We start from the raw sequence: 65,650 nt of genomic DNA on the forward strand, positions 1-65,650 counted from the left end.
TAACTTTAAAATCGTATATAGGCCGGGAGTATAAGGTACTAAGCCTAATAGCCTAATACGCCGCTTATAAGACTTCCCTTAGTTAGAAGAAGACCCCTAAAATTAGTTCCAACAACAGACAATCCTAAAAACACGGAATTTAGCCCTAGGCGTGCTACCTACAATAGAGGTAACCGTGCCTTAGCTTTATACTATAGAACTAAAGTTACCTCCTAAAATTAATAAGCTTATTACTACGGCATATAACACCTCTGTTAACCCACTACTATATTAACTTATTGCCGTAAAGACCGCCGGTACCTATATACTGCCTACTAACCTCTAAAGCTTAGGCTAGATTAATATAGCAGCTTTAAAAGTAAAAGAAAATAAGCTCTATTATAGAGGCCGCCTATTTATCCCTAACTTAGAAAACCTATAACGGTAATTAATCTAAATAGCCTATAACCTCTGGTTAAGCGGCTACCTAGGAAAAGAAGGAACCTATAAGCTTCTTAGCTAATACTACTTCTAGCCTAAGATAATAGACTTAGTTAAACGCTTTATAGGTACCTGCCACGGTTATAAACGCGTTAAGGCCTTTAATATAAAGTACTAAGAACTATTATACCCTTTACTAATACCTATATAACGATAGGCAGATATCGCTATAGACTTTATTATTAACCTACTACCCTATAAACGATACGGCCGTACCTATAAGAATATCCTTATAATAATATGCCAACTTATAAAAGAGCGCCACTATATCCTAACTAAAGGTGTAGCTGTTAGTAACGTTACTAATGCCTTTTTTAGTAAAGTTTACTAATTACATAGGTTACCTAACTCGATTATGTCTAACTAAGGCATATAGTTTACCTCTAATATATAGAGACAAATCTGCTAACGCCTTAGCATCTCCGTTAAAATATCTATATCCTTCTACTATAAAACTACTAGGTAACTAGAAAACGCTAATGCTAGTATAAAAGCGTACCTATAATAGGTAGTCGCCTATAGTTAAGATAACTAGGTAAATTACCTTCTACTAAGCGAACTCGCAGTAAATAACTACGTCTTAACTACTATAGGACTTACCCCGTTCTTCGCGAATAAGGGTTATTACCCCTAATCTAGTATAGAGCTACCAGAACCTATTAATAAGGAACTGCCATATAGAAAACGCCTTAAGATGCTACTTACTAACTAGTATACAGACCATATAAAAAATCTACTTAACTACTGCAAGGAAGAAATGGCTTAGGCTTAAGTAAAGTAGGCCTACTTTGCTAACTATTATAGAACACCACTACCGGAGATACGTGTTAGCGACTAGGCATAGCTAAATATACGTAATATCTCTATATAGAGGCCTATAAAGTCACTTAATTATAAGAATCTCGGCCCCTATTAAATTTAATAAGTTATTAATAGGGGAGCCGTATATAAGCTAGAGCTCTTACCTACCCTAGCTACCTATAGGATATAGCCTATATTTTACCTATAGCTACTATACCTTTACTAGCCTAACCCTTTACCAGAATAGATATAGCTTAAACCCCTACTAGTACTAATCCGAGACGAGAATAAAAACAAAAACTATAAGAAGTAGACCGTTAAACGAATTATTAACTCTAAATACTTTGGTAAAGGTAGAGGACGGCGGCTTTACTACATAGCTATCTACATAGGATTTAATATAGATTAGCCAGAATAGCAACTATAGAAAGACTTTAAAAATGTAAAGGATCTAATTAGCGATTTTTACTATATAAACCTATAGAAACTAGGCTTAAGTAAAGATTTCGTACCTAATCCTCTATAGGAGCCCTTATAGAGTTAAACTATTATACATTACTATATAAGGGCAAATTACCGTTAGATTGCCGTAAGTTGCCATTATATAATAGCAAAGTACGATTACGTGACCGGAAGATCGTTAAGATGTCTAGAAACTTTAACCAGCGGTTAAAGTTATTTAATTAGTCGGATTTTTAGGTACCAAGCCTTATTATATAACGTTATTTCAAGCCTTTAGCAATACCCCCTTTTCCTTCTCTATACCTTAAGCGTCCCTTTTATATATATATAGTAACCACAGCGTTGCCGGAGCTCCGCCTCTATAAGAGGGGGGGTAGTGTTACGGAACCCTACCGCAGGGGCCTCCATAGGAGAGCCCCGTGCTCTCGCGTACACCTCACGTACAGCTTACGTCAGCTACGCGTAGGTATATCACCTCCTTACGCCCTTAACCCTTACGATCGATCGCGCAACGTCTTGTAGACTCCCCAAATACATACGTCTTGTAGCCACTGCCCCTGCCCCGTAACAAAGACAAACCCTAGATACCCCTTAAATAGTTATTAGTCACGTATTAAAGGCACGTGCCCGTAGTATATAGTCTCTCTAATTCTAGAGGCCTTACCTCCTTGAGGATTTGTCTCCTCTATAATCTATCCTATTCCTATAATAATTCCTTATAGCTCCCTATTTACAAGGTCCCCTTATACTATATAGCTATCGCTATTTACTAAAAGTTACTATATAGTTGCCTAATTAAGTAAGGATTAAGGCTTTATACTATTTTTTTTTCTTTATTATTAAAAAAATTGATAGTAGTGGTATCCTAAGGTTCGGTCATACAAATTTAGGTAAGGGGGGAGACAGATCTGCCAAGCTTTTCCGCGCAATTATAAATACGCTAAATGCTCACCGCCTTGACATAGACCTTCGCGTCGCGTCTTCGCAAGGACCTAGTAATCAACTTTCACCCAGGAGATACAAGATAGTTCTCTAACTTATATTCATCCTTATAAAACGTCATGTTACTTCTGCGCTGAGATCTTTTTCTAGTGATCGTGGTTCTCGAAGTGTGGTTTCGGCACGATGTCGGTAACATGTTCGAAAGGCACGATTCTTTCAGGAATTGTATCAATCTTCGCTATCATAATCTACCTTTGGTCGAACCACTCCGGAACAGAAATCTCTCTTCTAATTAAGGCGCCTTTCGAACCGGAATATCCTGAAAAGCCTTATGCTGCGAGCTGGAAGAGCTGGTGGCACCCCGAGCACATCTCTGGCGGAGAAGAAAGACACCTGAGAACACTGAGGCAAGGGCAAGGTGGTGGGGCTATATCAAGCGATTGGAACATTCTTTATCACCTCGGAGGAAATGGGCCGTGGATCGAGAAAGTGGACGGGGTAGTTGAGGGTGGGATTGCTGCTCCAGAGGGCTGCAACGTAGAACAAGTGCACATGGTGGGTTGAGGATATTTGGGAAGGGTAGTGATTTAGTATTTACTGATAGGTCCTCTTTCAAAGATGGCGCGGCACTCTGAGAGATACCCGACAATCAAGGCTGGGAGTAGTGGGTTTTTCTTTCCCGGTTTACTGCTTTGTTCGACTCGGCAGGCCATGATGGGAGCTTACCTTTGTTTAAGGGCTGCTTAACTTGGTTCAAAGGATAAAAAATGCCAACATTACATATCAGGGTGATATGAAATTCGTCAATAGTTGGGGCTTTTTTGCTTCTGGTATGTATTACAGAGAGCATGGAGCAGGATCAGATGCGCAGATATTTTACTCTATCCGCCTCTTTACAACTAAGATACCTATACATATAGGTGGAAACATTGAGACGGTGGTTGAATGTACTGGGCAATTCCCAGGAGCTTGCCCCAAAGGATGAGTTGAATAGCTATTACTTTGCCTAATCCTAGGCTAAGCAGATTTGATATCTGTCACACTCTCTTCATGTTTCACACACGACTCTTCGTGTACCACGGCTAATTTGTCCTATAGATCCTCAAGCCCAATTTGAGCAACTGACCACCACCGGGCCCTTTTCTGGGACACTAGGTGCGTTCACGACCGGTGTGAAGCTCCGAACTCGCTACCACCATCTGCTTCCATTCCGATTCCCGCGTAACGGAGGCAAAACAAGGCTATGGGCCAGTGATTGTGAACGTGTCATTGACACCGCTCGCTATTTCAGCGCCGGCTTTTTTGGGTTTAATTGGAACGATACCGCAACATTGCACATCATTCCTGAAACTGCTGAGCTTGGCGCAGACACGCTGACTCCGGGCGACACATGCCTTACGTATCTTGACGATAAGGAGCAAGGCCACGATAAGGGCGCGGTGATGCTTGCGGAGTATCGTGCTAATTACATTCGTGCAATTCGAGTTCGACTTTCGCGCCAAAATCCGGGAATAAACTTCACAGATGATGAGATATATGGCATGCAAGAAATGTGTGGGTTTGAGATTACTGTCAGAGGAAGCAGCCGTTGGTGCGATATCTTCACAAAGGATGAATTCCTCAGCTTCGAATACGCACGCGATGTTATCCACTATTACCGCTCCGGCCCTGGGACACTGTACGGAGGTATAATGGGATGGTTGTGGTTAAATGCTACCACGAACCTCCTATTAGAAGGACCAAGTGCAGGACCTTTCTTCTTCAGCTTGTAAGCCCCCTTTAGTCCCATATACGATACCATCGTCTTGGAGAAATTACGTTAAAGGTTTCAATAGTGTCCACGATGGCGACATCGCACCCATGCTTACAGCCCTCAACATATTCCCGGATTCTACCCATCTCCCTATCACTCATATCGCCAAAAATCGCAAGTGGCGGACGTCTCAGGTATCTCCAATGGGCGCTCGCATTATTTTCGAACGCCTGGCCTGCCGCAAACCCCCAGGCCTTTCGCAAGAAGAATCTTCAAACGAAACATTTATTCGCATCAATATTAATGACGGCGTCGTCGCACTCCCGGAGTGTGATAGTGGCCCCGGACACAGCTGTCCTCTATCCGAGTTCCAGGCTCATGTGGCAGCAAGGGGTGAAGAGTTGGGCGATTTTAGGCAAAAGTGTGGGCTGAGCGATGATATGCCTGATCGAATCACGTTTCTGCACCAGCGAGGTGGTCACGGATTGGAGGGCTCGTAGCAGGGATTGTGTAGTTTGCCATAACATTTATCTTCCCCCCAAAAACCGTAAGCATGTTCCACATTAATTAGTGCTTTACTGTCTATGCGATTAACGCCAAGAGTTTTGCGCCAATAGCTTCGCGCGGTTGAAAGGCTATAGGGTCGTAGGCCGTAAAGATTTCGTGGGATGTTACTAGTAAATATACCTGATTTCGTTTAGGTTTGAGTTTTGGTCAGGCCTTTTATCCATAATCAATATTGATTAGTGATTATTGAATATTGAATATTTTATATAGTATTCTATACTATCGCGAAGCTTGTAGTTGGAAGCCATATTATAGGTTCCTTTTTAATAAACCGCGAAGACTCCCGTAGGCTCTTATAAGCTCTAACTACTACTATCTTTTAGCTTCTTATCAGCTTAATTATACTTCTTAATTTACTTAATACGGGCTTTAATTTTAGGTATTATATTAATATATTCTTAATCTTCTCCTCTACTTTTTTTTAGATTTTGTTATTTAGTTTAAACTAAGATGGGTAAGAAATCGACTCTACTATACACTGATATTTATTATAGTAGTAGCGTTTTCCGTATAGATATTATAATACCTATCGCCCTTTCTTTTTCTTCTTATCTACTAATAATTTAGGCTTTAATTTAAGCTTCGAATTTAATAACTCGCTCAAATTTTCCTTAAAGGTAACTACGAAGGATTCTTATAGGGCCTTACCCTTCTAGGCGAGCTCCGTATAACGGTCGTTTTAGTTTAAAGAAGCTAGGAAGCGTCTTGTTCTTCCAACATTCTAACCAGCTTAGTATAATTAATATAACTATATATATAAAGTCTTTTATTAAACAATTACTATCTACCTTAGGTAGATCTAGCTCCTTATACTCCTATCTTCTGCCGCGGAACCGCTAATCCTGCTTCTCGTCTCTATGCTTTCATTTCTTAAATTTGTCCTACTATGCATACTCGCTATTAATCTCTCTAGCGGATGCGACTCAGGTAGTGCATTACGGCGACTCGATAAATTCTCGGTGCCAGTGCCGTACGCCGTCTGTGTGAAACCTACACCGCCAGTCTGGAAGTTCTTCATGAACGACTTCAGACAAGGAATGGTAGCAGAGATGAGAGCGTAGCCGACGAGGGACTCTTGCCAGGCCGAAGGGATGGCGAGGGAGAGTGAAGGGTCGGGGTTGTTGAGATGGGATATGTAAGTTTTGACAAACAGGACGGAAAAGATAATGTTACTGTTGATTATAAATGTTAGAGCTGCGTGTAGTGTTTGCGGTTTTGCTTAAGGAGAAAGGGGTCAAAATCTTACGGAAGGCGGAAGGCAAAGGCTGATGTTACAGCTAGCTTGTTGCTGAGGTGCATTTGGAGGTTCAATACGAAGCAGAAGATAAGGACCACGATTCCAAGCTCGCTGAGTGCATCGAGGATAAAAGTAAGTTTCCATCGTGCCGCCTGGAAGTAATTTAGTAATTGTTAAAGTTGTAGACGTTAATAGTATTAGGTCACGTACGTAGTTTGGGCATTTCGCGAAGCGATCTTTCTCGAGAACACCATCCGGAGAACATCCAGCTGATATTGTAATTATTGCCAGCAGGCCCCATGCTACAGCTACGCATATTGCGATGTTGCATGTCCACCAAATCTTCTTCATATCTCGGGTGAACACTCGTCTAATGAGTATAATAACAGAGCATTTCGATGAGCATAGGGCAATGACGAAAGGCAATCGACCAGCAAATACAGCCTGGTTTAGTGGGATAGTTAATATGAGTGTAGACAGAACAGTAGGAGAGGTAATTTGATGGCATGGAGAACCATATACCTTTGAGGCATTGTGCTGTTGAGCTTTTGTTAAGAGCCCAGACGACTTTCCGAGACCATTATGGAGTGCTATGAATGTTGCAATCCAGTGACCGAAGGCAAAAACCTTAGATGGAGAAATTCAGAAAGATTCAACAATTCGATGGGCAGAGTATACTCACGTATCCTGCCACCAGAATCCCATCGTCAATCACAAACCGGCCACGCTTGACCAGGGCTCGGAAACCGAGAAAGCAGAGGGAGTGCGCTAAAGCCAGCAATGTCGCAAGCCAGATCCAAGCAGAGTGATCTTCCGGCGTAACTGTGGCGAACCGGTTGCCTTGGGGCAGTACAAACTGAGATGACATTGCGGGAGTCAGCCTGGAGAGAATTAAAAAAGACCAGCAGTCCTTAGCCTGTAGGGGCTGTCGATCCTCAGGAAAAGAAGTCGAAGCAGCATGTTTTAACTAATATCAAGTATAATAGACAGTAGAGAATTCAAAGGCAGTCAGGTGCAAAAGTACTTTGACGCCAGTGGTGATCTTGGCCAGCAAGCCTTCCGCCGGATGTGCCGCTGGTGCGCCTGCAGCCCCTGATTTGCCGGGTCGGCCTGCGTTGAGAATATGAGGTGTGGGATTGGATAGAAAAACGGCGCCTCCCATTAAACTTCCCAATTAGATGTCTAGCTCGTTTTCTGGCGATGGGGGCTACATCACCTTGGCGCATCCGGTTAAAAGCGCGTGTTGATCGCGCAGATCATACTACGCGGGATTTATACCCACAAATACGTTAAAATACGTCAAAATGGTCGTGCTTATTACTTTAAAGGTAATAAATTGTGCCGAGATCAACATGCGCTTTCACCCGGGTGCGTCAAGGTGGTGTATTGACAAGGCCACGAACTGCTGAGGTGGAGCTCTGGTATTATTGGAGATGCCAGGGTATGCACAGAGAGTCGATGCTTCATTTGATGTATGAAGCAATGCTGAGGCTTAAAATGCTGCTGTGAGGCCAGGAGCCCTGAGGAGCCCTGGAAACCCGGGGCACCGTCAAGCATGCAAAAGCAATTTTTTACCTGTGCTTTGGCTTGCAATTTGACCTGCAATTTGGCCTGCACTTTGGCCTGTGTTGGGGTCTTGGGGGTCCTGGAGTCTTGGAGCCGTTCCGAATAGCCCATGCTTTGAATCACATCGGTCAGGACCCCCGATCGATTTTGGGTTCCGGTGCGCTTCTGTGAGCCCCGCCCGCGCTACAATCCCCTGTTCTTTCTCCGGGCCCAGCCAGTGCAGAAAGCGAAGCGAAAATGGTCGCATAACGCGTAACTGTTATCTGTCGACATGAGCAGGTTCCCCATCCATATCATGCTCGAGCCCAGCGATAGCCCAGCACACATGGATCATGGGGGATCGGCCTTGCCGACAAGATAAGGAGTCTTTGTTGACTCGTTGTTTTCTCCGCGTCTTGTGTGATAACTGATCCCACTCCACTCCTGTCCATTGCAGGATCTTCATTCCCAGACCCAGTCTGTCGGAACCATGAATACGGACGATTTCGACACCAAGACTCCTGGAGTCTTTGAACAGACTGCTCCCACAGATTCTGAGAAGATTGGTGAGAAATATGGCACTCAACATGACCGGAAGGACATGAACCGCTTGGGGAAGCTGCAGCAATTGAGGGTAAGATATGTTTTTCGCTCCTCGTGGAGGAGACAGCTAACAGCGATTTCCCCCTCCTCACAGAGAAACTTTCGTTTCCTTTCGATTCTAGGATATGCCCTAATTCTGGGTTGCACCTGGGAATATGCTCTTCTTGGGACTCTCTTCTCGCTGCCTAACGGTGGTCCTGGTGGCGCCATATGGATGTATCTCATTGTAGCCTTTTTCTTCTACTTTGTCATGCTTTCTATGGCAGAAATGACTTCAATGGCTCCAACATGTGGTGGCCAATATCACTGGGTGTCCGAGTTTGCACCAAGGCAACACCAAAAGATTCTAAGCTTTCTTGTCGGTTCGTCAGATAATTCCCAGTCTCATTCGAGCCAAGCTAACCAAGAATCGCAACAGGATGGCTCGTTGTCCTCGCATGGCAGTCCGGCATGGTTGTGACAGCATATTCAGTCACGCAACAGATTGAAGCGTTGATTGTTCTGGCAAATCCAAGCTACGTGATCCAAGGATGGCATGGAGCTCTCTTTACAATTGCTATCACCCTATTCTGCATCTTCTTCAACACCTTCTTGATTCGAAAGCTTCCCTTAATGGAAGGCATTGCTCTAGCGCTCCATGCCCTAGGATTCTTTACATTCATAATTGTCCTCTGGGTAATGGGTCCTCGCGGCTCAGCCAAGCAAGTTTTCACCGACTTCGAAGACAACAATGGATGGGGAAGTGTAGGCCTTGCCACACTGGTTGGCCTCCTCAGTCCCATCACTACGCTTATTGGTGCAGACTCGGTATGTCACTTATCAGAAGAGCTTCGTGACGCCTCGTACACCTTGCCGTGGTGTATGATTACAACTGCCTCGATCAATTATGTGCTCGGGTTCATAATGACGATTACCTTCATGTTCACTGTTGGGGATGTGGAGAGTGCGCTGAGAACTGCAACAGGGCAGCCATACGTCCAGGTTATCTTGAATGCAACACAGTCTCGAGACGCGACAATAGTTCTTACAGCAACTATGGCATTGCTTTTGTTGTTCTGCGCCATCAACCAAGTCACTACATCTTCTCGGCAGCTCTTCGCTTTTGCCCGCGATAATGGCCTTCCTTATTCCGCATTCCTGTCATATGTAAGCCATTCCGTTTCAGGAACCCCGATATAATTTCTAGGAGCTAAGTCTTTCTAGGTACGCCCTGGCTGGGATATACCACTCAATGCCGTGGTGGTGACTCTTATATTCACCGCACTCGCCTCCCTTATTATCATTGGGAGCACCATTGCTTTTACCATCATTACTAGTCTTGTTGGCATCGGCCTCATGTGCTTTTACCATCATTACTAGTCTTGTTGGCATCGGCCTCATGTGCTTTTACCATCATTACTAGTCTTGTTGGCATCGGCCTCATGTCCAGCTACCTCATCTGCATTGGCTGCTTAATTAGCAGGCGACTGCGACAGGAGCCATTACCGCCCTCGCGCTTCAGCCTTGGAAGAGCAGGCTTATACATCAATATCATGGCGTTTTGCTTTCTCTGCTTGGCATGGGTCATGTTGTTTTTCCCGAGCGCGCCAAACCCGACACCTCAGAGCATGAATTGGGTGATTTTGATCTTTGGATCAACGGTCTCATTTTCGATGCTTTATTATTGGTTGCGGGGTAGGCATAAGTATGTTGGGCCGGTGGAACTTATAAAATCGGAGTAAGAAACTGTGGTGAGAAGTAGGATTGGGATCGGGGGAACTAAAAAGGGACCAGGATAAAAGAGTAATTAAGAGTTGCATCGATTGTATAAGTCTCAGTGTGATTCCTAACGGCACAAGCAGCTGTACTCATTCATAGTAATAAATAGTTGAAAGACAATAGAGTGGGATTAGTAGGCATTGCTTCACTAAAAATACTCGTACAATGAATTTGAAATTCGAGTAAGCGAAGGTCCCGCCGCTAGCTTATGACCGATGATTGATACTGTACACCTCCTTGTCAACTTCGATTGAAAGTGCGTGTCGGCCTCCTACTAAAGTTATAGTATAAAAGGAAAAGAATTAACGTTACTACTATATTAGTAAGTGCTAAGAGAGGGCAATTATATAGGTATATGATTTTACTAATATAGCTCTATATTATATAAAATATAAAACAGAATTAAAGCTTTTAAAAATAATCTTTTAATACCTTTTACTATAATTATCCCTTAACCCGTTTATCTGATTAGCACCCAATGAAATCTAATCGCGAACTTAAGCGACCTTAGTGTAGGACTCTAACGGGCTAAGGGATAGCTATTTTATAAAAGTCTCTATTAATTATATATAGTTGTGAGGCATATTGCCCAGGTATACGGTAGGGAGCAGGCAAGCCGAGCATGACTCACAGGAGAGTCGATGGAAGAGAGGACGATATGGTAAAGAGTATGGCAATAGCCTCGTACAGAGACGAACCGATGAGGAGAGGAAGGGCTGCAGGCCCGAGGAGCTACCGGGCGTGCACCCGAGTAAGGGATAAAAATACCCCTTACAATAGTAGCAATAGAAAAATCGCTTTAGAATTAATTAGACGCGTATTACTACCTATCCAATGTGCCGTTAAGGTGCTCCTTCAAATGTGGCCTATGCGCGAACACCAAAACATTAACAATCGTCTCTACAACCTATTATGCATTATACACATCTCCGCGCTAGCAGGAACACCTCGATCGAATTAAGCTACAATAGAGCCAAATTATATATAAAATCTAAGCTTTATTACCATATACTAAGTTACAATTAATTAATTAATCCACGGTTTTATTTTGCCAAGACTTAATTAAATCTAGAGCTCGGTAAAAGGAGCACCTTTCCCAACGGCGCCTGGGGTAAACTCTCTATATAAATAAGACTCTATATATCTAATTCTATAATTCGTTAAATATTTGAAAGGAAGGCTTTTAATAATATATTACCTAGTAAAACGGGTGGGTTTCTCCGAACGATCGGCAGCGCTTTCAACCTGATGCGACAAGCCGGTGTATGCTCCAGTTCGAGCCGAATCCGTCTGCCGTCTCCCAGCATTTCCGCCCACTAAATGCAAGGTCCAGCTTTTTTAGGGCGACAAGAAACCCAGCGCACCCGGGAGGCATCCTGCCCCACTTCTGTTTCAGTGCTTTCGTCCACGCGTATACTTTCCCCTCGGGTTCCAGTGAACGCTGCCGAAGTAATTCGCGCGCATTTGTGATTTAATAAAGCGAGTTGCAGTTGATAAAAAAACCAGTATCCATCTCTGAGAATCCTTGTTGGCTTACGCTTAGATCACAGCGCGAACTTTATTGCTCTTAACACTATCTACTTCCATCCACTATAGGTTTATTGTACGGAATCTCTACGTCCTCAACATAACATCCTTTTTTTGTGCATCCACATCTATATCAGCTTGTTCCCTATGATTCCTATTTAATAGTGCAGATGCAGCGACATTTTCTGTTGAGAATCGGGTGGCTGGGCCTAATATAGGGTGGCGGTTACCAGCCACCTAACTACCGATGCATATATATACGAGCTTCTTACTCCATCAAATAACAATCAATAAACCTTTCTATCATACTTTTGACTCCCCTCAGTCGTTTATTTTAACATTGTCGTCTGGTGTATGGCTCCGGTCACCCAGATCTTGTTGAATTGAGGTTATGGAGCTAAAACTCTGTGTATTGCTCATTTTCTATATACTGTAGGTGGTTGAAGAGATTTCAACGGTCGAAGTTGTCTGATTGGTCAGATTCCTGCCAAGAGGTTTCTCCCACAAGTCTCATCATGTGATATAGTTGCGGGCTTGTTTTCCAACAGATCTAGCTGGCATCGGCGTGAGAACAGCCTCAAATCTGCTTGTAGTCTTTCCTAAAGTTATGTCCAGGTCATTTTTTCTTATGGCATACAGTTGGGATTCGCATTTCTCTTCGGGCCCATTCTTCTCATTAACGATATCGCTAGCCACAGAGGAACACCCATTAGCCGCTAGTTCAAACAATACCATGAAACGTGCATTTAGTCGCTGCTCTTATTTGCCATTGCGCTGTTGCTGGGATGCTTAGTAGTCCAATACCAAGAATCCACCGGGATCTGCCAAACAGCAGTGATGATTGAATGCGGCGATAATCACTCTCACTTGTCTGATTCTAACCGTATCGTCATTCTATCGACCCAGCACGAGGGTTGCGTTATTTTCTTTCTCCCGCAATCATAGGATGTTTGACAACATATTGTTAGTCTGTAGGAATGTGGCTAGCGCGCAAAATTTGTCCTGGGGTCGCACACTCCCTCGTTAGCTTTCAAACTTTGCCCTTATTCTATTTCTTCTGGGCGCTGGTTCTACCTTTGGTTGAACCGGAGGAAGTGGTCTTAGCATCACTCAAGTATAAAATTTCAACATTGTGCAAAACTTATTAGTGTTTTTGCTAATAACGGCCTAGGCTGTTAAACCTACGCTAGCTCTGAATACAATCCACATTCTACTATTCCTGGAGCTTGCTGTTTCACTAGCTCTCGCACGTTTATCCTCTCTAGCATTCTTTGCAATTCTTGGCAACCGATTTGCTATGGAACTAGCCTGGAATGGCCTGACAGGAGAGGCCACCTGGGGGATTGGCCAAATAGGCGTGCCATTTGCGTGGACGCCTCTGCTAATTGACATGCTATATTCTGCACTGGGGAATATCCCTCCGGCACAGTGGAGGACATGTGCCTTAACAGTTCTTCGGTCTGATCCTAGGATATTTGATGAGGAGGCTCGGCTAGCTCGGGTGCGTATTAACCTGCCATGGCTGGTTGCACCTGCTATGGGCTGAGTTCGTATTAGTAGCATAAGTCTCCTACTGAAAGTCCGGCAATGGGTGCCTCTTCGCTTGCTTGGTCTACACAGGAATATTCGAGATTTTCCTACCTTCGAAATGCGGCCTATCAATGCAGCCTTCATTCAGCGGCCTGGCCATCTCAATAATACATGACCAGCAATGAACGTTTCTTCTGGGTATGTAAACCAGGTAGTCATGCTCCTTTCTCCATGTTGCATGATGTTGCGCAGAATAGAGTTGGTGTCAGCTCAGGGTCCGACAACTGGACGGCACCTTTATCTCTCACGACAGTTCGTTGGCTCAGGCTATTGAAATATAAGCCATATTTAAAAAAAATTCCACGCATTGAGGAGTGATCTTAAAGCTCTATCGGTCTTAACCATTCATCCTACCTGGACGCTCACCAGGACTCCTGTATGATAGGTCTTTCCACCTCGCGCGTTACCTGGAAGTCAGATGCGGCGTCATTCTGATCGTTAGCTACTACAACATTATTAGCACCAGCGCTTATAATCGGTACTTTGATTCAACTATCTCTTTCTGTGATGAAGCTGTTTACATGTAAATGTGAATGCTTCCCGCATTGTATTGGAAATGTTTGAATACTTATCATTCATAACCACTACCTGACGCCTTGTGAGCCATGACCTGTTGCAATCAGAAGATACGTCTCGGAGCCCAAAGAGGGAGATTCGCAATACCGAAGGTACAATATATAACTTCTCTCATTCGCCTCGATCTTTTCATTTCCTCGCGACATATACTTCAAAATATCTAACCTTCAATCTCCTCCTCATATCTGGAAACAATTTCTCGATCCGCCTCTATCAACTATATCGGGTAATCAAACGATATACTCTTCAATATCAACACTATCTTCATTCAGCAAGATGTCGCCAAAGTATATTCGTAAGCCGACATCCGTATAACATTAGACACCCTTAACTAACATTTCAAAGTTTTGTGCACCTCGTTTCTTCTAGTATCTTATGTTTCTCCGGTCACCTCCGTCTCTAGATATGTCAAGAACAACTGCCCAATTTCAATATAGGCCAAGAGTTCCACGTGTGGCGGCATCGATAGCGGTGATCCAATTCAACTGAACCAAGGCAACGAGTACTACTCCCCATGCGATGCTCAAGACAACAGTTGCGGCTTTACCATTAAGATTGACAATAACCCCGACATGTCCTGCGTTTACCAAATCGAGTATTCCGTGACGGGTGGCGAGGTCTAATATGACCTGTCTGCTGTTAACGGCACTCCTCTTGCGACGAACAGGCGATATATCTAGGTCGGCCCGGATGGAGCATGTCCGTATCTCTGGTGTGATGCTAGTATTTCTAGTTGTGAATGGCCGACAACGATGTACTGCGCTGCCCCAGATGTGAGATTTTAGCTTTGCTGAGGGAACTGTGGAGTTCAACGAGGTAGGATTACTTACAAGCACAAAGTATCTTTGATTTTAATCATTCAACCGCTCATAGTGAACAGGGGTGCTTGATACCGGGGGGCTCTTACGGGCTATTGCTTGATGTTGATTGATTTCTCTGATTCTATTTTACTCCGTGACTTCTTTGGGAGTTGTTATATTTACCAGATATGGTTAACAGTTTAGAGACGGTGCTATCTTTCTGCAGCCCGGGGTGCGTTAAGAATAATGTGTGTACATAGATTTTGTGGCTGTGGGTCCGGGGCATATATTGCGCATCTGACTAGATTCCATGCTGCATATAATTGAGGTGTATTTCTGCCATGGTCTTGACTAAATAGTATATACTCAATGAACTGCAATGGCAGTAACTTGATGAATTTTTTTGGGGTTTTCTGGTGAATGGCCATCGGGGAGCTCCTGCTGCACACAATCTGCTTCCTTCCAACCTTCTCATCTGACACTTCGCCATCCAACCATAATATCATCAATGAGTAAGGGCGTATTAGTTAAGATTAAGCCAGTCCTCGCAACGTCAATCATTGACACGATCGGTAATTCCAACCAGCGTCAGACCGCAAACCCCTTTTCCGGAAAAGCCAAATACAGCAGCTCAGGACCCTTGCCAGAGTTTGCACCGAGCTAACGCATGCCATTTTCCCCCGATTGTTTTATGCCCGACGATAATTTTCTACCAGCCCAAACGCCAGCGCTATGCACCATGGAAAGCCTGTCATGTATGTGAGTACACCGCGTCCCCTATCATACTCCTATCAAAAATACCATATTTCATGCCACGATTTATTATTTTCGTTACCATTAATGCGCAGTCAGTGTTTCTGTAGACCTCTAGGCAGTTCGCACCCTCTTTCCTGCAGGCTCTCCGCCAGTCTTCTGCCGTTCCAGCGTCTTCCAATTCATGCCTCCGTTCTTCGCTGCTTCATCACCTGAGCTTGTGGGTCGCGAAGCTGAGTTCTTGATTTCGATAGTTGTGCCACTTGCTAGTTTGTCTGGGTCCAGATGCTTCGACTGAGCAATGGATTGTGGTTGCGAAAGTGTCCACGGTGCTTCAATGGAGAAAGATAATAGTTCGCGGTTTGTGTTTCTTGCATTGATCTTTTTGGCCTCTATTTCGGCATTTTCACCCGACTTTACGTTGTCGGAGGTGTTTGTCTTTGTCGAAGAACTTTTGTCGGCTTCATGACCATCCTCCTGGCTTAAACCTTCATCGCTTTTTACGTGGTGATTGAACGCTTTCTCCATCTTATCCGCTTGCCGTTGCATGCTCTCATTAGAGAAGAAGCTGGGACGGCGCTGATCGCGAACGGACTCCTTTCTAGCCTCTGGCTTCTCGGGGTCTTCATCGTCGTTGACAGCTTCGGAGAAGTTCCACATCTCCCTCAGTTCACCGCGGAAGAAAGCTGTGATCCAAAGCGCGCCTACAACACCGGGTACAAGGTAAAGTAAGGCGGGTTGTGCGTGGTCGGCAATTTGCATAACGGCTAGCGTAGTTAGCATCCCGAGAAGATATCCGATAAGGCTAGCGTTGAAGTAGGTCTTTGGGAAGGTAAAATGTGGTTGTGGCGTAGACGTTGAGGTGGAGAAGAGCGGACGGCCAGTCCAAGAGTGAGTCCAGAAGTACTCGCTCCAGCGACCAGAGAGCGAGAAGTATTTGGGCTTAGTAACGGTATTTTGAGGGCCGTCTCCGACATCCAGGGTTAGCGTTGAATGGGTTTGCTTGCGGAGATAGAAGAGGTAGAGGTCGAATCGCAAGGCGAGACCGATTATGATTCCAGGAAGAACGATATCGCCAAGGCCGAGCATCGCATGAGATGCTTTCGTTGGGTCAGCGCCAGGAGCTGAAGGTCGGGGGAAGATGAGCTTAATGGGGATGTCTAGAGATTTGGCGACTGTGACCATCATTGGCCTTGTCGTTTGATAAGCAAGCTTTCAAAATAAACAACGCATATAGGACTCACGTGAAAAACACGAAATAGATATCGTAGAAAAATAAAGCTACTAGAATCAGGCTTCCGGTAGCAAAAGTCGTTGGCGACATGAGCTGTAGCGCGCTGTATGAGAAACCAAAGCCCATCAGATTAGTTAAATACCAAGGTTTGTCGGTAAAATTGAAGCACATGACTGCTACAAGAGCTATGATAAAGCCGGCTAAGCCATGCATCCCAATCATCATTTTGGCAGCAATTAAGCGATGAAGATACATCCGGATGGTCCATTTATTTCCAGGCATGGCACGGTCCGCCCAGAGAAAATCTTGTAAAGATAATGGAAGTGGGACACGAGAGAGGAAACCAGGAAGAGGTGATAATATCACATCACTGTCTTTGACGCTGCTTGAGACTGGCGTAGCTTTCTTCTTTTTGCTGTGAACATGATATAGCATGCCACCCAACGCATACCGCTTGGGATATATAAGAGAGTGTCCAATATCCAGAAGATCTGTGATTAGCCTAGATACGGAGAATATCCCAAATATAGCAAAATACCAGTTGAGAATCTTGTTCAGCAAAGCTGGATCTTGCAACCATTTTATTAAGAAGTACAGGCCGGCAAGTGTTGTCCCTGCCATCAAAGGGAACATCAATGCATCGGTAGGTGATAGGCCCTCCATCCGCTGGTATTCCTCCTCCTCCTCCTCCGTATCTGTGTCGTTTTCGGCGGGCTTTCCTTTCTTACTCTTCTTCTCGGGTCTCGCAGCAGAAGAAGGACGAGAAAGAGAGGCATGAGCACCGGCATAGATTGGGAGAAGGGCCGATACCAGAAGATGGAGGTATGTTGGAATGAGTGGTTGTACGAGGGCAAATTCGTATGCAATGCGTCCAACGGCTTGGGCAATAGGTCCTGGTTCCGACATGTTTACTTGGTGGATTGATATGGAATGTAGGGTATGTCAGGAAAAGAGAGACAGGAGAAGAGAGTTTTAGAGNCTAAGGATCAATTTATTGGACCGACCATGAATGCAATACTATTAGGGTGGCAGTCCCCGACAAGCGACTCGCTTACTAAGGACTGCCACTTTTGTTCAACCGCAATGTGATGAGACTGGGTTTGTAGTTTCACCAATACTGCCAAGCATGCTGCAGCGGAGGATTCCGCCATCCCGGTGATTCGCTCTTTCATCCACCGATCTGAGTAAGCTATAACACAGCATAGCAGATAGTGATAGCGAGGGTATTTCATTTAGGATTCAGTGCTTAATATCGCTAAGTTATATATAGAGATCAACACAGTCCTGTAATGAATCTCTCTTGGAAACCCAAGGCTCTCTCTCTTGGAAACCCAAGGCTCTCTCTCTTGTAGCCATCGCTATATCTGGTTGCCACTTACACTGACTAGTTTGGGTCTCAAAAGTTGTCGGAGATTTCTCAAACAAAACGCTTCCGAACTGACGTTCGAATTATTCCATATCTCCACACTTGTCGCCTGGAATCTTCATAAATACTAATATCAATAGTGACGTAGCCTGGTTTATGCATGAACTAATGGGTTATATAAAACCTGTGTATTTCATTGGCCAAAGAGGCGTAGGTTCCCTCCAAAGTTTCTATAGCCTTGGCGAGTCAGTCTCTGATTAACCTATCAGCCAAACCTTCCAGAAGACACACTACACCCAGCCTATGGGGAACTTCAAGAATTTAGCAAGGAAATCACTACCAAAGTAAGACCGAAAGCGGTAGTGGTCATATCTTCTCATTGGAAATGCCAAGGGGAAAAAATCTTCGTAAATAATATTGATTATCCCGGAATTATTTATGAGGGAGTCCCCCCACAAAGACCAGTCCCGAATAGAGTATAGAGTCGCTGATTGTAAATATAGCTTCGAAGGTCTTGGTTTCCCAGAGAGGTTTCTCGAATTCAAGTTCCCATACATCGGGAGCAAAGCCATCGCAGAACTTGTAATTTCAAAGCTTCGGAGTGAAGGAATCGAAGCAGAAGGTAGAGAGCAAGGCCTGGATCATGGTGTGTGGGCGCCCCTTCTTATTGATAAACACACCGTTCATAACAGCTCCTTTATGCTCTAATAGTCAATTAGCACTTCGACTGGAAGAGAACCCACTGGAGGTGCCAATCATTCAAATATCGCAATTCGAGACCGAAGATCCCGAGAAGCACTACCGGCTAGGTGAAGCCCTTAGACTCTTGCGGGATGAAGGTGTTCTAATCGTGGGAGCTAGTATGGCTGTGCACAATTTCAAGGGCTTATTTCCTGCTTTAGAAAAGCGGACAATTTTGCCGCGAGCATATTTGCAGGCTTCTAGACGACGAAGGCGAGGTTGATGGATGTAGGTACGTGGTGCCATTCGATAGGACTCCAAGATGCGGTTAGCTCAAAACTAGAAAAAAGAAGAGAGAACATGATGGCTTTAAAAAACGAGAAGATATAAACGTTGCACATCCGACACTTGAGCATTTGCTGCCAATCTACGTAGCAGCCGGCGCGGCCGGTGAATATGTGGGGGAGCAGCTGTGGACAATGCCACAAGCCAGCATAAGCTGGGCACAATACCGATTTGGGAACGCTGCTATCGATTAGTTGTTCTTTCTTGACGGCCATGTCACGATCGTCTTTTAGATATTTAAAAGCGGTAGAAGTGGTTTTCGGCCCAATTTTCCCTTAGCTGGAAATACGATTCTCGTACTGGTACATTTATACATGCTTGGCCGACCGCTCCCTACCAGTATCATATCCCCGATTTGACTAGCTCTGTGACCTTAGTCTCTATTGCCTTGTCATCCAACCCTGCGAAAGCAGTCAGTAGTCCCCTTCTAGTAAACAATTCCAGGAAAATATCTTTACCTTTTAGCGTGATCATCTTCTCTTTCCCAAATTCTACAAGGAAGACAAAATTATCAGCCACGAGCTTCATTATTGCTCCCTATTGCATGGGGATGCCATTCATTCCACTGTATACCCACCGTATCGTGCAAAGACCTTTGGCTCGACCCCCAATGCTTCCCGTATCATTATTGGCGTATGAGGGTTGTGTTTCTTCATTGTTGGGTATGTGCGCGTGAGGAATGATCTGTAATTGTCGCATTAGCATTTTTTAGGTCCATGGCCTAGGGCTAGAAATTGGATTGTACATACCGCATAGCAGCACTATGATCCGACGTCTGGCAGAGCAAGAACCGAAGCTCCTTCAGGGTATTTATAAAGCCATACTTAGTAGCCATTGTGGCAGATTGTGGTCGGCAAAGAGCAGATGTTGGAGCTTGTCGCTCAACCTCTGCGATGGGCAATTGGGTTGGCCTGCACTAAATTATGCGCCTTGGCGGTTTTATGCAGGTGAGCTCCGAACGGCTTTCTCAACACCATCCGTAATCAAGACTCAACCTCTTCATTTGCCATCCTCACCACCTTCATCTCCCCTCAATTCCCCGATTTCCTTCGGTCCTCATTGCCTGTTGTCCTTCCCGACCGTCGCAATGTCTTCCCGGCCATCCTACCGCCTCTTCCAGGCGTCCCGGAACCTATTTCGCCAACCGCTTCTTCGACGTCGCATTCAAACAGCAGCTCCGAGTGAGGCCCAGGCAAACCAAAGCGGCTTCGCAAAATTATGGAATAGCCCTGTAGGGCCGAAGACCGTGCATTTCTGGTATGGGCCTTTTTTTGTGCGGAATTGAAAAACTAGGACAATGCAAAAGCCGAAGGCGACCTCGGAGTCACATTCCATGCTTTCAGATATAGCGTTTTTGCTAATGTTTGTCTTCTGTATAGGGCTCCTATCATGAAGGTAATTCGTCGCTCCAACCTCCTCTACTTCACTTTGAAACAACTCACACCTCGATATACGCACGCGACCAGCTCAATAACCCCCACCACCCTTCAACCCCAAGCTCTCTAAGATCCCGTTACTGACCATGTTGTCCTTCAGTGGTGTCTCGTCCTCACTGGTGTCTCCGATTTCGCTCGCCCTGCTGAATCCCTCTCTCTGACTCAGAATGCCGCTCTCATGGCCACAGGCGCTATCTGGACTCGGTGGTGCTTCGTCATTAAGCCGCGGAACATCTTGTAAGTCTAATCTTTCCATATTTTACAATCCTTCAATCCTCAAGCTCAACCTCCGCTCCAGTTGATATCTCCACTGTTGGCTAATAAAATAATAGCTTGGCTGCCGTGAACTTCTTCCTCTTCATCGTCGGCAGCACCCAAGTGACTCGCATCATGCTCTATAGACAATCTGTCAAGGACCAGCTACTTACTGAAGAGGTCAAGGCCGTTGCACAGGAACAAAAGGATGCAGTGAAAGCAGTGGCGCAGGACCCTGTTGGGGTTGTGAAGAATGTTGTCGGAAAGTAGGGTAGAGAGTGTGGAACTCCGGGGGATGGCCATCACGCGTGCAAGATAAATGTGGAAGTCGTTGTAGAAAGCGTGGTTAGGGCGGGAAATAGTGTGAGCATTGGAACGGTGGATACCACTAGGATTGATCTTCGACGTAGTGTGGGAGGCTGTACGCCAAATATATCAATGGCAAAATGGCCTATTTCTACCATATTTCCAGTTTCACGGGGTTTCATAATGCTCTATTAGATCGCTTTTTAGGGTCGCTTGTAATAGACTCAGCGTTAAAGAATCATGAATTCGCTCTTTCGCGCTGAATCAGAAATTTTATTTTCTGCTAAAATTTCGCGGATTCGAGCATCTCAAAAGACAGGTGAAGAAGTGATTCAATGGAATTCAGGCATATTGTAAATGGGGTATTTCAGGCAGCAACCTAATTCCCAAAAGCAGTCATCCGTCCTATCCAATCAGATCCAACAGTATACGTAGTTGTATAACCATAGAAACCCAGATCATCACCATAACATCCTAACACCATTAACATGTTTACTCATAACCCATCCGTCATACTGCTCATCAATTCTCGTTACACCCTGATGACTATTGCAACGCCCAGCCCTCGCGCCTCGCGTACACAGCATCCCAAGCACGTCCTTCCCGTACGCCCAATGATCGCATGGACTCCTTTGTCTGCGCACCAAGCTCTTGCCAAAAGCTCTAGATCTTTATCTGCTCGCGCGTCAATGACTAAGATCTCACTGATGCTCTGATCTCCATCTTCATCAACAACGTCCTCAACCTCGATCGGAAGTGAGGCTGACGAGTCCAGGAGCTTTGCGACATCCACGATACGATATTTGTAAGACACGTGCAGCGGATGGGCTAGCAACTTCTCCCTCTGCAACTGAAATGGGAATTCTTTAGTCTCAGCATTCCCTTCGCCTTCCGGGAAATAGGATGGCATAGGCGCGCTCGCGTCCGAGTCTGGAGGATGGCTTAATAGCGGCTCAAACCCGTGCGAATTGCGTCTGTTAAGAGTGACTCGTTTCGACATTGTGCGAGAGAGGAGGTGAATAGGTGCGGATGGAGGAGTGCAGGGGAATGATGAAATGAAATGTATGTCATGATGAAGAGAGAATGTGTGTGTAACCGAATCAAGCGAGAAGGCTAGGGAGACCGTATACTCTTCTTTTTCGTTATCAATGTTCTCGGGCTCTGGAGTTAAAGTGTTATGGATAAGGCTCCATTCCAAGAATTGGATAGAGGCAGCAGGTACGAAGAGGGAATCTAGAGGGAGAGTGAGATCTTTCGGCTTGATACCTGCCAAGTTTCCACTCGGAATTGGTGTCGATGCACGAGCTACAGCGTCCTCTTCAATTCTAGCCTGTTTCTCAAGCTGAATCTGCTTGCTGGGGACATTTACCCAACCGTCGACACATCCAGCAGGCAGCTTGGGAATTGAAAGCCATCCCATACACTCAACAGCACCTTCCATGGCCGCGAGAACACGGCCAACGATGCTGCTCTTGCTCCACCAGCTCCGTTCTCTATAAATGAAGCCACCGTAGAGATTTGCAGAATCTCCGAGTGCGACGATGGCCAGTTTATCGTTTTCGAGTAAAGTGGACATAAGAAAGTGTGATATTGTTTCGCCAGGGAGTACAAGTCCAGTGAGGTAAGCACAACTCAGCCATCCGCCGATATCGAAAGCATTCGTCATTTTATCGTTATTACTTCCAAGAAGTATCGAGGACGGTCGAAGTTGTAGTGATCGTTGCGTGCTTGTTCTGCTGAGGGGCGGGCGTGCGGACGTAGAGCCAAAGTAGCTATTTCGAGCGCTAGTTCCCGAACGAGGCGTAGCAAGAGGGGTGCTATAAATGCTGGGTGAAGCAGGAGTGCTAGGATCCAAAAACTTCCCAACAGTATTACTTCGTTCTTCTGTTACTTGCGATGCATCAGGAATGTTTAGCTTCTGTATAAGTTCAGTTGCGATCAAGTCGATGTTCGGCCACACCAGAGTCTCTGCAAACCGGAGAAGGCCCGATAACTGCAGTGACTGGTGGCGTGGTAGGAGAATGATATCTGACTTGGAGAGTGCTTTAGGTTGCTCGGGTTTTGCTAGTACGGAAGAAAAAAAACCAAGCAGCTTCGGCGAAGGCAGCAGAGGGGTTTTTTCAGGTGCCATCATAACTAGTACGTTCTCTAGAAACCGACGGGCCAGCACGAGATCCCAGTCTGTCTTGCGAGATTTCAGGTTCGTGAAGTTCTTAAGCTCTTCGGCAGTAAGATGAACGTTGGAGGTCACTTCATCTTCTGTCACAGCGGAGACAGCGTCCAGCCGAAGCAAAAGCTCGCAAGCTAGAGATATTTGTAAGAGGAGGATGTCTCGCCCCGTCCACACCTGGGCCTGACTGGATACGTCCGGGGTTTCATCCCCGAGAGCCGGTTCATCAGCGGACCAGAGAATCTGCCCTAGCCTGATGCGCCATTCTACAAGGCTAAAGTCATACCAGAACCCCGTAAGTTTAAGGATCTTAAGGAGAGTCTCAATCTGGACTTTTAGACCGGTAGGGTCGCCTGCATCAGGATCAAATCGTGGAGGAGTTAAAAATTTTCCAAAGAGGTTGGCATAAAGTTCCCCCGGGGAGTGTTTATCAAGAATGGTGGTTGTTCCTGATTCCTCTCGAAATGACTGCCATAGGTCTTCAAACTCAATCAACCGTTCATGGATCATAGCAGAGTCGACGCTACGGATTCCTAATTTCTCAGGATTATTGTGCATGAGCTCTCTGTTCCTGGCTGATTCGGATAACCCTTTTTGTACACCATATTCGTCGATGCTGGTTGCCAAATTATCCGAAATAGGCAGTTGCAGGAAGTGGTCGAAGCCCACGGTCCCTCGCTCAATTCCCTGAGCACTAAGCATGCTTGGAATTTCCACAGCACCAATATTGTAACCAACATACGCTTTTCCACTTCCGTCATGTTGTCCTGAGATCGGTATGTGTTTTCTCAACGTTGCAGAGGCGAAGGCTGGGTGGGACAGTGGAAGGGAGTCTGTAATGTCCCGAATTAGCAGACCAGCATCCCAAGGNCATGACGCTATTGGTTCACGTCTTCCTTGTACAGTTGTAACGGCAAACTGAGGAGCACCGGAGAAGATGGTTTGGAGGTCTTCTTCGCTGAGTGTGGGTTCTGCGGGTGGGGTAAGTAGTTGGCTGGGCGTTGCCGGACGCTCCTCGATAGGGGGCTTTTGTTTGACTCGTTCGGGGTATTCTGTAGATTTGATGTTTTGTGCTTGCTTCGAAGGTAGAGCTGTGTTCGAGAGCTTGCAGACGACATTTGTTAGCGGCTCTCATCTCTAGAATACACAGTGACAAATGATTAAAAGGCCAGTGGTCACCTGAACATTGTCCTGCTGTTTCCACCGCCTTGATTTAAAGAAGTCGAAAAACTTCTGCCTCCTCTTCTTTCCCCCGACAGGCTTATCGACTGGGCCTTCTTGAGAGGGCTTTGGACGCTTCTGCAACAAAGGCATCCTGCAACAAGAGTGAAGCAGCAGCAGATGGAGGAGCGAATGTCATGCTGGCGGGGTATAACTGGGGGTTCGCGAATTGATTATTGCACGCAGGGGAGGTGCATTTCCGGAGGGGCAGATGCAACCTGGGCAGCGATCCTGGGAGGATCGCGAGACAGTATATCATCCCGCCCCTGGCCCTAGGTCATTGGCCGATGCACCGTGGCGTCAGTGGCTGGACAGGAATAAGCCACGATTGACCTGCGCCGACGAGGCGACCCACGCCAGCTGACGACAACGACATCCGGGCTAGGCATTACCAGCTCACCAGGTTTCAGCATCATTAAATCCACTTCTCAGGTATGAGAACCTCAGCCCTGCTATCGACTAGGAGCACCCAGGCCCTCAAATATCCCTGAAAACCTTGGAATCCCTCCGCTCCATCTTCCTGGTCCAGAAGAATCACAGCCTTTTCTCACACAGCTTACCAATGAGAGAACGTACCATTTAAGCCTCCCATTTGAAACATTGCGTGTGCATACGTTGCTTGACCTGCCGCCCACCGCCTCACTACAAGCATCCTATCTCCGAAGGGGCGGTCATGGCGGCATTCATGGGATTGTGCCATCAGCTAAAAGCAAATATCTGCTTTATGCAAGTTTTATACAAGAAACGAGAGATACCTCGATAATGCCATGTCTCTACAGTGCAAGCAGCAACGGTTCTGGCAATTCACGCGATATCGGATGTACTGCCGTACTTTTTGGTTCGTTTGGCCACACGGATTCTCTCATAGTCTCACATGATGAGTTACCATACCTACGAGGCTGCCCCAGGAGATCTTGAAAGCCATCCATCGTGCCTTCTGGACGCAACCCAGGTGCGAGGCACGCATCTACCAGTTTCTACCCACGGAGCCCTACAAGTCCGTAATCCCCACATCCATCTTCGTGCTCACACCCTTCGTGAAATCCGCACCATCTCCCCAATTTCACCCTGGCCCCAGGTGTTGTTCCATCTGCTCCCAAAGTCCAAAGAATCATCCCACACTTTTCTCGTCATCTTCGGTTTCCCTCTCATCATGTTTCATCAGGGCAAACGAGCCTTCCCTGACACTTATGCCGAACGAATATTTCTTCGTTCTCATGTGTTTTCCCTTTCCTTGCCACCCTTACGGAAGTCGCACGTTTCGCTTTAAAATATGTGGGGAACGCAAAATGGTGGATGAGTGGCTGATAGTGATTGGCCTAGTAACTTCGCCGTTGAATCATTCTCAAGCTGCAGCTGATGCGCTTAGTTGTTCTTCTACTGTCAAGGAGCTTGCTCTCTTTTGAGTTGGCCCTAGCATTCTTTACTCTATCCACCGCCAGACTAACAAATGAAGCTTCCATCCTGGGACATGTTGGTCACCATATCCGGGATGTCACTCCGCAACAATTAGAAGCAACTCTGAGAGTAAGATTCTTCCGGGGCTCTGCAAAAACTTGTACTGTTTATGGCTTTTTCAAGCTGTTCACTATTGTCCAATCCCCTATGTAATGGCAATGACGTTGGCCCGCTGCTCTATTTGCGCCCTCTTTATACGTGTCTTCTTCACGAAACCTTTTTCGAAGCGCGGTCACGCTGATACAGCTCACTTTTACGGGACTCTCATGAAATATGTAGATTCTTTGCTGACACCTACTCTCAGCATACTTGGCACTCTGTTTCAATGTCGGCCGGTGTCTCTTCGTCGCCGCCTCTGCGGGATTTCTCTGCGGACCTTTCGCATACAATTGGAACAAATCAATCATAAATGGAAAAAATGTGGCGACTCAACAGACCTCTACGTCGCAATCGCAGCCTGGAACATCATCAACGATGTCTTAATTTGGTCTCTACCAATACTCGTGGTTTGGAGATTTCAACTACCTCACACTCACAAAATAGTGTTAAGTGCTGTGTTTGCTCTGGGGTTATTGTAAGTTCCTTGATCCTTGGCTTTCCGCCTTCTCTACTCACTTCTTTTAATCGTAGCGATGTCGCTGCGGGTGCCTTCCGCATCGTTACAATATTAGGGGTGAAATTCCACTCCGACGTGACTTAGTAAATGACGAGATCTGGGCCATGGCAGAGGTTAGCGTTACAATCGTAGTGGCCTGCTGTCCCTTACTTCGTCCACTCCTAGAGAAGTTGATCCCAAAACGGCTAGCTCAGTGGGCATACTCGCACGGAAATAATTCTACCATCGTAACTATTAGACCCGCGAGATTAGAGATTCCAGAGATCTTTCTACCTTGATATAATTTTAGAGGATGAATCAACCGTTCAGATCTTCAAGTACATGACTACTACTGGGGCATAAGCTGTATCGAAAAAGCCTTTTGCGATGACGCCATTTTAGTACCTTCATATCATCCTGGGGCTATGTTTGATTCTATGGCCGGCGAAAATCATGTTACAGAGATGAACTCCCCCCGGTTCCTGTGCTGCCAAGGCTATCTGATGAAGAACTGCGGGAGTAGGGATGCATGAGGTTTTATACTCCCAACCGTATCCTCCCTAAGCCATACTTAGAGTAATCAGGGTACGCGGAAACAAATTTGGGAAAAGGGCACACTTTATGATAACAAATACAGAGTCACTGAGCTTTGGTATAATTTGTGCTTGACGTAATCATCTGACTTTGTATCTTCTATAGTCGCAGTCATCCAGTGAGCACCTCCAACCGCTTAAGATGGAAGTCTGCACATACTTTTACACGACCTCCCACTTCGCCAATCGCCCTAGGCCCTGCCCAGCCTCACGAACGATACACCAAAACCTCTCTTTCTCTACATAATTTTCTACATCTTCCCCTAAAACTTTCCTGACAAACAGATTCGCTACTCCAGTCCCCTTTCCTTCTCCTAAGTTAAAGTTTCCCGACGTCACAAACCCCACTAAATCGTCTTTTCCTGGCACAACCGGATAGTTCTTACCCCCTGGTTGCGGTGAGGTCTTTTCATGCTGCGCTGGCTTTAGTAAGTTCGCAGCAAGCGCTCTTCTTTGAAGGTGCGGCGGCGCGTCTTTTGACACTCTCGGCGATGGCTCACTTGCGCTGTTCTTAGACTTTGAGAGGGATCTTGATTGAGGAATGAGGGATAGCCACTGTGCGCGGAGTTCGGCGTTTGTAGTTGGTAACCGATAGACCCGTGCACAGGTTGTAGGGACACCACGAGTTAAGAGTGTGATTTTGGCCGTGAAAAGGTAGGGCGAATGAGTGAAGACTTTACGATCATTGCAGGAGCGTGAAAAGAGAATGTCTGAAATGGTAGAAGAATGGAGGTGGTGAAAAGGGCGAGGTTCGATTTCCCCCAATTCTCCGGGAGGCGGAGGACCTATACAGAGTTAGACATTATATTTAGGGTTAGGGTTTTGTCAATGATGACGACGGAAGATAATGCCTACCATGTTTTGCTAGACTCTCCTTTGTGAGGATTTCTTCCCAATCACAAGCCCAACCCCTGCCAACTCATGTTTTGCTAGACTCTCCTTTGTGAGGATTTCTTCCCAATCACAAGCCCAACCCCTGCCAACTTCTCCTTTCCTCCCATCTCCCAAGTCCACACTCCCCCACTCAATTCTCTTGCCTTTTGGCCTCTTCGCCCACTCCTTCTCTCTAACCGCCCTCTCCTGAATCTCCCACGCCCATCCTGCACTTGTCCCAGGATAATCACCGGGGAACCACGGACGTGAGCTTTCAAAAGACACTTGTCTAGTCTCCTTCAGTCCTCCAAATCTTGGGTTTCCCCCAGAAGAGAGTGGGTAATACATGATTGTGCGCCAGATTGGGAGGACGCACTTCCAAGGTAGGAGAACAGTCCACACGCCGCGCTGACGAGAGGCACAGAGCAGAATCGGAATTTGAGGGTCGGTAGGACGTGGCTCAGGATATTCGCCAGGCATGGCGGATCCTTTGCGGCGATTGATTGATTTTTGGGAAGGTAGGGTCCTTGAGGCTGCTAGCCTCGCATTGCGGTTAAAGATTGCAGGTGGAGATTGATTCATATCGAGAGGCCAGTTTGCAAGGGTCTGGGCGAGGCGAGACCGAGAAGCAGTGTCATGTAGTACAGACATTGTTTGTGGAGGGTAGTGCAGACGTGGGTCAGAGACGGTGAAAGCAAGGAGTGTGTTTGTTGGAAGGCTGCTAGGATTTGTAAGAATGCTAAAATCTTTCCATACGGTCTGAGGACTGTCGGCTGGGAATGCTTCTCCTTTTGGACATGGTGTTGGCCATAAGGCTGAACATAAAGTTTCTGTAGCTCCGGGCCCGGATATCTCAATGCTACCGATTTCGAACCGTAAATCTTCCACGGTTACAGCTGGTTTTTGAACCTTTGCAAACCTAACAACACCTCCCCAAAGCTGAAGAAATCCTGCAGGGTGGACTCGAATAAACACTCTTCTTTTTTCTCTCTTTTTCGTAGAGAATACCTGTTGCTGGTCTGTCGTGTCTGCCCCCCCTCTCTCTTTCGCAGACCAAATGATAGTTACAGGTGCGATTCCTTCTATTCGGCAGCCATGCTTCTCAAATGTCCAGCCCTCCCAAAACCTTGAACCATCTCTCCACTTCTTCCCTATTCCGGTATTCCCCCACATATCTTCCTCGTAGTCAATACCCACACCTAGCGCCTTCAAAAGCCCCACGAGACTTACTTCGGGGCCCTCTAGCCCAATTGTCGCCATGTAGCTCATATCCCATGCGACAGAGCCTCTCAAAGTGTTTGCGCGATGTGTAGGTCGATAGCTCTTCGCTGTAGGCGTCAAAGGGATTGCGAAGCGCCATAGTGGCTCCAAAGGAGCTGTCATATGTGCGCGCTTGGTGTGGAACATGTGTGTTGGTAGCCATGTTTTATGTATTTGACGTTTGCGGAAACGAGCCAGCGGTGTCGGAGGGTTTTTGAGTGCTGCAGAGCGATTGATCTTTGGCGTTCGAGCGTGGAGGGGATTCGCCAATGTGTTCTTCTTTGAAGATGCATCCTGTAACGCTTGATTCGTCGGGACCATAACTTTTGCTTTATGTCCAATAGGCACGGTACCCAAGTGCTGCTGCTCCTCTTCCCCGTGGTTTCTTCTATTCACCCTCTTCTTCTTCACCCTACTCACGCCTTCTGCTCTCAATCTTCCCTTGCTTCCCTTTCCCGTACCACTCCCACTTTCTCCGCGTTTTAATGGAGTTTGATCCTCCCTCATTTCCCTCACTGCCCTACTCCTCAGCCTCCCGGGCACACGTCTTGGATTATGACTCGCAGTCCTCCTCCTCATATCTCTTGGTACATCTTGGAACGCGCGACGCATCTGAAATTTCTTCGCTCTTCGCATACCATCTTCCAATGCGCGGATTTCGATCTCGCGGGCTCGCACAAAGCGGGCGACGGATACTTCATTGCCAGGAAATGTTGAGGAAGTAGGGACAGTAGCGAGCTGCTTTGAGGGAATCGTGGTGCGCAAGCGTTTAGGGAGATTCGTGGAGACAGGGAAACCCGATGGACTTTTGCGTTTGTTCGTGGAGGAAGCTGAATGCAAAGTATTACTGGACGCCTTGGGCTTTTGTACCTGTAAATCTGGCATTTCGGACAACGTGCGTGGAGACTGGCAACTTTGGTGAATGGTCTGGATTCTCGGCTCGGCGTTGAGCAGCCGCATCATCGTGGAGTCACATGTATGTTTTACGTCATTGGTCAAGGCCACTAGTAGTTACACCCCTTAGATTCTTCCTCCTCAGGTTAGAACGTCACGTGTGTTTGACTTGTTTACATCTGCATCAGTGCGCGACGGTCGCAAACCCATACTCAAATCAACACCTCGCATTTGCATTGCTTTCCCCTACATCTACCATGGCTCTTAACCCACCTCCGTTGAAGCTGTACGATTGTGCAAACTTTGCCCTTGATGATATCAATGAGTTCGCCAAAGGGCAGGGCTATGCGGTATTACAGGTGGTGAGAATGGTGGTGGAAGTCAAGATGCCTCTGCCAAGTATTGGCAGCAATATTTCAGGCTTACAGCGGTCGTGGGGCCTTATTCTTTTAGCACGACTTTGCTGAGGGGTCCTTCGGTGTATTATGGCTTTAATTTGAACTCCACAAGTTGTACTATAGTTGAAATCAAGACTTGATTCTGGTGGTACAGTTATAGAAGCTTCATCTTAAAAGTTTGATTTTCGCGATGCAGATGCATATAAGTCAAACACACGTGATGATCTAACCTAAAGAGGAAGAATCTGAGCCTGTTTAGGCGGGGTGCGCGTAGTAATTAGGGGATGTAACTAGTAGTGGCCTTAATCAATCGGAGAAGAACTATCACCCAAATATTTTTCATTTCACCAACTACATACATGATGTATATTTCATGCTACACTGACAAACTGAGCGTCAAATTCGCCGTTGAGGCGAAAATAAACTAGTGCTCTGGAATACACGCCATTGGTTTATAGTTCCAAGATTTCGTCCCTGATGAGTGGGTCCAGTCTCTCCTTGAATTCTTCCTCACTCATCTCTTCGCCCTCCCAGTAAACTAGGTTCTTAGAACCAGGGAGCTTCTTTGGAGGAATCAGCACATCTCCAATAACTTGAATGACGCCGTCCTTGGCCACGCCATCATGTACTGTAACTTTAGTGAAGCCATTGATTTGGATAGATATGAATGGTCCATAGCGAGTAACATCGACAGCCAGTGAACGATCTTTTAGTGCGGTTGGGAGATCAAAATGGAAGTAGCTCCCTGGCCGTTGCGTTTCTACGTCATCGCTTGTGGCGTCGTAAAATGCATCGGAATAAAGAGTCTGATTGACTACTATGTGGTACTTGAGAAGGGCTTTTAGGTAGGGAGTACCGAATTTGCTAAACAGAAATGCGTTGATCTTAGGGCCAAGTTTCTTGAAAGCGAAATTGGAGGGAGCAAAGAATGTGCCCCCGGTATGTGCGGTGGTATTCATCTTTTCGAAGATACCAGTCTTTTCAAGGCCAAGCGTGAGAGTGCTAAACTCGGTGGGAAAGAGGTCAATGATATTCACAACCTTAGGAGGGGGCAAGATGATGCTGTCGACACCGTGGATGACGCCATTGGTTCCGAACTGAGGGAAATTAATTAGTCTGGATATCTAAAATAACAAACAAGTAAACGTACAAAGTTGAGGCCAACGACTTTGCTGTAGAAGTTAATTGTCAAGCCATGGAAACTAGCTCGGACAGTCAAGCGCTGAGGGTGTCCTAGACTCGAAGGCTCGTAGAGTGTTGGGATGGTGTAAGAGTGCAAGACCCTGCCAGCAGGGTAAAACTCCGGGGAGACATGGTAGAGCAGTAAATCCTTGATAAATTCCTTGGAAGGCTTTTTGCCATGCTTAGGGATCTTCTCAAAAGCTTTGTCGATAGGAGCAAAGACGGTATAATTTGCTTCGGTACCATTAAGTAACTTTACAAGATCATCATCGTCGTTTATTAACTTGGCAAGCTTAGTCGTAAACTTGCTCTTTGCAATTAGCTCGTAAATGGTCATGTTGGGTTTATGATGAGGAGGGTGATGTGGCTTGCGATGGTGGGGAGGTTTATGGTGGGGAGGACCATGGTGCGGTGGGTGTGCTGGCTCCTCGAAGCTATCGTAGAGGTCGTCGTAATAGAGCGAGTCATCCAGCCAGGCTTCGACATCGTAGGCAGTACTGTAGACTTTCTCATAAAGAGTGTTGCCGGCATCAGTGGCGCGAGCAAGAGCATCGTCAATATAGTTCTTCGAGCTTTCGATAATGGTCTTGGCCTTGTCCTTCCACTCGATAAGCTTGTCATGGCATGGACGTTCGGCGTTGGAAATTAAATCCCTGTTTCGGTGAGGTTCAATTTCGATTTTGCTCATTACCTTTTCATCTACCACGACGAAGGAGGCACCTAGGGCGGCGAGCGGAAGAAGATTAAGAAGCCTCATCTTGATAATAGCTAGAGGAGAGTTTGAAATAGGCTTTGATGAAACTCGATAGGATTAGGAAGATGGTTATGCACTACGCAGTATATTCAAGAGACCAAGGCTTTCCGCGGAGGCGGAAAGTCGATGACGAAACGAAGACGAAGCTCCCCACGGCCAACGCAGAAGAGATGAGGAAAGGCTCCAAAAGACAGTTCAGTGCAATAGTTTTCCTGGTGAAGTAGCTTGTAAGTGTTGCAAGTATATGAGGTGACCTCGGTAGAGCAGAGGCGGCTGTTAAAGCATGAAGGCGAGTTGCAAATCAGGCAGTAAGTTGACAACCTGGGACCGCGTAAGCTTCGTAACCTTGTCCTGCCCCACACCCCGCGTCGGCCAAAAAGTCTCCCGGACGCCGATGAAATGATGCGCTGAGTTAATTGAAAGCGCCCAGGAGATGAATTTGATACGCCACAGGTATCCAGCGTGCCAAGTAGGTAGGTAGATACTCACCGCGAGAAGTCAAAAAGCGTGGAAGTCTTCGAACTTATCCTTAAATCGGACGCTTCATGGAGAACAGGGGTAGCACGCGCGCACTACTCCTATTACCCCCTGAATTCTCTACGAAGTGTCTGAGAACTTACGGTCGCAAAATCACCAAACTAACTGCCAAACCTTACTGTCTTTCTACGTCTAATTACTCTGAAAATACTACAAGATAAAGCCCTTGAACTTCTCTATATACTACATAGTAGCTATCATAGCTATATTATATAAAAGTTAGATATAGGTAGTTAGTTTAAAATCCATCAAGATACGGTTTAGAATCTAACTCATTTTCTATAATAATATAAAATATATATTGGAAAAGAGATAGTCACTTAAAGAATCTATTATATTAACAACTATTATTATAATTATTATAGTTTATAAAATGGGTAAAAACTAATTTTTAAACCATTTAGTTACTACTAAAGCTGCACTTCGCTGTAGAATTCAAGGGGGTATAGGGAGCAGTACGCACGTGCTCCCCATGAAGCGTCTGATTTTTTCATCTCGATCAGTCACGGCTAAGCCAATCCCCGATTAACGATCAGCGTCGTGCTCCCTGCCGAAAGCCGTTACGTACCTGCAAATGCAGCCAACCCCCACAGGTGCTGCAATATGTCCTGATCCCCAATTCTTCCATCCAATAATCCGAATGCTCTCGGCGGGGAAAGCTACACACGCAACGTGGTAACGCTGAAAGAAGGTAGCAATTGGCTGCACAGTTGCTTCTCAAACAAGCTTGCTAAGCTTGCTAAGCTTTCTAAGCCTTTGACCAAGAATGTGTATCGTTCCAAGCATAACGGAGGTTGTTGTGCTCCGTGAATCCCATTTCTCTCCTGATAGCTACATCAGACCTACGGCATTCATAGCATCACATCCAGACCTTCGACTTCAACCACCTTGCATCTCCTCCTTTGACACTGCATTCCATTCTTTCTCCCAATTGACTTCAATCACAGAGACTTCAAAGACGAGCTCATCAACATCATGGCAGGCCTCGCTCGTCACGTTAGCAAATATTACCCATTGCACAAAAGCTTTCTCTAACGTCTCCAACAGATCGATCCGGATGAGTTGATCAAGAAGCTCCATGACCACCCTTCCCATCGGACAAGTCATCATTCCAACCGTGCCGTTTCTCACACAACACCCTACTCAAGCCGCTACGCAAGCGCTACAGAGCTGTCTAAATTTCGCATTCCTCACGATGGAGCACCAGCAAATGTTGTACATCAGCTCCTCAAGGACGAATTAGATCTTGATGGAAGACCAAACTTGAACCTAGCCAGCTTCGTAGGAACATACATGGAAGAGGAAGCCGAGAAGCTTATGATTGAGAATCTTTCCAAGAATATGTCTGATGTTGATGAATATCCTGCCATGATGAGCATGCATTCTCGATGTGTATCCATCTTAGCCCATCTTTGGGGGGTTCAGAAGGGTGAAACGGCTATTGGAACAGCCACGACTGGCTCCTCGGAAGCTATTCATCTGGGCGGGCTCGCCATGAAGCGCCGCTGGCAGGAGAGGAGGAAAGCCGAAGGGAAGGATACCTCCAACCCGAACATCATCATGGGAGCCAATGCGCAGGTCGCTTTGGAGAAGTTTGCCAGGTATTTTGAAGTCGAAGCTCGAATCTTGCCGGTTAGTGTCAAGAGTCGGTATCGCCTGGATCCCGATTTGGTGAAAGAGAATATCGACGAGAATACCATTGGGATTTTCGTTATCATGGGAAGTACATACACGGGGCATTACGAACCCGTGGAAGAAATCTCTAATATCTTGGATGAGTACGAGAAGAAGACGGGGATCGACATCCCCATCCACGTTGATGCAGCGTCAGGTGGATTCATCGCCCCGTTCTGCGGAAGCGGGGGATCGAAGTGGTAGGAGATATGCAAGTTGTATTTTCTCCGATGGATCTACAACTAACGCCGCATGATAGGAACTTCGAATTGCCACGCGTCAAGTCGATCAACACCTCAGGCCACAAATTTGGTCTTGTGTATGCTGGTGTTGGGTAAGCCTTCAAATTATAACCTAAATCACTTGAGCAAAGGCTTAAACTGACTACGAAATTGAAAAGTTGGATAATCTTCAGAGATGAGCAGTTCCTCCCTAAACACCTAATATTCGAATTGCATTACCTTGGTGGAACGGAAGAGTCCTACACGTTGAATTTTTCACGACCCGGAGCTCAAATAATTTGCCAATATTACAATCTGATACATCTCGGTTTCACTGGCTATCGAGCTATTATGGTTCGTGTGCTGTATGACGCTTGATTTGACTTTTTACTGATAGCTATATAGGAGAATGCGCTTGCCAACGCGAGACTTCTCAGCCGTTCTCTTGAAGCCACGGGCTGGTATCAATGCGTTAGTTTTGTCTCCTGTTCACATTAGCTGTTGATTGATGTCCCGCCAGGTCAGCGACATCCATCGTAAGAAAGGTGATTATGTTTACGAAAAAGGAGAGAAGCCGTATACAGAGGGGCAAAGTAGTGCGGACTACAATGCCGGACTTCCGGTCGTGGCTTTCAGCCTATCCAACGAGTTTAAGAGAAAATATCCTTACGTGAAACAAGTTTCAGTCAGCAATTTGTTGCGTGCAAAGCAGTATATTATTCCGAGTATGACTTGCACAGATCTCTCCGTCATGCCTTCTCCACTGACCTGGTGCAGATTATCCACTGCCGCCAAACGAAGAAAAAACCGAGATTCTCCGGGTGGTTGTCCGAGAGTCCATGTCTATGGACCTGCTTGATAGGCTCATTTGTGACATCTGCGCTGTAACCGAGACGCTAATGAGCTCGGATGCTGTCGATCTCGCCGCCTGGCAGCCGGCATCTGCGAGCATCGAGAAGCAGCACTCGAGCCGTGGCGTGGAATCGAAGAATCGATATCTTGCGAATCGGCCAATGGACGATGGCGTACACCGATCGGTCTGTTAGGTCCTTGTGCGGCGCGGCTTGCAAGGCGATGTGATCCAAGACGGTCTCTACTATGAAAGCAAAGTCTCTAATGCGAGGTGGGGAGCTGGAGGGTGGGCTGGATCTAGGCGGAGGCGCCGATGACGGCGGGCCGGTGGCATTGCGGCATCATGAAACTAGAGGCTTACGAGTACACATTTGCCGAGTGTTGATGGTGGTGGTGGTGGCTGCAGACACATTGCCGAGCAACGGATAGTGGATCGTGATCTTCGGGCGTGATGAAACAAGAAAAACAAATATCAAGGAGAGTGTTCCATGCAAGCCTAAACGTAAAATGCGAAAAGCGCCCATAGCGTAGATATAACAAGGCCGACTTTTCGATCAGCCGAAGCTAGCGCTATGCTCTTTTTCTAAGTTCCATCGAAGGCCCCAACGAAGCACCATGATCGGCTTCACAAGCGCAGGTCAGAGGCAAGGCCCCTGTTTGCCCGCAACTCCAACACCCTCGTGGCCACTCTGTGCCACTGGCGCGGAATCCTCCGCATGGGCCATGATATTTGCTTCCAGGGCCTCGGGCTTGGAACAAGATAAGCGAACATGGCGTTCGATCTCCAGATCTGGCATGGCACTTTTTGCCATCGCCTGCGCATCGACACTGCAAAACCCTGCTAAACCCCAGCAGACGTCTCGCATAAGCCGGCCTTTGGGTGTCGTCAGCCCACCCATCGTGGCCTGTCATAGCCCCTTACTCTGTCCGACCACGAAAGCGACCTTGGCACTAGCAATGATGCGTGTCAGCCCACGCCTCCACCCACTAGCCTCGTCGTATCAGCCATTCCAGTGTGCTCTCACGGCCTCTCAGCTCGACGCCGGACGGCTCGCGTTTCTGGCAAGACGCTGCGTTGCCGCTTTCGGTGTCACCTGCAGGCTGGCACCTGTCCGGCAAAGCTGTTTAGCCTGCCGTGGTGGCATCACTCGGCGTTCGAGGAAGGTGGGCGATGCACCTCGTGCCTGCGGTGGCTAGACAGCTAGGAGGATCGAGGCGAGGATATCTTCACTTTCGAGGGAATAGAGTCTGCGCAAGAGGCGGGGGGCGCAAAGGGCTTGACCTACCATGTTAGCTTGACCCGTAGTGTTTTTGATTTTGAGGGCTTGATGGTGCTCTTTAGCGCGGCTGTCAAAGGCCTTCTGCCGTTTCTGCGTTGTCTTGATCCAGGTGGGCATTCTGGGGAATTTTGCCTCTTTTTCCTATTGCGAAAGAGAGGCGCGACTCTCTAAGTCTACTGTTTAAAGACGACGCAATTCCTCCTTTACTCTGTTTTTAATCTACTTCGTGTGCGTCAGGACCTGGGAACATACTAAACATCGTCAATGTCATGACGTTCCATTCTGTTTTCATGCTCTTCCGGACCTGACATCTGCTCTTTTCTTTATTCGTACTCTTATCAGTCTCCAAGTCTCCTGTCTTCATCCTGGAACGTCCAGCCCAAACTTAATCTTATGCTGTCTAGCTACGTTTTGCCTGCCCAGCTTTGCCTCTTCAGCGGCCTAAATAAGCCATCCTAGCCGGGTCAAGGAACCCTGCCTGTCAGCCATGCCAGGCGCATCGCCACCTCTAGCTACCCCACGAATCCTCATTTACATCCTGCGCTACGACCTTCGTCTCTCTGATAACCCCATATTTTACGACCTTTCGCGACTCGCCAAACCCGCACCCACGTACAAAGTAGCCTCAGCGTACGACCCGCCCTCACCACCAATATGCCACTCGCATTCGCCGCCCAAGCCGAGCGCATCAAAATGGACGCAGACGGAGAGAAACGATGTCCCGGCTCTTGCAGAGGCTTTGGGGGTAACCCATCTGCTGCCGTTGTATATTTTCCCCGCGAATCAGGTTGAAGTGTCCGGATTTCTTTCTCCCTCCTCCGACTTAACAGCGCAAAAACCCAAATCACCATACCCAGAAGCCAGAAGTCGTATAGGAAACTTCTGGCGCACCGGCCCGCACCGCGCTGCTTTTATTGCAGAAAGCGTATGGGACCTAAAACAGGAGCTTGAAGCGTTAGAATGTGGAACCAGTGTCGTGGTGAGGGTCGGAATGGTCAGGGATGCCGTGGAGAACATCGTTTCTTGGTTCGCTGGCGAAGTTGATGATGGTGGCGAAAGCGGAGAAAGAAGAGAAGGAGAGCATGCAAAAGTGGTGGGGGTGTGGATGACATCTGTAGAAGGTACAGAGGAAAAGAAGGACGAGAGAGACGTGAGGCAAATTGCGAAGAAGAGGGGTTTCGAATTTAGGGCTTGGATGGATGAGAAGTACTTCGTCGACGAGTGAGTAACTTGCTAACTCTCTAGTATCAACTCCCTTATCCACCAGTGCCTCCTTGTCTTCTATCGCACACGATCCACATCTTATCTTGAAGCCAAACTAACCTCATAATTCTAGCCGTGATCTCCCTTTTACAGATATTTCCGACCTCCCAAACGTTTATACTACGCACCGCAAGTCCCTTGAACCGCTCAGCGACCGCCCCCGCAGCGCCCTTCGCACACCCACCCGTCTTCCGCCCCTCCCCGCATTTATTCCGCCCCAACCCGCACCCTTTAGCATCCCCTCAACCCTGGAGGCCCTCAAATCCGCTCTTCTCGCCCCTTTGAATGCCGATCCTTCTCTCGGGCTCCCCACACCCCCACGATGGCCCCCTGGCGCAGAATCAGCGCATCCATTCACCGGCGGCGAGCGCGCGGCAAATGCTCGCCTCAAGAACCTGATTTCCAGTGGCGCCATGTCACGATACAAAGACACGCGTAATGGGATGTTAGGGACTGATTTTAGCACTAAGCTGTCCGCCTACCTCGCCTTTGGCTGCCTAACGGCTCGGCAAGTCCACTGGGCCTTGATAGACTTCGAGGTCGGCGGTGGCCGCGATGGAATAAATGCCGTGGGATTTGGAAAAGGAGAGAATGACGGGACCAAGGCGGTAAGGTTCGAACTGCTGTGGAGGGATTACATGCGTCTCTGTGCAAGGAAGTTTGGACCTCGATTGTTCCATGTGGATGGATTCCGGGGCGCAGGGACTGAGAGCGTCGAAGGTAGCGAACCGATGGCGGAAACGGAGAGGATGAGTTTCACCGAGGGGGATGGCGGTGGGAAAGTCGGGAACAAAGCTGGTAGTGCGACGTCACAGCCGCAACAAAAGCGCTGGAAGTACCTTGGCAAGAGCAGCGGCGCGGGCGATGATCCGATAAAGACGCGTGACATCTTCGTCAGATTCCTCAGCGGTACGACCGGGATGGGCCTTATTGACGCCTCTCAGCGTGAGCTGTTTCTCACCGGCTACACGTCAAACAGAGCGCGGCAGAATGTGGCGAGTTTCTTGACTGCACATCTAGGAATTGACTGGCGGCTTGGCGCAGAGTGGTACGAGAGTATGCTGATTGACTACGACGCTGCAAATAACTGGGGTAATTGGCAGTATGTCGCCGGTGTCGGGAATGATCCCAGGCAAGGCCGTGTATTCAATCCGGTGAAACAGGCGCTGGAGTATGACCCCAATGGGGATTACGTCAGAGCTTGGGTTGGGGAGCTGAGGAGTGTTAATCTGAGGGGTGGAAAGGATGGAGAGGTGGACCAGGAGAAATTAATGGGTGTTTTCCAGGCCTGGAGATTGAAAGAGACAGAGAAAGAGAAATTAGGACTAAGGTCGTTGGATTGGGTGGAATGGCCTTTAGTACGCATACCATTCTCTATCGGTCGAGTAAGGGGAAATGATGGCGGTGGTGATAGCAAAAGAGGTAGAGGTAGGGGTGGGTACCGAGGACGTGGGAAGGGGCGAGGGTCAAGGAGATCAAGTGATATGGATAAGGCCGGAAGGATGGCTGGAGGTAACGAATTAAATGGTGGAGATGCTTAAGATATAATGGTCGTTTTCTCTGAGCCTTATAGGGTGCTGGGTGTCCTTCCAGGGTAAGCGTTGATTTCAATATCCTTGAGTTTGAGCGATTTCCTGGTGTTGGCGATACTTTAGGATATTCCCGGTGTTAGGTGGTGGATTTTTGAGTACGGAGAAGAGCAGCTCCCCAAGATGGTATTGCATGGCGACAATAATTAAGTTATGGATAGACATGGAAAGAAAAGTTAAATCATACCATTCATATGTTGCTGAGAGACCATCGTAGCGACGTGGACGGTCCATATCTATCGAGACTTTAACAAGATAATGCGACTACATGTGGAAGCACTCCCCGGTGGTTTATCACAAGGAAGGGCGGTTCTGCCTCTATCCATTAACTGCAGTATGATTCTATACGAAATGACGCTGCGTAATTCTAATACACTAGTTGTAAAACCTACTGGATTCACTTGCCCCTCCATGTGGCGAGCCAATTCCAATGGACCAAATGACCTCTCTCCCTCCTCGCCCACCACCCAAACATTAGCGAACTTACCCCCACAGCCCCTACACTTCCAAGCGCTAGCCATGAAAACTGCTCAGGGTGACTCCAGATCGCCGCACCAACATGGTGGCTTAGCCCAAACAAACTGACGAACGCTATCTCGGTCCCCGCATAGGATGAGCGATGATGAGCGGGGACTCGAGCTTGAGCAAGTTGCTGGGTTGAAAGTGAAAAGAGACCACGGCCAAGTCGGGAGGCGGAGAGGAGAAACAGAAGAGAAAGGGTAAGAAAGGGATGAGAAGTCAGTGTCGGTGAGGAGGAGCTAGGAGGGATGGGATAGGCGAGCGTATGTGTAAGATAGTAGAGGAGGGGTAGGGTAGGGGCCTTCAGGAACAATCAATTGGATGCTAAGAGGAGGAATTAGGGGAAGCACGGGAGAGCTTACGAGAGTCAAGAACATTTCAAAGACGCCCCAGAGACCGAGGCGTATAACGCCTGCGTTGACATCGAGCCTCGTATCATCTTTGCGAATTAGGTCGTCCGCATCAATATCAGAGTCCGTATCAGATAGAACCTCCTCTTCACCTTGCTGGGGCACATTCATTAGCCTGTGTGATCCCGCAGATGTAGTTGGGCATAGTCTGCGGACTGCAACCGGCGCTAGGAAGGTACTTCCGATTTCAAACGCAGAGCTTGCTGCTTCCGCTATAGTTACAACTTTCAAGGAGTACCCGGAGTTCAGCAGAAATACGATTACTATTCCGGTGACGGATAGCATAGATGAGTGCAACATGGACATAGTCATCGAAGGGACCCAGACTTCTGTTGAGAAGAAAAGTTTGAGGCTAGGGATGTAGTTATTCCACCAGTTTGAGATGCTGTCTAGCCAGGCTTGGAGTAGCGTAGCTCTAGGAGGACGAGAGAAGGACTACTAAAGTTCTCTTTCAGAATCAAATTCGACAAGTGAAGGCAGTTTGGGTTGCCTCAAAGCATCGCACTGATCCCAGAGCGACCTCGCTGACCAGATTTCCGGGCCCAAACTAATCATATTCGTTGCTGCTATGGCGGCAACGCCGAATCTAACCGATGGAACCACAGAAATAAGGCCTGAGATAGCAATTGGGGCTATGAGTTTGGAAATCATATCGATCATGGCCATGGTGGCGTTGACTTGTGTGAGTGTAAAACGTATAGGCCCAGTCTCAAGCGCCAAAGCAGGGACCCAGTCGCGCTCTATAGAGATCACATTGGCTTTCCGTGCTAGGTTCTCGGAAATACCCAAGGCCAGGACGACGATAAAAATAATTGTTTTGGCTACCTGTCGACCTGAGTCGGGTGTCATGCCGCCGACTCAGTTACCTACTCCTTGACTCGGTCACCGACTCAGTCACCGACTCCCTATTACGTACCCCCCCCCCTGTACCTGCATCTACCTTATGTATATATAGCCTCTTTTTCTTCATAGATCAATCGACACACGAGTTCTTCTTTTCTCACAATCGGTGCACGGACTTCCGATTGACACTACCCCATGCAAAGCAGCGTCTGTTTCATCGCTGGTTTCGTTGGTATTGACATCCCGTATACGAAGTTTGGTTTTGGGACCCTCTACGATGAGAAACCAACCTAGGCAGGAAAACACAATCGCACATCGGTTCACTATGATAGTAGTAAGAAGTGTCCGCAGACGCGATGGGGCTTGATCGATCCACCGGCCCAGAGCAGACGCAAAGCATATTGCGGCGAGATTTATTGTAATGCCACTTGAGGAGTGTTAGCCTGATTGTTTAGAACAGGGTCTCATTAGTAGAAAATAACGCTTACACGAAAGATGCAGCTCTCAGGCCTCCAGGGTATGCGGCAGCGGTAAATAGAATCTACGATGTGGCCAGTTAAGATGAGGCCCTCAAATATTTTAAAAGGCAGATTTAATCACACAGCAGCGAATTCGTATGCTCTTGCATTCTAGGTTGACAGCGTATGACAGAGGTATAATGTATACGCTTGACCCCTATTCATCTCATTCTGATGTCGTTCGTACGACATATCCCGTTAGAGATAGACTTTACCAAAGACTTCATTGATTGGTTAGAGGAATAGAATCAGAAATAAAGGTCAATAATATGGGTTGCATAACGAAGTATGTGGGGGTGGTGAGTTGCATTGCACAGCTGAAGTTATTATAAGAACGTGGCTAGCTTTTGCTGACAGTTCAAGCCACAGCTAATGGACATTGGTTTTTGGGGCGCAACGAAGAAGGCTTGTGAAACGTCGACTGCCCACGCAGCGTCGCTGGGATGCTGACGTGTATGCTGATGATGAAGAATTTAGGGGCTGAAAATACTGTTCAGCATCTTCTTGCATCCTATTGAAAAGCCTTGCTGATCACGCCGATCAAATTTCTCCAATTTGCAGCCAGCCCAAGGCAGGCAGCAACACGTTGGTGACCGTGCCTGGTTTCACATATGATTGCATGTAAGATCTCACTATCGCGAATTAAGTTAAGTTGTGCATCGCCGACTGCACGTCAGTTAGAGTCCTCAGTTATCACCGTAAATCTGAACAGACTTGGGCATGTCTGCGGACGCTTTAAAGACCTGTGGGTACCTAGGTATGACAGCTTCCATGATAGGATTTTAGTGTTGCAGTGAACGGTCGACGTTGCGTAAATGGTGGAGAGACGCCGTATAATTAAAGATTTAGATAGGCCTAACGCAGGTGATAGGGTTGTGACGATCGGCATGGTTATGACGGTTCCTAACAAATTTCGTCTGTGCGCAGTTTTGATGTTCAAAACCGTCATAACACTGCGCAATATCGAGTCCAGCGGCTTCTACGAAAATGGCGCTACTTCACAATTAATACTTACCCAAGTCTCTCAGAAGACGAATTATCTGTAAATTCTTGCTTCTAGAATACTACTAACCACAATGTCTTCCCCCGCTCCTGTTTTATCGGTTGAGTCCCGGACTTACCCAGCACCTCTCATTTTCCCCTCTACCTCCACACACACGCACACTCTCATCGTGCTCCACGGTCGTGGCTCTAACGCCGCCAATTTTAGTACCAGCTTCTTATCAGCCCGCACCTCCTCCAACCATACTTTGCAACAGCTTTTCCCGGGTCTAAAGTTTATCTTTCCAACGGCTAAGAAGCGGCGCGCGGTGCGATATAATCGGTCATGGATAAACCAGTGGTTCGATAACTACTCACTGGAAGACCCCGCGAAGAGGCAAGAACTTGTGTATGATGGGTTGCGGGAAAGCGCGGGCTTCATACACGAGCTGATGAGGTTGGAGCTAGAAATTGTTGGAGCGAGGAACGTGGTCTTAGCGGGATTGAGCCAAGGTTGTGCTATGGGATTACATGCTTTGCTCAGCTTTGAGGGAGATGGGGAACAAGGAAGTGATTCCAGTGCGGGTCCGGAAGGGCACGACGGTTCTACAAGAAACGGGGAAGCCACGCCTCTTGGAGGGTTTATTGGAATGAGCGGATGGCTTCCTCTGGCGCATGACATCAGCGAGGAGGCATGGCCGGCCCACGTTTGCGAGGATGAGGACTTTTTCGCGAATGATGAAGGTCCCAGAGAGGTAGATACTCCTGAAAAAAGACAGATTCGTGCTGCAAACGTCGTTAGGGACATTGTGGACCTCACTGCTTTATCTCCGGAAAGCAACAAATCTCCGTGCTTTGCTCGAACTCCAGTATTTCTGGGCCACGGAATGGGCGATGGCAAAGTTAATATTTGTTTAGGTGAGCGTGCATACAGAATCCTTGAACGGCTTGAAATTCCAGTGACCTGGAAAACATACGACTTCGGGCACTGGTGGAAGGAGCCTGAAGAAATTGATGACATCGTCTCATTCCTGCGAGAGAAAGTTGGGATGCAGATGATGAATGAAGTATGTGAATAGGATCAGAGTATAGTTTACAGGCCGAGAAACAGAATAGTTACTAGTGCTCATGGGAGCTGGCTATTTCTTCGTCCACCAATACGATCTTCGGACCTTCGAAATTCGGAGGGTTTTTCAATTCGCCGGGCTCTGAGCCTTTAGCCCCCAATACGCTGCCAACATGGGCCGTTTATTCGACCAGTTAACCTGACGGTACATTAATACCTAGTGGGTGCGTTTGTGTATTTGGCAACCGACTTGAGGCTCATACACGCGGTACTCTTCTGAGGTTAGTTCTAGCTGGGATGCTGTACTCAACCCCGTTTACAAGACGACGGGAAGCGTCCAAATCAGGACGTCATGTGCTTCCCCGGGTCAACGACTCGCGCAGTAGTATAGGTTCCTATATAGGCTTAGCTACATACAGAGCTCTCGTAGAGCCTTACGCAGAGCCGCGTAAAGAGATTTGTATAAAGCCTTTCTACGTAAAGCTTACATTTAGACATATTCTTAAAGGCCTTATGGACGACTTTGAGTAGAGCTTCATGCAGAGCCTCCCTACATAAAGCTTGGTGCAGAGCCTTACTACGCAGTGCTTTTGTATTTGCGTTCTTTCCTAAAAGCTTTATAGAAAGCTTTATGTAGAGCTTTCGAATCGAATCTCAAGGGAGACACTCACTTGAATACCCCTCCATTGCATAGCCAGTCACCGCGTGGCCGTAGAGCTTCTAAGTCCACCTGTACATAGATCTGGCCAATGGGTGCATCAGGATTCTATTGGGAAACCCTGGCACCAAAGACTTAAGAATGGCGTCAACATATCTCATATTCCACTTTAGTGGTGTGATATTAATAGGTATACATAAGTACCCAGTTGAACTTAAGAGGTCGGGAACGGATATCGCCGTCTGCACCGCCGTGATCCGCAAGCATCCAAGTGGCTTTACTCGGCAAGCATTTAGAAGCCCTCGCTGGAGTCTTAATGATTTCGCCCTGATAGGTCACTTCCAGTTGAAACATTAATAAGTGGTACATTAGCACTTAGAATAAAAGCTTAAGTCATGCCTCTATTGCTCATTAACATAAACGTGTTAGTCGTAGTTATCTACCTATAGTTCTTGGATGCTTCTTGAACGCCACAATACAGACAAAGACTAAAGACAATATCATCGATATGACTGTAATAAGCCCAGTTGTGCGAAAACTGGTGAAGTCAAAGAGATTCTTCTGGCTTCGTTTCACCGCCGAGTGGGGGTATCCGTTTATTCAGATAGGCTTCAAGATCATCGATCTCTTCCGGAGTGGCAGAGTGCGAAAGGCCCCTATAGATATTGCAGTAAGCATGGAATTGCGCATCCAGACAAATTCAGAGATATGCTCGCGTGGTCCACGTACTTATATGTCCTGAAGTCAACATTCCATCCCGCCTCCAGCAGCTCATCCGCACTCTTCTTACCCCACTTATGCTGAACAGTCGCATCGGCATCACCGTGGGCCATAAATATTGGCGTGTTCTTGTTCGGGTTGTTTGCAGGCACCAATTCCTTGAGCTTACTTTGCAGCAGCAGATAGCAGCTCAACCCAAATATGCCTCCTAGTTTATGTGGACACGTAATGCCAGAAATCAGTGACATGGCTCCGCCTTGTGAGAATCCACCAATGACGATGCGATCTGAGGGTATGCCTTTCGAGATTTCTGTATCGATAAGAGAGTGGAAATAGGAAACAGAGCGCATGATACCCGGCTCATCTTCTTCGCGGGAGGCAAGGTCACTGAGTGATTTGATGTCGTGCCATCCTGGCATCTGCATGCCGGAGTTCTAGGATAATAGTTAGCTGGAGGCTTGCTACATGCGAGATAGTCCTGAGGTTATCGAATACTTCCATGAGTACTTACACAGGTGATCGGAATGCTAGGCGCATTTGGGAAGATAAACGTGACTTCGTCAAATTTGCTGCGAAGGCGCCAGTTCTCGGCCAGGAATGTCCTATGCGGACAAGGTTAGTGATGGTTGGAGCACGGAAACAGGAAGAATTACCAGCCAGCACCGCTATCTCCTAGGCCATGCCCAACAATAACAGAAGCCGTGTGGCGTTTGAGAGCAGGTATAATTATAGCTTTAGGGCTGGACATTGCGAGATAATACTGGGGTTATTAAGGGCGTTGAGAGAAAGGAGAAGGTTTGTTGATGGCGGGGAATTCGCGAGGAACTTTGGAGGGAAAATAGCTAAGCTTTCGGAGGGTTCGAGAGGTGGCACAAGAGCAGGGGTTCCTGCAGCGAGGGTCCAAGCGTGCTTGTCAACCGCTACAACTGGTCATTAACTTCCTTCCCACTTCGTCTTCTCTTTCTTTCTCTTCCCTCCACGAATCTAACTTCTTACAATCACCAATTTGCCTCTATATAAGCTGCAATCTCACTTCCTATGAATATTTGTTGCTCCTCCACTTCATCTCGGTCACATCTCTTCGATTTTTCGAGCAAGCTTCAAAGTACCATTTGCTTCAATCCAAACTACTGTCGCTCTCTAGAATTGGCTTACATTCGAACCTTTCGCTATTTCGCTCACACTTTCCGCTTTCGGTAGTTAGCTTGACACATGTCTGCAAGAACAGCCCGTGCTTCGAGAGCGAAGGTCAAATCCTCAGCCCAACCCAAAACTGAACCCCAGCAAGTCTCAAGTCCCCCAGCCACTCCACTGCCTCCAAATCGAGCACCAAATAAGACAAGAACGGCTAGAAGTGAATCGGAACAGCAAACTGAGGATGGACTACGTAAAGCTCAACCGCCTCCACCGAAAAGTTCTGGAAAACGGACCAGAGCACATATTAAGAAAGAAGACGTTAACGAGCTACCACACAATCTTGGAAGTGCACTAAACGGTTATGTACATGGAAGGGACATCCAGAACAACTCTCCTAGGAAGAAGAGGAAGCTCCATACCTCTCAGATACCTCCCAATGCTGTTCAAGATCTCGAAGATGTTAATATTCGCTTCACAAAGTCTAACCCTGTCGCCTCAAACTCTCCTCCTGAAATTCCAAAGAAGTCAAAGAACAGCTCCTATGGCCTGATACCTGGCCAAACTCCTTACCCCGACTGGCCTCATCCAACCCCCTCAGAATGTGAAGAAGTGACTCGCCTCCTCTCTTCAATTCATGGCGAGGTCAAGCCACCAAAGTCAATCCCTTTACCTTCCCTTACCGTCTCGGGCTGCGGTGAAGTCCCTTCGGTTCTCGACGCCTTGATCCGCACTCGTCTCTCTGCCGCCACGTCCAATACGAACTCTTCGCGCGCTTTTGCCGGCTTAGTCTCACGCTTTGGCCTCTTACAAGAAGGGGTTGGGAAAGGGAGCGTAGACTGGGATGCTGTGCGCCGGGCTGACGTCAAAGAGATCTTTGAAGCAATCAAATCTGGCGGGTTGGCGGACGTAAAGAGTAAGGACATTAAAGCAATATTACAGATAGTATGGGAGGAGAATCAAGCACGTCGTGACACCTTCCTCACTTCATCCTCCAAGGTAACCGGGCCCGAAGACGCCGAAATTGAACCTGCAGAAGAGAAGGACGCTGAAGTTGCTCGTGCAGACGAGAATGTGCTCTCTTTAGACCATTTGCATCTCCTATCCAACGACGATGCCTTCAATGCTTTGACTAAGTATCCAGGTATTGGTCCCAAAACCGCTTCCTGCGTCCTACTCTTCTGCCTCCAACGTCCCAGTTTCGCAGTCGACACGCACGTATTTCGGCTCTGCAAATGGTTGGGATGGGTTCCTGCTTCTAAAGCAACACGCAATTCTACGTACGCTCACTGCGAAGTCCGCGTCCCTGATGAGCTGAAGTATCCCCTGCATCAACTTCTGATCCGTCATGGCAAAACTTGTCCTAGGTGCAGAGCGGCAACTGGCGAGGGGAGCGCAGGGTGGGATGAAGGTTGTGTTATTGAGCATCTCGTTACCAGGTCTGGTGGGCGGAAGGTCGGAAGTAGTCTAGCGAAAGAGAAGAAGTCCACGAAGGGAAGGAAGGAGAAAGGGAAAACAAAGAAAACCGTAGATGACGAGGACAGCAGCGAGCTTAGCGAGCTTGAAAGTGAAGATGGTGATAGCGAACCTGGAGGGTTTTGAGGAGATTTGTCAGCTGGGTGTCGAGGAAATTGCATTGGTTGGCAATTACACAGACTAGGATGGGAAGTCATGACTAAGAGCCATGCATTGCATTCCCAAAGGTGATTGGTACTATCTAGCATACGAATCCTCGTAACCATAAGAGCCTTAGAATTCTATAAATTCATCGTAACATTACAATCGAACTCTTCAGACATTTTCCGTCATTCTTCGAAGATCACCCATACGAGCAAAAAGATACGCCTACTCAGGTCAACTGCCAAATAGGGTTCTAATACGCTTACTAGCCAGAGCTACGCAAGGGTAAATCCAGGGGTCTCTTCCTAGAGCCCGTACGAAGCTTCCTACCTACACGAAACTCTGACGAAGGTCTTTACAGAGCTCTTACAAACAAATTAAAGCTCTACAGCTCTATACAGCGGAGTTGGAGGGGGTATCCCTAAAGGTTTGATACAAAAGCCCTGCACGAAGTCGTCTTCTTTAAGACCAAGCCCAAATACAAGCTCTGCGTAGACAGGCTCTAAGCCTAGTCTTTGCATGAAGCTCCTACACGAAATCTACGTAGGGAGGCTCAGTATAAAGCTCTACGTAAAGCTCCACACTGGGGAGGTTCAATGGGATCTCTTTATCAAAGCTTAATAGTTACGGAAGTTAGCGTTAATCCGAAATTGAACAATGAGCGCTGCACCGGCCCCGGACCTGGAATGAACCCCCAGGCCAAGAAGAAGAACCAAAGTGCAATATGAAATGAGAGCGAATATCAAGCCAGCGATGCGGCTTCGCGTGTTGAAAGAGTGGAAGATATTCAGTAGCTTGCCTTCTACTTAACATGACACAGACGGAACACTAGTTGAAGTTGCCCTCGAGCATATCATTTCATCCACTAATGACAAATATGGTACATCGGAAGTTACTCATAGACGCAGCAGGTAGCTGAAGTGTCAGCACATGTTTAGTCCGCCATTCTCCTGATACTCATGTTGGGAATTTTCAGCACAGCAAACAATCATAGGCTTGTACAGTATGATTGCCACTGTTATCCTAGGTCTAGTGATTAGGATCTTCATGCTCGTCAGTAATCGAGGCGCTGCGAAAGGCGACTATGCATACAGGTTATTCACTTGCTGAAACCTTGCATTGGTCAGTACATAAGCTCCGTGATATGCTACTAAGGGACACAATGCGCTGCACGCAACTTTGGCTTTGATATATTGACTGGTCAGGTGGAAGCTCGAATTGCAAAGGCTTTAGTGCCTTGGGTGACGGGGTGATGATGCTTAATTCCTGCGTGCGTCTTTAGCGCATGGAATTCAAAGTTGCGGGTATTGTGTGCTTTAATAGGGCTTAGGCCGTTCACATCTACCTTTTAAATTTCCTGCTAGATTGATAAAGGATAATATTTACCCGCGTGCCATTGTCTCACAGATTCCTCTTCGTGTTCAGGAGTTTGTTACAGGCTAAAGTTGTGGCGGCCACTACTGCAAGGCTTCCCCGAGGCTTTGCTATTTTCATCCCGAACGAACGAACTTAGAAGAAACCATCACGACTACCGCAGCCTAGAGGAGAGCAGAGAGGGTGGGTTGAAGGCAAGAATTGTTGGCTAGTCCCTTATCGTTTCTTCGATACATTCTCCACAGAGGAAGATCGAGCCTGGCACCCCATGGTGGTGTCCAGTCTGCTCTTCCTCTCCTCTGCCTGACCCGTGATGGGCTGCCACGACGACAAATAGATCGCTCTCCGCACAGAGACATCATCATTTACTCAACGCTTTAGTCCAAATAGAGCAGGTCTCCATAAATCATACTCGAGGGAACATAAATAGTTACAGTGAAGTGCTAGAGTTTGCACGTAGTGAGTGCGCACAATAGCTTTCCGGTGGTTAAAGTGTCTACCACAGTTTACTCATTGATTACTTTGCTCTACCAGTATGACTCTAGGGAAGCACCGCCTCCTACCAGCTACTCTGTGGATCCAGCATCCATCAAATCACCGCCGTCAGATATCGTATATAACGCTCGTTTCCCCTTTCGCAAATCATAATCCACCGCTGAGCCTGTTACACCAACATACCCTATACCCATCAAAATGTCCGAAGACGGACCCGCAGGAGACTCTGCACCGTCAGATCTCCCAAAATCAGGCATCAGGCTCCCGGCTGGAGCTCTCGAATCTCTCGTAGGCGCCTTCTCCTGCCTCCTTTCCTCAAAACAAAGCTCTCTCCAAGCTAACGATCCAACCTCCAAATATAGACGAAATCCATCCTCGAGGACGTTCTATATAACATAATCTCTAGTATTGCGCTATCCTCTCACCGCTCCGAAAAAATCCTCCGTATGTCCTCGGCCGCAACCCAAGCCGAATCTGCTGCTGTATCGCATCTCGACTCACAGCCGCCACCTCCGAAGGGAGCCCCACCACCTCCAATGCCCTCTATGACTTTCAATACCCCAGGCGCCATCTGGGAAAATGGCCGCGTGTCGCTTAAAGGAAATCCCTTAAAAACCACACCAGAGATTACATGTCCACATTGCAAGTTGCCGCGGTTGATGTATCCAATTAGCGGCAAGGGAGCACAGACACCCGATCTTACAAAGGAATATTGTATGTTGTATCCATGGGTACAGCGTCCTGGCCATGATGTATATGGTAATCCATTTCCGACGGATATGGCGAAGAGCAAAAAAGAGCGCGAATTAATGCGGCAGCAACTCAAGAATGCGGAAAAAGAAAGCGTCGGCACCCCAGGTTCACAGGATGCAGAAAGTGTGGCAGGCGGAGAAGGGGGCGGGACGGGCAAGGAGATTAAGTTAAACACTGGAGGAAAGCCGGCCAGCTACATCCCGTGGCATACATGTCCGAATTGCAAGCGCAGTTTACTTATAACGCGCTTTGCGCAACATTTGGAAAAATGCCTTGGAATTAGCGGGCGTCAGAGCTCAAGGAATGCTATGGCGAAGTTGACTGGCCAAAATGGAGCCGGCAGTGGCACAGGCGTCGCCAATACGCCGTTGGGCAGCCGCATGGGCACGCCAGTTCCTGGTTCCTCGCAAGGTGGCAATATGGGCAACATAAAGGATAAAAGGAATAGTCCGGTAAAGAGGCTCGGACTAGGCGATGAGGATGACGGTGACGGTGATGAGACGCCGGAGAAAAAGAAGAAGAAGAAGAGTTCATATGTCAAGAAAGCTGATCGGGAAAAGTCTAGCAAAGATCCTTCGACCCACAAGGTGAAGCTAAAAACTAAGGACTCAAATAGAGAACAAGATAAAGATCCGGGCTCTTTGAAAAAATCGACCAAGTCTAATGATGGGATTGAGAAAGTTGATGGAAAGAGGGATAGAGAAGACGCCGGGGATGAAGGGCCGAGAAAAAAGGTCAAGCTTGGCTTAAACAAGGAGGGTAGTGTAGCTAGTACTGCGAATAGCGAGGCAGGCAGTAACATTGTTGTCGGAAATGCGACTGGGGGTGGGGAAGGTGGAGGTGATGATTGAGCGAAAGATTCTTGAGTACCTCAGAGAGATATAATGCCTTTTCGCTGGTGGTATCTTCATATGACTGCACATACTACATTTCTCTGGCGTTGGGGCGGCACTCTGAAGGACGGCTTCGACAGGACAACGTCCTCGTTCTTGTCCGGTTGGTGCACTCCTGCGGTTTCCTTGCGGATTTCTAGGGGTGGAGTCCAAGGAGTTCGTCACAGCTACGGCTGATAGCATTAACGGAGGTGGCACATTTGCAGATTTTCTACGACTCCTTGTGTGTATGAGGTTATTATACTTGAATATAGTCAATTTCCCTATTTGCGCCCAATTACTCCTAAAGCTGTTTTAGCAAACCTAACTCAACTGCATAATCCCCGCAATCTCAAATCTTGCCTACTAATTAGTTCGTGGATAGTTTTCCGAAAACTCCTCCAATCCATAAAACCTGTCCCATTGAGACTAACAACTCTTCGTTTATGCGCAATAATTAGCATAATGTATTCCTAAGTCCGCCACCCTAGTGGCAGTCACCCCTTTTGCAACGTTAACTTTCATTTTATATTTATTCTCTATCGAATATAGGAGTCTCCGAGCGCTTCCAATTGTAATCGGTTTCAGTAGTACACGAGAGGCATGCAAGTAAAATTGATTCACTCCACAGAACTTTATTCTTCGTGGGTATAGCAATATTGGGCCGAGTCGCCCGGAAATCCACATATATTAGCGGTACTTGGTCGAGTGTGAATTGGACACGAGAATGAGGTTACGCTGTGCGGTATTTCTTGTACATCGCGTCATTGGATTATAGGATTGAACTTTCTCAACTCTTTTTACCTAGCTAATGAGCGTGCGGATTTCAAGGTACGAGAGTATTCCATTTAATCCAATACGGACTGCGAAGATGGCAAGACAACAATATGCTACAACAACTCCACTTGTCTCAGAAGTTTCTGCAACTGCCCCAACTCTCGTCACGACCGGAAGACCAACTTCAGCCTTAACATCAATCCCAGCGCCGGAGGCAGTATTACATTCAAATCCTGTTATATATCTGTCAGAAAACCTTATCCCTTAACCCGCTGAAATTCGTCCATTCGTTATCGATAAGAATTGGCCAATTAGATCAACGTAATCGACCGTACGCGTTGTTTGGATTCGTGTGTTCTGCACAGACCACATACTCCATGGACTCCAGCGGGTTAAGGGATAGTAAAGTTAATAAGACTTACTAAATCTGACCTTAATCTAATGTACGCTAAGCAGCACCAATTAAAAGACCACAAGATGCAACTGTACTGTTCCGAGAACGCCAGCTTAGACACCAAACCTCTGAAGGGTCTGGTAAAGTGAGTTTGGCCCAGGCGGCTGAGGCAACGCTCGTTTTTGCACAAGAGGAAGCGGGTACAGCCGTATGCATCTCCCCGCAAGGCTTGATTATGACGTGCTCCCATTGTGTAGCTGAGAACCCTGAGGGGTCTGATTGGGCGGAGCATAAGTGGATGCTCTTTGCTTCGGGTCAAATTGTTCAAGCTAAATGTGTAGCGTGAGATCCGAAGAGAGATCTGGCTCTTTTATAAATCACCGCAGCGCAATTACTACCACAACCGTAAGAAGCATCCCCTTTAGCGCTCACACTTAGTATCTCTTCGTTTCCATTCATATCTGTAGCTGAATACCCTCCGCCTCTCCGTGCGACATTGATATGTATTGGCCATCCAGGAAGTGAGGATCTCGAAGTTTCCCGTCCCAGTATCAAGACAGGCTATGATGTGTTGCATATAAGTACTGGCCTATCCCGCGGATATGCCTCAGGCCAGGATGCACAGGACAATTTGGAAATAGGTGCGTTAACGCACGACTGCTGGACATATTGGGGCCACAGTGGCGCTCCGCTTGTTGAGACCTCCACTGGCTGTCTTGTAGGCAGGGTTGTCGATGATGAATGAATGAATAAATAGGCCCAATATCGCATTCAATTCATAAGCCGACCAAAATATCACGATATGAATGAATAATCGCGATATTTTAGATATAGGCGGTATCACTAGTCTTGGAATAGTGGGGGGTACTAAGTCGATAGGGCCGATGTCTCCCTAGAGGCCTCCACCCCCTTCCACCCCCCCTCTACCCCCCTAAACATTCACCAGTAGCTCTCCCCTCTAGCCTCACACAACTCGTCCTTTTACCCACGACTTTAAGCACTCCGACGGCTTAATATTTACTAGCCCAAGCCTCTATATATATTCATAATTTTATAAATATTCATTTATAAGGGCTGGCAAAATATTCAATCATTATCACTCCTTATGAATGAATATATCGTTATAAAGCAATGAATAAAAATATCATCGACAACCCTGCTTGTAGGATATCATTCTTCATGGGATGAGGATACTGGGATGCGGCATGGGATATCCCTAGAAGCCATACAACAGTTCATGCAGCATTTCATAACGACAAAGAATGAAGAAGTTCAGGTGCTACATGTCAGATAGTTCCAGGTTCCAATGCTATCTGGTAAGACGTTTAGAATTTTACTAAAAGCGAGTACTAAGTTATATACGACGTTACTCCCCCTGGGGGGAAGGGGGCAGACCTGAGATAGGAAGCTTAGGAAAGCCACATTATCCCTTCCCACGCTGGCGTCCACAGCTTGCGCCAAGCCTATGAACATCAGTATCAGAGCCAAGTTTTCAGTTAAACGAGAGCCATTAGCTAAACCCTTATCGATGAGCGCGGACGTAAACCAGCGTGGGAATGAATAGAGATTTATTATCTTATAAATCAGGCGCTCCGTAGTAGAATTAACTAAACTTAGTTAGGTTAGCACGTGCTTAGTTATGGGGCAGGATACACTTATATATTGTAAGAGGCCAGCCTAACCGGAACGTATAATTATCTAATCGACAGTGTCACCGGTAAGTAGAAGGTAAGTTAAAGGTAAGTTAAAGGTAGAATAAGTTTCACGTATTAAAGGACAAATACTTCTAACCACTTTTATTTAGAGACTAATTGCTAGTTCTTCTCTAGAGGGGAACCAACTTCCTATATGTTTCTTCTAAGACGCTAGTAAAACCTTTCGCCCCTAACCTGTCTAACTGTGTCTTCTGGAATATAGATAGGACATAAATAAAACCTCCTGTCTAACTATGTCTTTTGGAATATAGATAGGACATAGATAAAACCTCCTACTGTCTTATTAAATATGTACCTCTTAGAGGATTCCGTTATAATTGCCTCCCCTTCTAGGGTCTTAGTTCTTTAAGACTTCGCCTCTACTAAGCTTTTATAGAGTTCTAGCTAAAACTACTAGGGAAACCCTTAGTAGAAAGGTACTCTATAATGCGACTTATTGCCAGCTCTTTACTAGCGCGGAACTTTACTTTATCTTTTATTCCTTTGCTCTTCTCCTACCCTAGCTTCTTATAGTATTTTTATAATAGGATTTTAATAATAGTAATAAAAATTTGGTGGGATTTACCTTTCTAATTTTAGGAGTTTGTTATAAATGGATCTAGAGGTTATCTAGTGCGACGCGTTAACTAACTACTATTCCTATTTACCTAAATGGGCCTTAATAATGACGTCTTTTATTTTAATTTCTTTCTGTTTATAAGTCGTCGTCTCTCCCTTATTTTTCTATTAATAACATTATTTATCTCGTTCTTAAATAGGCTATTTTTATTATATCTCGCCTTTTAGCTTCTATATCTCTAGCCGTACTTCTATTACTACCTCGTTATCTTTTCTTAACGCGTTTATAAGTAACAGGATCCCTACCTTATCTCTTATAACAATGCTAACTTCTTAAAGTATTCTCTTATAATAGCTTATAGTCCTTCTACGCATCCTTAGACCGGTAGTAGTATTATTAATCTCCCGGTAACACCCTAGACAGCGTCTGTTACTCCTATAATAGTTTCCCTAAAATGCTATTATCGCTGCGTTTATACTCTTATGTAGGATCCTTCCTACGTCTATAAGATGCCTTACTCCAGTAAAAATAAATTTAAGTGCTCCTATTATTGTAGTAGGAGAAAGACTTATGTCCTAGTATTTCCCATTCCGTCCTATTTTAGATTTCGCTAATTATACTAGATCCCTACTGTCTATGCGTATAAGACTTATAGGCTCTAACGCGCTATCTAAGATTTCCGCTGATATCCTAATAGTAATAGGTAGGGATAGAAGGTATCTTCCCTTGCTTATAGACTCTTTAATTCTATAAGGGTTTCCACTACTATAGAGACGCAACGTTTTTAGATATATAGTGTCTAGAAGCGTATATATAAATAGCTCGTCCTTATTAATAATAATATTCGTACTTTTACATAGGCTACTCTAGCCAGGTGAGTTTCTCTAGTGACTTACTTAGGAACTATACTAACTCCTTTAGCCAACATCTCTTTAATCCCTACTTAGACGCCGATTTAGAACCTAGGGATACTAAGGATAGTAATAAAGGTTAAGATAAACGTTCTCCTCGCTAGTTTCCCGCCCGTGCTAGTCCTTCTAGTACCCATTATTTTAAGAAGAATATTAGTAGAAGTACTAATACTTCTAGAAATAGAGGAGCTAATAATACTATTAATAATAACGTTAAGATAGAAGAGGAGGCTCCTATTACTGCTATTAGTGTTTAAGTTATTACCTAGCTCTTTCCTTCTTCTTATAGAATAGCTTTATATAGTGCCTCTTAGGTACCTCTAAGATGCCCTATTATTAGGAATTAACTTTATATTTTAGGGATGCCTTTATTCTAAGCTTTAGTGACAATCTATATAAACGCAGTGCACTATTATAATCCCTATATATAATAAATAGGTAGTATTCCTATTGTTGGAAATATAGGGTAACTTACTAATAACGACTACTTGAGTAGGGTTACAGTAATGTTGGTTAATTCTTATTAATAGGAATGAGGAAAGGGGTGAGGAACTTAAGGTTCCTTACCACGCTAGGGCTATGTTAACACGTGACGGCAATATGCTTTATGCGACGGCAACTTACCTCATTCTTAATACTAGCAACTCTTCTTTTTGTGGTTGCTATATATATATATACAAACAGACAGTATATAATAATACCAGATAATATGCAATAAAACTAGATAATATGTAACAAAACTAGATAATATATAACAATGCGGCAGTTAGCAGAATTTAGTAGATAATGTAAAGACAGGTAGGCCGCTAAGACGCTAGTAGTAAGTGAGCTAATAGCAATTTTCTATGCCGGGTATAGAAAATTCTGATTAGTTAATAGAAGTCTACACTACTACCTAAATTAATTAGGCGCGGCGCTCTTAGTAAGGATCTAACTAATTAGACAACTTTAACCGGCGGTTAAAGTTCTATAAGATCTTAACTTCTCTAAATTTCCCTCTTAACCTAATCTTTAACTCGTATATGTAGAGTATTTATATTAATAAACGTCTCTAGTGCCTTGTTTAGGTTTGCCTTTATTATTATATCTACTAGGTTATTTTAGCTATTAATCTATTAGATCTTAAAGAGTTCTTAACGCTTATAGGACTGCTAAAGTGCTATGATATTGATTATAAGACGCTTCTTCTTTATAGTACTAAGCTTAACTAAATACTTATAGAGGGAATATAAGTTGGTGTATACAATTGTAGGGATAGCGGGAAGTTCGAGCCGGTCTGTAATTATCTTAAGGGTAGTTCTAATTGCAATTGCTATATTAACTTTGCTAATTATTCTATATATCTCTAACGCTAGAACGCTTTAAGTAACGTGCTTATTCTTAGTTAAGCTCTAATAGATAAGGTTGCCGTAGATTATAAAGTTATTCTCTTCAGTAGATTTGTTTGTGATAATAATCTTATATTCTAGCTAGGAGCTAAAATCTTTATTGTTTGTAAATAATCTATTAATAAATATAAAGAGCTTAGCGGTAGGAAGGTTAATAGGCACGTAGAGTAGTCCCCTATTAAGATGGTTTATTTGCTAGGAAAGATACTTATTTAGGGTAAGAACATTATCCTTAGTTAGTTCCTAGTATTAAGCAGTAATAGAGAGATTAAAGGAAGCCTTGGGTTAATAGATAGAAGCTATATAAGCTTTGCGAGCGCGTTACTCTACATATCCTTATTTTGGAGAATTAACGTTAATAATATCGATCTTCTTGCCTTAACCCTTCTAGTGTAGAGTAATAGAGCCCTTATTTAGGGAGAGGATATATCCGTTAAAGAGTAATAGTATTACTAAGTTAAGTCTTTCCTTTAGCTTTGCTATAAGGTTTACCTTTACTAGCTTATCTTCTTTAAGAGCTAAGAATTGGTTGTCTTTTAAGATAATTATATCGTCTGTTTATATGCTGATAATTCCAAATAGAGTTCCTGTAGTTGTAATAAGGAAGTAGGGATTAAATATAAAAGTAGTTATTAAAAGCTTCTCCTTATAGTGCTTGCTGTAGGTAGCCTACTAATGAGTTCCTACCTCTGCGATTCTATATAATGGCTTAAGTATGACTATAATCGTATCCTCGGGATATTAGTAGCGAATTTGCTCTGGAAGGTATGCTAGTATTAAGCGCTAAAGGCGCGTCTCTAATTGGGTGTAGGCCTAAGTAATATCTTATAGGTAAACCGCTATCCTATTCTTTATTAAGGAGGGAGCTAGCGTAATAATAACTCGTTAACTAGCTTATTAAATTATAGGGGATTATATAAGGATTACTTCCTTGCCGTTATCGTTATAACCTTAAATAACTAGCCTTAACTTCTTAAATGGGGTATTAGTAGCTTTGCCTTTGATCTTATTAACTATTCTTAACTTAAATATACGGACTCTATTAAACTTGGTAGGGTTATATTTCTTAAATTTAAAAACTCCTCTTGTAATAAGACCGTCGATCTCCTACTTATTAGATACTTAGAAAGGAGCTCCTAAAGTTATAATACGGCCTTTCTTTTAGAGCTATTTTGCGAGTTTAAAGTTAGCCTTCTCTTTAGCTATTATAAAGGCCATTAATAGTTTATCTCTATTCTCGATAGCAGTAACAAATTACTCTTTAAAATTAATAAGATATTAGCAATTTTATGATCCCTTTAGGCGACCTCTACCGCGTTATAGTTACGGTACGTCTACTATAATTGTATTAGAATCGCCTTCGCCTTCTAGAGCACGTTAATTATAGTTCTCCTCTAGGGTATCCTTTAGGGCATCCTATAAAGGCTTAAAGCTGTTATTTCTGTAGTAGGGCTTAATAACAGTTAAGCGGAATTAAGTGGGTCTATAGGGCATCTAAAGAGTGTAAGTTTAACTATTAATTATAATGAGTTTATGTAGGCCTAACTATCCTCCCTTTTTACGCTATACGCGTACCTCTGATTGGAGTGGCAGATTAAGCGTAGTTAAGGTGTTTAGGCCATTTCTTATTTCTAGTGCGTTATTAACCTAACGCGTAGTATAGAGACGTCGCACCTCCTTTATTGCCTTGCAAATAGCCTTAGCTTATTGCGTAATAGAGGGAGATAGTAAAGAATTATTAGTTATTTAAGGGTAGGCGCTAAAGACTAGTAATGTAGGTATAAGCCTATTTGGGCTAGCGGTATTATTAATAGCCTTAACAGCCATCTATAGGATAAGCTCTTCGCTAGCACTCTTTAGTTCTAAAGAAATGATCTTATATACGCGGTGTAATGGCGTATAATATCGTTCTACTTTTTTAATACTATTATGTGCCTTAACGGGGACTTCCTTAACCTTAATTGTTATTGCCTTTACCTATTATTAAAACTCCGTAGATAAGAAGTTCTTTCCTATATTATAAATGATTTAATTAGGGGGTCCTAGGTAGACATTATTCTAGTATAATTAAAGAGTATTCTATACGTTTTTAGCTAATATATCTTTTAAAAAGCGTACAGCTTAGAAGGAGGTTAAGAAGTTGATAACTTGGAGTACTGGCTTGCCGCTGAGATATATAATATCTATAATAATATAGAAGTTAAAGTTGTAGTTATCTTTAAGAGTAAACTTAAATTAGCTAGGGGACTTCTAGTTTATTTAGCAGTAGTAGTAGTACTTCGTAAGATGTTTAATTACCTTAACCTTAACTTTATAACCTACTTGCTAAAGGACCCTAAGCAATTAGTAAACAGATAGGTGGCTAAAACGATGGTGTAGTTAACGTAACTCTGACTTGGTTAGGTGGCTTTAAGCAACGCTCCTTTCTAGCTGTTAAAGGAGTAACTAAGGGTGACCCTACTTGCGTATAATGGGCACCTGATTATCTCCCTGGACAAGTATATTTTTAAGGTTATTAAGCTTAATACCTAATTTGTCTATATTTTGGATATAGAATAGAAATGGGGTGTTCGCGGGGATAATATGGAAAGTAATATATCCTAACGGGGTTTAGACCTTAATTGTGCTAAGAGAGATTATAGTACCCTTACTAAAGCGAATTATATATTAGCCTGCTGTTAATTAGTTAATTTAAATAGAGCTATTAAGCTGCTAAAGAGCTTGAACTTAAGGCTCTCCTNCTATAGATACTCCTGCGGCTTTAGTATCTAGCATAATGCTATAGAAGACGTTTGCTAAGTATCTATTGTTAAAGGAGAACGCGGAACTTTCCTTTGGCTTATTAAAGATATCTAACTTTATAATAGAATGGAGCGTAGATTGGTTATTAAGGATAGCGATAGTTTGTGTGCCATTTACCTTACTATACTTAGTGAAGTATTGGTTAGGAGAGTAGTCCTTAATTTCTATATCTATAAGGAGCTATTCGGCCTTGTTAACCTTACCCTTAAGATCTTCTTCGCCTTTATATTAAACCAGGAAGTTTTAGAAGTAGGCTATAGTAACCTTTTAGTTTCTAATGTTTTATGCGCTCTAGCGAAACCTATTATATGCCTCCTTTCATCTATTAAGAGGGTGTCTAGTTAACTAGTAATTTGGCTTCTTATAAACGTAGTACTTCTTCTAATAATTGCTCCAAAGTGAACCTCTATAAGGACCTCCATAATTACCTTATAGTTAATGTTAATTATACCCTTTACCGTATCCCCTACTACGTCTACTATATATTTAATTAGTCCAGTTATAATCATATTGGTCGGCCGGGTTGATTAAGGTAGGTTAGAGTTAGGCGTTAAATTGCTGTACTTCTTAAGAGCGTAGAGCGGTGCTAATAGAGGATCTTAATTAAGTATATACTCCTTCGTAAGTACTTATAGGGTTAAAGAAAGTAAGATTATATTCTTTAATACCTTAGCATGCGCTAATAACTTAATTACGTAGGCTAAGGTCCTCTTAATATAATTCGGATAAACCACGCTAAATTGTCTAAAGTTAATTAAAGAGCTTTTAAAGATAATTAAGCCGAGAGACACCTGGGTTCGTAGTAATAATTCTTAGGAAGGTAGTCTCTCTCTACTCCAATATATATTGCTGCTTATTCTCTTCTATTTTAAAGTAGCATCTTATCTTATATATTATTTAGTTAAAATTATATCCTTTTCCTGCCAAATGATTATAATAAAAGGTATTAGCGCGGCCCTTAAGTATAACGGAATAGGCATTATAATATTAGTTAGGTTCTAGTCTAACCTTTTAGTAATAGTTGTAGAAGATACGTAGCTTTAAATTAAGGATGTTATATAGTTCCCCGCTAAACTTCTTCTCCTAGTCCGTATAGAGCTTTGTAAACTCTGTAAGCATTTTTAAGGTGCCTTTAAGTAGTATTAGACTATATTAAAATTATATTAGAGATTAAGGTAGGGATTACTTTGTAGGCTGCAGTAGAGATATAGGGCTTAATAGAATACGGTGTGGTACTTAATCTTCCTGTAGTAGAGTTTAAAGGTTGTTAAATTGCGAAGTAAGGGGATCTTACGCTTGCTCTTAAGGGGTAGTGGTTAATATTACTAGTTAAATTAGTAGATCCTAGGGAGCTAGAGATAGAGGTGGAAGCGATAGATATAGAATGTAAGAACTTATACCTAGAGTAATGGAATTAGAGCGCGTCTCTATTAGTATATTATTTAGATTTTATTGTAAGTTAAGCTTCCTCTTAGTGTGTAGTTAGTACTTAACCTCTTATAGAGTCCATTCGTGCTCTTCTTTTATATTAATAACTTACTCCTAGATATTATCTCTAATAGCACCCCTATCTATAGGGATAAATACTCTATTCTCCTAAAGGAAGTTACGGAAGTTTTATATAACGTCCTTCTTCGCAAGAGCCTATATTTCCTTTATCCATCTAATAAAGTCCTCCTTTATATAACACTATAGCTCGGTATTGTTATATTCGCTATCTATATAGTGTACTATACGGTATACTAAGAATCTATTTAGGTCCTATTCCTTAGCGTTTATAGGGTTAATGTCTGTATCCTATATCTTTAGGTTAATACTTTTCTTATACTTCTTTAGGTAGGTTGATGCCATAGTAGGTATAGAATTAACGGGGTGTTGTACGTTGAAGGTAGGTAGGGTTTTTGGCTTTATAGAATCTTGTAGGTTTACTGTTAAAAGGTAGGCAATTAAGATATTATTAACGTGTTTTAGACGTTAACTTTAGGACTATAGGTTTAGTGATACTTCTAACCTAAAGTACTCGACCAAATCTTTGTATGCGTAGTTGTTTAACGCGTTTTAGACATTAATTTTGGGACTATAGGTTTAGTAATACTTCTAACCTAAAGTACTTAACTAAATCTTTGTAAATGTGGTTGTTCTATATAATAGACGCAACTTAGTATCTCCTAGTACTTAGTAACACTTTTATTACTAGTTTTCCGTAAGTCTAAGGTAGTATAGTATCGCCGGGATCCATTCTATATGAGCGTATATAGCACCCCTATACGAGACTATCTCTTCTATTTAAAAACCTAGCTGCTTTGTGGTTAACTGTATATTTAACTACTAATCAGTATTAGAAACATAGGGTGACTCACTAATAATGACTACTTAAGTAGGGTTATAGTGATGTTGGTTAATTCTTATTAATAGGAATGAGGAAAGGGGTGAGGAACTTAAGGTTCCTTACCACGCTAGGGCCACGTCGACACGTGACGGCAATATGCTTTATGTGACGGCAACTTACCTTATTCCCGACACCTATAGGTACCTTATAATTCCTTAAAATTTCTAATTCTTTATAGGCTGTCCTTTTGCTCCTTTTTATACTATTAACTCTACTGCGTATCTCTAGTGCCAGGCCAGATACTCTCCTTTTATCCCTAGGGGATCCTTTTAAATCCCTAAGGCCACTTCTTATAGTGCTACTACTCCTTTTTATATAGCGTCTTCTTTAAATAGTATCCCTAGTGGTTCTCCTATAGATCCCTATAGGCTTCCTCTTATAGGATTTTAGGATCCCTATTATAATAGCGAAACGTTTCCGTTCTTAATGCCTATGCTTAATCCTATAGTTTTAATTTATGGGGTCTTCCCTATTGCTTTACCTGTAGTATATCCGGAACTATTTCTAAGTCTTTACCTTTAGTTCTTAGGAAGGTTTTAATTACGGTATTATATCCTAGCTAAAGGTACTCTTTAGGTTCCTAACTGTTATGCGCCTAAAAGTATTCTTTCTAATAAACTAAAAATTCGCGCTTCTTCTAGTGCTATCTTTAGTCTAAAATATCTTCTATATTCCATTCTAGTTCCCTATTAATTTTACTAGGTAGGGGCGGTTCTATACTATTTCTTCTCCGGTATAGCTTTAGTAAGGAAACATAAAATATAGGATATATTAGATAAGATTTCGGTAATTCTAATTTATAGGCTTAGTTTCCTTTAGTTTTCTTAACTATCTTAAAGGGTCTAAACCACTGGTGATCTAGCTTCTTCTTAATGCGTTTTATTTGGATATTTTTTATAGATAGTAAGACTTCGTCTCCTATCTTAAATTCTTTCGGCATATATTTTTTGTTATAGTACCTTTTTTGCACGGCCTAGGCGTCTAGTAAGTGCTTTTTAAGTTCCTCTCTACAAATTCTTATTTGCTTAATTCTTTCGGACGCCACTAGTGCCTCTCTTTTGGGAATAATGTTCTTAATATTCTAGGGGTTATTTACTTTTACCCTAAACAATGCTTTATAAGGGGTTATTTTTATACTACTATAGATGCTTATATTATATACGTGCTGCGCTAGAGCCAACTATAATATCTAATTATCCTATTAATAATTAATATAGTAGCGAAGGTAGTGTTCTAATAACGTATTTAGACGCTCTATTTACCCGTCTATTTGCGGGTAGAAGGCAGTACTTATTCTTTACCGTATTTTTAATAAGAGATAGAATAAAGACCAGAATGCACTGTTAAATACGGTACCTCTATTAAACACGATTTCCCTTAGCGTGCTAAATAAGAGCTACCGTTTTAAAAATAGGTTTGCCAGTTCTGCTACTGTAATCGTTATTATAATAGCAAAGTATTCTAAAAACTTTGTATACCTGTTAATAATTACTAGAATAGCGTTAGCAACCTCTCCAGTTCTTGTCTTAGTAGGGGGTAAGCCTATAATAAAATCTATTGTTAATTCTAATATAGGTCCCTATAAAATAGGAAGCACTAATAACTCGCCGTATAGGCAATGCCTAGATATCTGTATTCTTTAGTATATATTATACCTTAATATATAGTCCTTAACCTCTTTAGACATTCCGTCCTAAAAGTATTTTCTTTAAATAGCCTTAAGGGTTCTGTTAGCACCATAGTAACCCCTAAAAGGGTTATTATAGAAGACCTTTAGAATTTCGTCTTAAATCGCTTAGTCCTTTAGGATATATACAGCACCCTTAAAGCGTAATAGACCCTTTTAGTCTTGCTACTATAGCTTCTTAGTAACTCTAGCTAAGTTAGTCTTTACTATATCTTTCTACCTCTCCCTAGAGGCGAAGGCGTCCCTTTATTAAGCTTAATAAAGAAGATCTAAAAAGGTTTTATATAGATTACTTGCTTCCGTTTTACCTACTACCATTATAGACTTAAGGCGTGGCACGAGACGTTTCAAACTATTAGTGCCAGTAGATTCTTCTACCGTTATATAGTGTGCCACGCTGCAGATAGGTATCTTGCCTATCCCCCTTAGATCCAAAAACTTATAGCTAATACGCCGTCGAGTTAAAGGTGCCGCGATACCTCTAGCATATCCTATAGAATTCTCGCTAATTCTAGGGTATACTAACTTTATAACGTCTGCTTAGTCTATAACCTAGTCTATAACTATATCCTACAGCTCTATAATTGTATTGCTTCGCAGCTGCATCGCTAAAACCTCTGCCCTACTATAAAATTCTATAATTTTAGGGAAAGAGTCTTCTTTCTTTCTAAGCAAATTTTGTAATATAGGGATTATTTCCCCTATACTGTCCTAGATCCTCCCTATCTTATAATCCGGACGTCTTAATAACCTATTAGCAGGATTTGTCTTCTCTAGGCGGTACGTAATTTTAAAGTCGTACTATAATAGTGCCTCTGCCTATCTTGCTTATTAACCGCTTAACACCTTTATAGTTATAAAGTATTCTAGGTTATTATAGTCTATAAGGACTTTAATAAAATAATTGCTTCTTATATAATAATATCGCCAGTGCTTTATTGCTGCGATTATTATAAGTAGCTCTTAGTCGTGCGTTATATAACGCTGCTTTATAGGGGTTATTTTCCTTAACCAAAACGCCACAGGATGCCATTTTCCGTCTTTTAATTAAGATATAATTGCCCCTAGGGCAAAGCCGGATGCATTTATTTTAAGGTATATATATAGCTTCTAGTAGAAGTGTATTAGGATAAGCGCTAATATAAATAAATCCTTTAACCGGTCTATAGCCTACTTAGCAGCTTCCCTAAATATAAAGGGTTCTAACTTCTTACCATTCTTAGATCCTTTTAGT

The 65,650-nt window shown here is 44.9% G+C and overlaps 21 protein-coding genes across 21 annotated transcripts; 13 read left to right on the forward strand and 8 right to left on the reverse strand.

Annotated features, from left to right (window-relative positions):
* The first annotated feature begins 3,222 nt into the window (after positions 1-3,222).
* Positions 3,223-5,159, forward strand: K441DRAFT_667991 (phosphoglycerate mutase-like protein). The gene is made up of 5 exons (XM_067649928.1): positions 3,223-3,240; positions 3,304-3,349; positions 3,423-3,515; positions 3,784-4,453; positions 4,521-5,159. Exons 2-5 carry the CDS (start codon positions 3,304-3,306, stop codon positions 4,936-4,938), a joined length of 1,227 nt encoding a protein of 408 aa, XP_067498670.1. The 5' UTR covers positions 3,223-3,240; the 3' UTR covers positions 4,939-5,159.
* A 567-nt stretch (positions 5,160-5,726) lies between these two features.
* On the reverse strand, positions 5,727-7,245 carry K441DRAFT_645368 (uncharacterized protein). Its single transcript, XM_067646794.1, has 5 exons — positions 6,925-7,245; positions 6,765-6,869; positions 6,453-6,686; positions 6,252-6,394; positions 5,727-6,177 (listed from the first exon to the last, which is right to left on the reverse strand). The coding sequence occupies exons 1-5, from the start codon at positions 7,108-7,110 to the stop codon at positions 5,805-5,807; spliced, it is 1,041 nt and encodes a 346-aa protein (XP_067498671.1). The 5' UTR covers positions 7,111-7,245; the 3' UTR covers positions 5,727-5,804.
* An 848-nt stretch (positions 7,246-8,093) lies between these two features.
* K441DRAFT_700015 (amino acid transporter) lies at positions 8,094-10,289 on the forward strand. The gene is made up of 5 exons (XM_067653216.1): positions 8,094-8,421; positions 8,485-8,752; positions 8,809-9,536; positions 9,594-9,727; positions 9,814-10,289. The coding sequence occupies exons 1-5, from the start codon at positions 8,278-8,280 to the stop codon at positions 10,109-10,111; spliced, it is 1,572 nt and encodes a 523-aa protein (XP_067498672.1). The 5' UTR covers positions 8,094-8,277; the 3' UTR covers positions 10,112-10,289.
* Positions 10,290-15,508: 5,219 nt separating this feature from the next.
* K441DRAFT_584994 (uncharacterized protein) lies at positions 15,509-17,534 on the reverse strand (the record flags this gene model as incomplete). The annotated part of the gene is made up of 2 exons (XM_067644561.1): positions 15,509-16,586; positions 16,639-17,534. The coding sequence occupies 2 exons, from the start codon at positions 17,532-17,534 to the stop codon at positions 15,509-15,511; spliced, it is 1,974 nt and encodes a 657-aa protein (XP_067498673.1).
* A 368-nt stretch (positions 17,535-17,902) lies between these two features.
* On the forward strand, positions 17,903-19,388 carry K441DRAFT_619975 (Extradiol aromatic ring-opening dioxygenase). The gene is made up of 5 exons (XM_067645901.1): positions 17,903-18,204; positions 18,264-18,440; positions 18,472-18,675; positions 18,731-18,953; positions 19,033-19,388. Exons 1-5 carry the CDS (start codon positions 18,151-18,153, stop codon positions 19,212-19,214), a joined length of 840 nt encoding a protein of 279 aa, XP_067498674.1. The 5' UTR covers positions 17,903-18,150; the 3' UTR covers positions 19,215-19,388.
* K441DRAFT_667999 (NADH-ubiquinone oxidoreductase-like protein 105 kDa subunit) lies at positions 19,264-19,884 on the reverse strand. The gene is made up of 4 exons (XM_067649929.1): positions 19,770-19,884; positions 19,598-19,704; positions 19,479-19,511; positions 19,264-19,421 (listed from the first exon to the last, which is right to left on the reverse strand). Exons 1-4 carry the CDS (start codon positions 19,853-19,855, stop codon positions 19,363-19,365), a joined length of 285 nt encoding a protein of 94 aa, XP_067498675.1. The 5' UTR covers positions 19,856-19,884; the 3' UTR covers positions 19,264-19,362.
* Positions 19,885-20,107: 223 nt separating this feature from the next.
* On the forward strand, positions 20,108-21,374 carry K441DRAFT_735855 (UPF0041 domain protein; the record flags this gene model as incomplete). The annotated part of the gene is made up of 3 exons (XM_067654299.1): positions 20,108-20,293; positions 20,557-20,693; positions 20,789-21,374. The coding sequence occupies 3 exons, from the start codon at positions 20,108-20,110 to the stop codon at positions 20,979-20,981; spliced, it is 516 nt and encodes a 171-aa protein (XP_067498676.1). The 3' UTR covers positions 20,982-21,374.
* A 175-nt stretch (positions 21,375-21,549) lies between these two features.
* K441DRAFT_700018 (uncharacterized protein) lies at positions 21,550-24,501 on the reverse strand (the record flags this gene model as incomplete). The annotated part of the gene is made up of 2 exons (XM_067653217.1): positions 21,550-24,291; positions 24,367-24,501. The coding sequence occupies 2 exons, from the start codon at positions 24,499-24,501 to the stop codon at positions 21,550-21,552; spliced, it is 2,877 nt and encodes a 958-aa protein (XP_067498677.1).
* Positions 24,502-26,985: 2,484 nt separating this feature from the next.
* On the reverse strand, positions 26,986-30,120 carry K441DRAFT_708422 (POPLD-domain-containing protein). Its single transcript, XM_067653774.1, has 2 exons — positions 27,975-30,120; positions 26,986-27,839 (listed from the first exon to the last, which is right to left on the reverse strand). Exons 1-2 carry the CDS (start codon positions 30,070-30,072, stop codon positions 27,217-27,219), a joined length of 2,721 nt encoding a protein of 906 aa, XP_067498678.1. The 5' UTR covers positions 30,073-30,120; the 3' UTR covers positions 26,986-27,216.
* A 185-nt stretch (positions 30,121-30,305) lies between these two features.
* On the forward strand, positions 30,306-30,626 carry K441DRAFT_668003 (uncharacterized protein). Its single transcript, XM_067649930.1, has one exon. It carries the CDS (start codon positions 30,339-30,341, stop codon positions 30,546-30,548), a length of 210 nt encoding a protein of 69 aa, XP_067498679.1. The 5' UTR covers positions 30,306-30,338; the 3' UTR covers positions 30,549-30,626.
* Positions 30,627-30,931: 305 nt separating this feature from the next.
* K441DRAFT_584978 (FAS1 domain-containing protein) lies at positions 30,932-32,349 on the reverse strand (the record flags this gene model as incomplete). Its single annotated transcript, XM_067644560.1, has 2 exons — positions 30,932-31,576; positions 31,630-32,349. The coding sequence occupies 2 exons, from the start codon at positions 32,347-32,349 to the stop codon at positions 30,932-30,934; spliced, it is 1,365 nt and encodes a 454-aa protein (XP_067498680.1).
* A 1,578-nt stretch (positions 32,350-33,927) lies between these two features.
* K441DRAFT_585173 (glutamate decarboxylase) lies at positions 33,928-35,893 on the forward strand (the record flags this gene model as incomplete). The annotated part of the gene is made up of 7 exons (XM_067644567.1): positions 33,928-33,948; positions 34,000-34,826; positions 34,886-34,960; positions 35,027-35,201; positions 35,253-35,318; positions 35,368-35,572; positions 35,625-35,893. 7 exons carry the CDS (start codon positions 33,928-33,930, stop codon positions 35,891-35,893), a joined length of 1,638 nt encoding a protein of 545 aa, XP_067498681.1.
* A 131-nt stretch (positions 35,894-36,024) lies between these two features.
* On the forward strand, positions 36,025-37,181 carry K441DRAFT_285499 (uncharacterized protein). The gene has a single exon (XM_067640956.1). It carries the CDS (start codon positions 36,315-36,317, stop codon positions 36,894-36,896), a length of 582 nt encoding a protein of 193 aa, XP_067498682.1. The 5' UTR covers positions 36,025-36,314; the 3' UTR covers positions 36,897-37,181.
* Positions 37,182-37,466: 285 nt separating this feature from the next.
* On the forward strand, positions 37,467-40,013 carry K441DRAFT_619992 (cryptochrome; the record flags this gene model as incomplete). The annotated part of the gene is made up of 2 exons (XM_067645902.1): positions 37,467-38,200; positions 38,316-40,013. 2 exons carry the CDS (start codon positions 37,467-37,469, stop codon positions 39,781-39,783), a joined length of 2,202 nt encoding a protein of 733 aa, XP_067498683.1. The 3' UTR covers positions 39,784-40,013.
* Positions 40,014-40,228: 215 nt separating this feature from the next.
* On the reverse strand, positions 40,229-41,685 carry K441DRAFT_735861 (uncharacterized protein; the record flags this gene model as incomplete). The annotated part of the gene is made up of 3 exons (XM_067654300.1): positions 41,200-41,685; positions 40,713-41,145; positions 40,229-40,651 (listed from the first exon to the last, which is right to left on the reverse strand). The coding sequence occupies exons 1-3, from the start codon at positions 41,607-41,609 to the stop codon at positions 40,229-40,231; spliced, it is 1,266 nt and encodes a 421-aa protein (XP_067498684.1). The 5' UTR covers positions 41,610-41,685.
* A 1,389-nt stretch (positions 41,686-43,074) lies between these two features.
* K441DRAFT_668008 (alpha/beta-hydrolase) lies at positions 43,075-44,549 on the forward strand. The gene has a single exon (XM_067649931.1). It carries the CDS (start codon positions 43,198-43,200, stop codon positions 44,179-44,181), a length of 984 nt encoding a protein of 327 aa, XP_067498685.1. The 5' UTR covers positions 43,075-43,197; the 3' UTR covers positions 44,182-44,549.
* A 593-nt stretch (positions 44,550-45,142) lies between these two features.
* Positions 45,143-46,355, reverse strand: K441DRAFT_645402 (Phospholipase/carboxylesterase). The gene is made up of 4 exons (XM_067646795.1): positions 46,200-46,355; positions 46,058-46,148; positions 45,556-45,980; positions 45,143-45,482 (listed from the first exon to the last, which is right to left on the reverse strand). The coding sequence occupies exons 1-4, from the start codon at positions 46,292-46,294 to the stop codon at positions 45,374-45,376; spliced, it is 720 nt and encodes a 239-aa protein (XP_067498686.1). The 5' UTR covers positions 46,295-46,355; the 3' UTR covers positions 45,143-45,373.
* A 403-nt stretch (positions 46,356-46,758) lies between these two features.
* Positions 46,759-48,282, forward strand: K441DRAFT_585119 (DNA glycosylase; the record flags this gene model as incomplete). Its single annotated transcript, XM_067644566.1, has 1 exon — positions 46,759-48,282. One exon carries the CDS (start codon positions 46,759-46,761, stop codon positions 48,280-48,282), a length of 1,524 nt encoding a protein of 507 aa, XP_067498687.1.
* A 2,085-nt stretch (positions 48,283-50,367) lies between these two features.
* Positions 50,368-51,773, forward strand: K441DRAFT_690176 (uncharacterized protein; the record flags this gene model as incomplete). The annotated part of the gene is made up of 2 exons (XM_067652363.1): positions 50,368-50,457; positions 50,532-51,773. 2 exons carry the CDS (start codon positions 50,368-50,370, stop codon positions 51,771-51,773), a joined length of 1,332 nt encoding a protein of 443 aa, XP_067498688.1.
* An 858-nt stretch (positions 51,774-52,631) lies between these two features.
* K441DRAFT_285597 (uncharacterized protein) lies at positions 52,632-52,974 on the forward strand. The gene has a single exon (XM_067640957.1). It carries the CDS (start codon positions 52,666-52,668, stop codon positions 52,837-52,839), a length of 174 nt encoding a protein of 57 aa, XP_067498689.1. The 5' UTR covers positions 52,632-52,665; the 3' UTR covers positions 52,840-52,974.
* On the forward strand, positions 52,949-54,259 carry K441DRAFT_690180 (uncharacterized protein; the record flags this gene model as incomplete). The annotated part of the gene is made up of 4 exons (XM_067652364.1): positions 52,949-52,962; positions 53,116-53,300; positions 53,379-53,683; positions 54,155-54,259. 4 exons carry the CDS (start codon positions 52,949-52,951, stop codon positions 54,257-54,259), a joined length of 609 nt encoding a protein of 202 aa, XP_067498690.1.
* Between the last annotated feature and the right edge of the window lie 11,391 nt (positions 54,260-65,650).

This window comes from Cenococcum geophilum (assembly GCF_001692895.1).
Source record: "Cenococcum geophilum 1.58 unplaced genomic scaffold K441scaffold_59, whole genome shotgun sequence".
NCBI classification, from domain to species: Eukaryota; Fungi; Ascomycota; class Dothideomycetes; order Gloniales; family Gloniaceae; genus Cenococcum; species Cenococcum geophilum.

Coding starts and splice junctions, on each gene's coding strand:
- K441DRAFT_700015 (XM_067653216.1), top strand. CDS start 8,278: ATGAATACGGACGATTTCGACACCAAGACTCCTGGAGTCTTTGAACAG. Junction 9,537..9,593: donor ATTCCGCATTCCTGTCATAT/GTAAGCCATTCC, acceptor AAGTCTTTCTAG/GTACGCCCTGGCTGGGATAT. Junction 9,728..9,813: donor CTTGTTGGCATCGGCCTCAT/GTGCTTTTACCA, acceptor CATCGGCCTCAT/GTCCAGCTACCTCATCTGCA.
- K441DRAFT_645402 (XM_067646795.1), bottom strand. CDS start 46,294: ATGTCCAGCCCTAAAGCTATAATTATACCTGCTCTCAAACGCCACACG. Junction 45,981..46,057: donor CTAGCATTCCGATCACCTGT/GTAAGTACTCAT, acceptor CTATTATCCTAG/AACTCCGGCATGCAGATGCC. Junction 45,483..45,555: donor GTTGACTTCAGGACATATAA/GTACGTGGACCA, acceptor CAATATCTATAG/GGGCCTTTCGCACTCTGCCA.
- K441DRAFT_668003 (XM_067649930.1), top strand. CDS start 30,339: ATGGCTCTTAACCCACCTCCGTTGAAGCTGTACGATTGTGCAAACTTT.
- K441DRAFT_708422 (XM_067653774.1), bottom strand. CDS start 30,072: ATGCCAGATTTACAGGTACAAAAGCCCAAGGCGTCCAGTAATACTTTG. Junction 27,840..27,974: donor GGAGAGTCTAGCAAAACATG/AGTTGGCAGGGG, acceptor AACTCTGTATAG/GTCCTCCGCCTCCCGGAGAA.
- K441DRAFT_285597 (XM_067640957.1), top strand. CDS start 52,666: ATGGCAAGACAACAATATGCTACAACAACTCCACTTGTCTCAGAAGTT.
- K441DRAFT_667991 (XM_067649928.1), top strand. CDS start 3,304: ATGGCGCGGCACTCTGAGAGATACCCGACAATCAAGGCTGGGAGTA. Junction 3,350..3,422: donor GACAATCAAGGCTGGGAGTA/GTGGGTTTTTCT, acceptor CCTTTGTTTAAG/GGCTGCTTAACTTGGTTCAA. Junction 4,454..4,520: donor GGACCTTTCTTCTTCAGCTT/GTAAGCCCCCTT, acceptor AGGTTTCAATAG/TGTCCACGATGGCGACATCG.
- K441DRAFT_667999 (XM_067649929.1), bottom strand. CDS start 19,855: ATGGCTACTAAGTATGGCTTTATAAATACCCTGAAGGAGCTTCGGTTC. Junction 19,705..19,769: donor GATCATAGTGCTGCTATGCG/GTATGTACAATC, acceptor CGACAATTACAG/ATCATTCCTCACGCGCACAT. Junction 19,422..19,478: donor GAAGATGATCACGCTAAAAG/GTAAAGATATTT, acceptor CTGCTTTCGCAG/GGTTGGATGACAAGGCAATA.
- K441DRAFT_668008 (XM_067649931.1), top strand. CDS start 43,198: ATGTCTTCCCCCGCTCCTGTTTTATCGGTTGAGTCCCGGACTTACCCA.
- K441DRAFT_285499 (XM_067640956.1), top strand. CDS start 36,315: ATGATCGGCTTCACAAGCGCAGGTCAGAGGCAAGGCCCCTGTTTGCCC.
- K441DRAFT_645368 (XM_067646794.1), bottom strand. CDS start 7,110: ATGTCATCTCAGTTTGTACTGCCCCAAGGCAACCGGTTCGCCACAGTT. Junction 6,687..6,764: donor AACAGCACAATGCCTCAAAG/GTATATGGTTCT, acceptor CCACTAAACCAG/GCTGTATTTGCTGGTCGATT. Junction 6,178..6,251: donor GCCTTTGCCTTCCGCCTTCC/GTAAGATTTTGA, acceptor TATAATCAACAG/TAACATTATCTTTTCCGTCC.
- K441DRAFT_619975 (XM_067645901.1), top strand. CDS start 18,151: ATGCATGAACTAATGGGTTATATAAAACCTGTGTATTTCATTGGCCAA. Junction 18,205..18,263: donor ATTTCATTGGCCAAAGAGGC/GTAGGTTCCCTC, acceptor TTAACCTATCAG/CCAAACCTTCCAGAAGACAC. Junction 18,954..19,032: donor TTCTAGACGACGAAGGCGAG/GTTGATGGATGT, acceptor AAAAGAAGAGAG/AACATGATGGCTTTAAAAAA.